A 72,089-nucleotide genomic window follows, 5' to 3' on the forward strand; every position below is an offset into this window, starting at 1 on the left:
AAACAAACCCCCCTAAAAGAGGTAAGAGGGAGGTTGTTTGGTGGCAGGGCCGGACGGAGACTAGTACATTTGGGCCTAAATTCTAATGGCTAATTGTCAGAATTGCGATGACACCACGTCGGACTTCTGACCAACTTTACCATCTAAAACTCATTGTCGGCCTTCCCAACGATGCCATTTGTGTCGGTCGTCCGACAACATTATGAAATCCTCTGACGATGGCTATATTTGCTCCTCTGACCACAAATTTTGGCAGATTACCGTCGGAATTCTGATGGATGCTATGTTTGCTCCTCGACGACTATCCAACATGGAAGCGACATTGGATATACAGCATCCTTGTCGGATGTTTCTTTAGTTGTCGTCGAAATTTTGATGGTGAGAGATGATGTGGGTCAAACGGCTTTGCCATCGGTGCATGAAAGCATTGAATGAGTTCTACTTTTAAAAATTGCATAAAACATTTATTATTTATTTGATTCAGTGTTATTTGCAAAAAGGGATTATCAATGATGTTTCCTTTCTCCAAGAATTGTCTAGGATCTTTCCGTCAAATAATATGTAACATCGAATGACTAAATCTTTTCTTTACAAATGCTTATTTTATTTAATTATTATCCGAGTGTGAATTAAAATTTATATTTGTACGGAAGAAAAACATACAAGCTGAAGAGTCATGTGCAAGTAAAATTTTGTAAAAGAAAGCAAGCAGTCATTATCTCAAATGACATGGAAACAAGCTCATCAGCTGCCTAGAAGAGAGCAATTAGAGAAAAGCAGAGGAAAGTGTTAAAGGGTGATAAATACATAGAGAGTATGCAATACAAACAAACAATGTCTGGAGTGTGTGATGTGACATCTCTAATTTATGTCTAGAGGGACTAACTAGTTTTGGAGTTCCTACGAAACCTATTGGGCCACGCTTGGAGGAAATCGATGTGTTCATGCAAGGAGCACCTTTTTTCTATTATGAGAATGATGCTTTTGCGCCGAAGGATATTTGGAAGACAATATCCAAAAATTTCTATAGTGTGGAACCAGAGTTGGCAGACTCGAAGTACTTTTCAGCTTCCAGAAGACCAAGAGGTTATGTACACAATCTCCCAATAGAAGGGTGATTTCAAGCATTACCTCTCCCCCCCATGACTATTCAGGAAGCACTTCCTTAGACAAAGGACTATTGGCCTCCATGGGATCAAAGAAAAAAATTGAAGCATAGACTCGAGACGATATGGTAGTGTCCTTCATGAAGAACTCTGCACTATAATTGAAAATTCATGAGGGAAACTGTAAGATAGTGAATAGAAATACATTCTTGAAAAGTGGGAAGAATGGATCTTGGTTTGGGTGGGGCCAGGGCCAAGTCAGGTGGCTCCTCTAGAGGTTGACGAGATAGAAATCATATTAGGATTTGGAAAAGATTACACTCATGGAACTTTGTGTGTGACTAATCGATTGCGTTGTTTAGGTAATGCATTCCAAATAGATACAGTTGCATACCATTTATCTGTCTTGATTAAAGCCTTTTATCCTGATGGCATTAAATTAAAGTTCTTTGTCTATTCTCTAGTGATTTCTGGAGTAGAGGTTGCTTTGCATCGACCTGGGATACATTTAACTTGTGTTGTATCTGCGGAAATATGTATCCTAGGTTGATGCAATGCAACCTCTCCTCCACCAATACTAGATAGAAGAGAAAGTACTTTGATTTAATGCCATCAGGATTAAAGGCTTTACTCAAGACAGAGAAATGGTATGCAATTGATCAGTCGCACATGAGGTTCCATGAGTGTGATCTTTTTCAAATCCTAATATTATTTCTATCTTGTCAACCTCTAGAGGATCCACCTAACCTGGCCCCACCCAAACCAAGTTCCATTCTTTGCACTTTTCAAGAATGTATTTATGTTCACTATCTTGCAATTTCCCTCATGAATTTTCAATTATAGTGCAGAGTTCTTCACGAAGGACACCACCACATCGTCTACAGTCTAGCAATTCAATTTTTTTCTTTGATCCCATGGAAGCCAATAGTCCTTTATCTGAGAAAGTGCTTCCTGAATAGTCATGGGGGGGGAGAGGTAATGCTTGAAATCACCCTTCTATTGGGAGATTGTGTACATAACCTCTTGGTCTCCTGGAAGCTGAAAAGTACTTTGAATCCCCCAACTCTGGTTCCACACTATAGAAATTTTTGGATATTGTCTTCCAAATATCCTTCGGTGCAAAAGCATCATTCTCATAATAGAAAAAATGTGGCCCTTGCATGAACACATTGATTTCCTCCAAGTGTGGCCCAATAGGTTTCCTAGGAATTCCAAAACCAGTTAGTCCCTTCGGACATAAATTAGAGATGTCACATCACACACTCCAGACATTGTTTGTTTGTATTGCATAGTCTCTATGTATTTATCACCCTTTAACACTTTCCTCTTCTTTTCTCCAATTGCTCTCTTTTAGGCAGCTGATAAGCTTGTTTCCATGTCATTCAAGATAATGCCTGCTTGCTTTCTTTTACAAAATTTACTTGCACATGACTCTTCAGCTTGTATGTTTCGTTTCTGCACAGATATAAATTTTAATTCATGCTTAGATGATAATTAAATAAAATAAGCATTTGTAAAGATAATATTTAGTCGTTGGATGTTACATATTATCTGATGGAAAGATCCTAGATCCAATTCTTGGAGAAATGAAACATCATTGATAAACTTTTTTTCAAATAACATTGAATCAAATAAATTAAAAATGTTTCATGTAATTTTTAAAAGTAGAACTCATGCAATGCTTTCATGCACCAACAGCAAAGTTGTTGGACCCACACCATTATCCATAATAGAACAAATCACTATAATAGGCTATTATAAAGAATCTATACAAAAATATGAATGAACATTAAGTTACCATTACAAACCCATAAACCATTAAATAGTGAAAATAGATATAAATTTGTAAATGTCTCCCTACAAACACCACAACCATAACCAAAACAAAAAAATTCTTACCCGCAAAAACTAAGTAGCTGGTGAGTTGCAAGTCTACAACATCTCTTAGATGATCGAACCATTTCTTAATTTTGTTCTTCTGATTAGTCAATGGATTTAGTTGCATGTACAAGTTTTCTATTTGAAACCTTTCGTTTCCTTCTACATCATTCTTCATGTCTATAGTATTGGATAGTTGTACAATTTGTGATGCTATAATATCTATGTGACCAAGCAATCAAGCATTCATCAAGCATTGAAGGAGAGTTCAAGTTAAGAACAACATTCATGATCAACAGTCTGCATGACATCCTAAAACCTTGTGTGAGGATTCAAGAAAGATTCATCAAGGTATCATGTTCAATTTTAAGCATTTTTAGATTAGATCTAAAGGGATCATTTTAAAGAGGGAGGCAAAGATATTTTCTTAAAGATGTCTACCTCCAAAAATAGAGGAGATATTTAATAAAGATATCATCTTTTAAATTAAGAAATGGGCAGGAGATTAAGAATACAAACCTTCCATATTGCACACTTCAAGGTATATTCAAACCTATTTGACCTAGGAAAGCCCCCATCAACAAACCTATTTTCGTCATTTTGTGTGTAGGAAATTGATTCAGGAGTTACGTGTGAAGAATTTGGCAAAGTAAATGATGACAATCAAACTCAAATCTTGATGGCATGAAAAGCAGAAGAGTAGGCCATTTCACACCTCCTAGTCCCAAGAATTTTTGACAACCTTTTGATAGTAGATTTTGTGTACTATCCTAATCCAAAAAGCGTTCATTTTGTCTACAACCGATAGTCATTATTAAAATCAGTTTAAAGTGTATTCATTTAGGGACCTTTCATAAAATATTCTCAACTTACACATTATAAAAGGATCTTAAAATATTCATTGTTTATAATGATAAGAATTTGGTTGTTCCATACACCTTCCTTTACTATTTTAAAAATATCATCGACCAAAGTATTGTGTAGCAGTAGTATGGAGTGCATTTCTTCTATTTTATGCCCAAAGATTTCATCATACCACTTTCTTTTCAAAGGCAACTAATCGATTGTGTTGTTTGGGTAATGCATTCCACATAGATACAATTGCATACCATTTATCTGTCTTGAAAGCCTTTTATCTTGATGCCATTAAATTAAAGTTCTTTCTCTATTTTATGGTGATCTCTAGAGAATAGGTTGCTTTGCATCGACCTAGGATACATTTAACTTGTGTTGTATCTACGGAAATATGTATCCTAGGTCGATGCAATGCAACCTCTGCTCCACCAATACCAGATAGAAGAGAAAGTACTTTAATTTAATGCCATCAGGATAAAATGCTTTCAAGACATCTATTAGGTATAAAAGGAAGCCTACCCTATCATTTGAAGGGGTCTACCTACAATTCAAGTGATCTCTTAATTATAAAATCAATTCAATTCCAAGTGAACAAGCAATCAAGCATTCATCAAGCATTGAAGGAGAATTCAAGTTGGTGTGGGTGCATTTGGAAGACCAAAGGACTCAATGAAGCCACTAAAGACTTTTGAAGGTGTTAGGAGTGAAGAGCCAATCGATTATGATGTCTTAAGGTCCATTATGGCCTTTAATGATGTAAATTGTAATAAGTTTGTAATTTGTCCTAAAGGGCCTGGTAAGGACCTTAGGACCAACAAAAAGATGTAATAGGAATTTATGGCTTAGGGAGTCTACAAGAGTTTAGGCAAGTTCAATAAATCATTTCATGACTTTATCTATCAACAATTAAGAGTTTTTGATCAAATGGTTGATGTAATTCTCTGTACGACAGAGAATGCTGATGTACAGACTAGGACAAGCAATAACAGCAAATTTTTGTTTTCTTGAAATTTTTTGGTTTTTTGGCTTATGGTAACTTTGTCTTGAGTGTGTATTCGAATTCCTAATGCATTGAAGAGATCTTGAACATCTTATTTGTAGGGAAGATGCACTGATAATCCATTTGTCTTGGACTTTAGACTAGTTGCATTGACTATTCTAACAGATTTGTGCAATTTGGCATTTTATTTGGTTGAATTACAATGAGAATGGTTCCATGAATGTAAAAGGCCTAATATTCATAGTTACAGGATATAGTTACAGGACAACATATACTTTCCAAAGCAACCATATACAATCTTCTGGTATGTTGAAGAGAAGACAAATGGGTGTCTGAATATCCAATTTTTTTGTTTAGTTGTTTAGGAAAGTTGAGAGAAAACAATTCATTTTCCTCGCTCGAGGGCTAATTGGGCAACTACGCCTAGAAGGCTTAAAAGAGGGATTTACACTTAAATAAGTTCTTGGAACCACAAAACCAATTAAAACAACTTATTTGGAGGTAGTACAAACATTCCATACCTTTGGAATCATTTGAAAAAGTGTTGGTTTGCATTTGACCTATTTGAGTCATTTGGGTGCTAGTAGGCCTAGGGGTTTGGACCTTGTATTTCCCTTATAAATATTAAAGGTTCATTTATCACACCGTTCCTCTACATCACAAGTTAAAGCACAACATTCATGATCAATAGTCTGCATGACATCCTAAAACCTTGTGTGAGGATTCAAGAAAGATTCATCAAGGTATCATGTTCAATTTTAAGCATTTTTAGATTAGATCTATCCATTCCCTCAAAAGGAAAACATTATTCTTCAAGGTTCATTCACAACCCCAGGTTTGACCTAGGAAATCCCCCATCAACAAACCTATTTTTCATCATTTTGTGTGTAGGAAATTGATTCAGGAGTTACATGTGAAGAATTTGGCAAAGTAAATGATGATAATGAAACTCAGATTTTGATGGCATGAAAAGCACAAGAGTAGGCCATTTCACACCTCCTAGTCCCAAGAATTTTTGACAACCTTTTGATAGTAGATTCTATGTACTATCCTAATCCAAAAAACATTCATTTTCTCTACATCCGATAGTCATTGCTAAAATCAGTTTAAAGTGTATTCATTTAGGGACCTTTCATAAAATATTCTCAACTTACACATTATAAAAGGATCTTAAAATATTCATTGTTTATAATTATAAGAATTTGGTTGTTCCATACACCTTCCTTTACTATTTTAAAAATATCATCGACCAAAATATTGTGCAACAGTAGTATGGAGTGCATTTCATCTATTTTATGCCCAAATATTTCATCGTACCACTTTCTTTTCAAAGGCAACTGATCGATTGTGATGTTTGGGTAATGCATTCCAAATAGATACAGTTGAATACATTTTGAATATTTATCCTTGGTTACATTTAGACCAAATTACAAGTTACATTCAATATAGGACCACAAGTTACATCACGCTATCTATAAGTTACATTCAATATAGGACCACAAGTTACATCACCCAATTAGGGTCAGACCAAATAACAAGTTACATTTATAGGGTCTATCCTATTCGTGCTAGCTACTATTTCAACACATTCTAACACATGTATCTATTTCTATGCAATAATTAATAGTAGCTACATAGACTAACATGGTACATAAGTTCTTTTCTAATAGTGCCCTTCATATGCAATTATTTCAAGATTATTTAGTTGTATCTACCTTCTTAAGTTATGTAAATGGAGATTAGATTAGGTTATGATCTAATTTCTGGCTCTATAATTCTCATTGTGTTTAATAAATTTTTATCCATTTGGTGAAAAAAAGGAGGTTGATGATAAATATCTATGTTGTCTATTAGTTGATTCCCATGACAATAAGTGGTTAATGCTGATACAAAGTAACACTAACAGGAAACTTTGATGACAATCTAATACACATCACTATTGAACTTACCCTTGTCTCATATAACCCTATGTTGGCTAGGCCCCACCATAATTAGAAGATCCTAATTACTACTATCCTAAACCTTGCATTGACCATCACAATTTCACAGTGAGTTGAGTTAGTCCATTAGCGAGATTGGGAAAGAGTTTGATATTGAGTTAGGTGTTGGTGGAAGGTTTAAGGAAGTACACTATCATCATAATTAATGTTAGAGAGTGCTGTGTGAAGAAGAATGGCCATGAAAGGAGTGACTGTCCTAAGTGCTTGAGACTGTCACAAAAAGTGAGTGTTGCAGCAGTGAATCTTCCTTTGACCTTTGGGTGTTTGGGAGGGTAAAGACCCATGGTGGTATATGTTGAGTGGTTGGAAGGGTAAAGACCCACATATCAACTATCTACTTTGACATCCTAGGATGGTGTCCACCTACTCTAAAACCTTGTGGGAACTCTCTATCTGATACTAACATATACATAACATGTGCCTCTCATATAACCCTATGTTGGCTAGGCCCCACCATAATTAGAAGATCCTAACTACTAAAAATACTAGATTCTCCCCTAAAAGGTTGTTGAGTCATAGAAGGCCTAGCTTGATAGCCCTATAGTCTCTCATATATAAAATATCCTTGTGTCGATGATGGTCACATGTGACTACCCTACGGCCCCTACTATGCTCTAGACCTTTGTCCCTAATATTGATACTATTGGGTTTTTCTTTTTAAATCATATAGTAAGTCTAAATTTTCCTTTGAAGGATGGGGAGGCCTATGGAAAGTTTAGTCCCTTCATCAAGGTTACAAACTTATCTCATGCCTCTTGTGTCCTCCCATGTACCTCCTTTTCCATAAGAGACTTTGCCATAGCAACCCTAAAGTCATTTGGATTGGCCATGTGTAGGAAAACTGAAATTTTGGGCTTTCCACCCCTAATGAAATAATTGACAAGTAACTTGTCTTGAATGTAATCTACAAACTACAAGAACTCCAAAAACTAACTCTCATGTTGAGCCACTATGAAACCTTATTATGTAAATATTGAGACTCATCTATGCATCTCTGTCAAAAATATTTTGAAATAGAACACACTTTGAAGCACTCAAAAATGGTATCTGGAGAGGGTTTCCAATGTGAGTTGGTGCATTTTATCCTCCCAGTACCACAAGGTGGAAGCAAGTCCTCTCAAAAATTTCATTGAAAATTATGCCTTTAGGTTGCTCACATATAGATGCAACCCAAAGCATAAGTCCAAGCTAAGTAACCAAGACTTATCCTCAACCCCATTTGTGGATCTTAAAAATGTAGAGGATTAGAAATGAAGCAACTCTCGAATATAATCCTTTGGCTCATGATATGTGCTTGCTATAGTCTATACCTATTGTATTTATGAATGATGAGGCTAGGTAATGTGTATTGATCAATATGAAAACTCAATGATGAATGGATAGTACCAAACCGGTACTGAGAAGGGGGGGAGGTGAATCAGTACAGAAAAAAACACAATCCTAAACCGGTTTGTCAGCAGACACTGTGCTTTGACAGATAAACAATAACACTAGTCTTAAACAAAGTACAACCAACAAAACCCAGAATAACTGAGACAAGCATAAACCGGTTGACACTTATCTTTTCATACAATCTAATACTTCATTTCCATTTCACCCTAGGGCATGAATAGGTAATCTATCATCAAAGATATATAAACAACTAGATTAACATGATTTACCTTCAGACACAAATCACTTAAACCATCACATGAATAACACCACACATGACACACAGATTTTTCATGTGGAAACCCAACTGGGAAAAACCACGGTGGGAATGAATACCCACAATCTGTTTTTGAACTCTTTAGAAGTTTGCTCTGTTAGGAGCCTTGTCCGATTAAAGACTAATACAATAGGTTCTGTTAGGGATCACCCGATTAAGGGATGGCTAGAATACCCGGTTAAGGGTTAAACCCTGTTAAAGGTTACCTTGTTAGAGGATTTCAAGAACTCAATGGTTTTGAGTCACCCTGTTAAAGGATTTACAGTAAGCCGGTTAAAGAAACCCTATTAAGGGATTTCCCAACTGTTGAAGTGGTTAGAGATCAACAGGTATTACAATGATCTAGTAACAACACTCAATGCCAATGTAGATCCGCTTTAGCTCCTCTTCACCTTTTGCACTCACACTCTGCAGGTATCACTTCTCTCTTTTGGTCTAGAAAGAATCACATATCTCTTCACTTGGATACTCACACACAACTTTTTCCAACAACCTCAGAAAGAAACACAACATCGACCTTATAGGAAATAGATAGGTCGGTAGCATAAACCCTAAACCCTAAACCTGTTAGGTTGAGCAATTCAAATGGTTTGATCCTGACCATTGAGCACATAGCATTAAATGCAGCAGTCTTGAACCAATCTCAAGACGTTCTTCATCATTCTTTTTCCACTGATTTCATGGCGGCTGATAACCCATCACGTGTTATCACCGTTTACAGACTCGCACATTCTCGAGGTGAATAGGGACAATCTCCTTCATGCAAGATCCTTCACGCGCACAAGGTTATCGTGGCAACACGACCTGTTCCTCGTTACAATGCTAACTCATCACACAAAGTCACCAATTGAGTCACACAAGCTTGAAGCTTATCAACCGGAAACCCTAAGACTACCAATTGGTAGTCATACATAGCTTTCATGTACCTGTTCCCATATCAACATGCCAGTTCACCTTGAACAAACACACCGCTTCACTTTGGCACATATACCGGTTCACAATGTTATAACGGTTCTCACATATACCGGTTCTCCCTTCTTCAACATATTGACATCAATGACAACATACAATGGCATCATGTCCTCATACTGGTTCACATAATGCCAACACAATATTCTTTCTCCTCTAAGTGTATTTCCCAAATTCAAGGTGAACTCCTAATAAGCTCCCAAGATGCAAGTATATGCTCCTCTACTACAAGTGGATCCTCATGGCTTGTAAGATTTGAGGTCCATACTCAGGGTACTCATCTTGGTGAAAACTCTCAAAGTGATATGACCCTTCCTTCCATTTCGTACACCCTATTTTCTAACCCACACCTCATAACCTTTACCTCACTTCCTATCATTATTACCTTCCATCTACCTTTCATATCCCCTATCTTAACCTCCTCCACTTTCCTACATCCTATCCTAAACCTTAACCTCATACACACTTACTTTTACTTCACCTACCTAACCCCATTCCATCCTTCACATCCTTTTATCTCCCCCCATTCACTTTCCTACCTTCCAAACCCTTAACATATCCTAACTTACTCTTTCACCATTACATCCTTCATCACTTACCTCCCTATATTATCCTAACCCACACCTCATAACCTTATACCTCTCAACTTCCATTTTATACCACCTTCCTAACGGTACACTTATGCTCCCTTCCAAAACACCAACAAAAAATAGCACTCGATCACTACACACTGCTCTCACGGTTCTACAGCAGGGATTTTCTATCACAACCATATATACCAGCATCCATAATTAGGATATATTTTACATAATGGCACTCGATCATGCAGGTTTAGGTCATCCCTCTCCTTAATTAGGATATATTTTAAATATGGAAAGTAGTGTTAATATGTTTTAGGATTACTATATTGTTCATTATTTAAAATGCAGTGTTTAATTAATACATGATTGTAGGATTGTTCAAGGGTTTAGGTCTTGTAAGAAATTCTTCTTTTAAATAGATCATATCATATTACAGAAACCTCTCACCATCTTTGCTATTGTCAATTAATCTGATAAATCTATAAAAAACTTTGAATCTAAATATTTGAATATGTATAACAATGAATTGGCTAATTATACCCTACCTTTTTTTCTTCAACTGGATCTTGTAATGCCTAATTTAGAGTGAAGCGATGATAATTGAAATGGCCGCCCTGACAAACACATCCCTTGGCTCAAATGCAAAAGGAAAGGAAAGCGACGCTACGATAGCTGACCATTCCTACATCCTGCAGCGATTAAACCCACAGGTTCCCTGCCAGAGGAGACTTATCCAAGCTAGAGCTTTCGTAATGGCAGAGGTCCATGGGACGAAGAGGTGAGATTCTATAATGGCAGAGGTCGATGAGATGAAGAGGCGGGATTTATGAAATGACTTGGTCTTTTCTTTTTTTTTTAAGTAATGCTCGCGGTCATCGGAATTTCGATGAACGCGGGCACTTTTTTCTAAAAAACACAAATGTGATTGCCAAATCCTTCTCCGTAGAAACCAAATGTTGCATTATCATCAGAATTCCAATGAAAGCGGGCATTTTTAAAAAAAAAAATCAAATTTGATCACAATATACCTTCTCCGTCGAAAACCGCCGTCGGAATTTTAGGCCAAATGTATTAGTGGGAGGTGGCTTGTGAGTGGTGTTTTGGTGGCATAGTGGGGCAGCAGTGGCGGGCGGGTGGCACAGTGGTGGTAGGAGGGAAGTCGTCGGTGGCCGGAGGCCAGCGGGGAAGGGTCGGCGGGCGGTGGCCGACAGGGGCCAGAGGTCAGCCGGCGGGGGCTGCTCTGTCAAGGCCGGTAGTCGGATTGTCAGGGCCGGCGAACCTTGGGGAAAACCAAAGTTTTTGATATTTAAAAAAAAAAAACTTTGCCAATGATTTTTTATTTATTTTTTTGATTTTTTTCCAAAAAATCACATTTCGGCCTACATGCCATAAAAAAGCAAAAATTGAATTTTTTTCTCGAACTGCGTGCCAAGGTCGTACGGCCTGGTACAGAACAAAAAAATACCCCCAAAGGCTTAGATATTGAAAGTGGTCAAGTTTTATATGACCATAGGGGTTTTTGGGCCTTCTGAGCATGATGGTGAGGTTCGTTTAGGCCCAAAGTGCTCAGAAAAAAGGCCTATCCCTAGGTGCACAAAAAACTTTTGAAACCCCAGATATACTTCCAATGGAAAAACACTCAAAACAAGAACAGGTAGTTGCAGATCTGAAGCTTTGATACCATGTGAGAGTTGAGAAATACAACACCACAGGAGCCCAAATTATCTCTGCAAGCTGAATAAACCTTTTACAAGGAGAAGCAAGGAAGCAACAGAGAAAATAATAAACACATGAAAATGCTCAATAAGATGAGAGCTCTGTATTCACAAAAAAGTGTAATAGAATAATGATACAAAGAAAAGAATTCAACCTCTAATAGGTCAAGAAACCCTAAAAGGGAAAACCCTAGGCTTGCACATAATAATTAATAAAAGAATTAATTATTATGCACCTAATGTTAGCTTAAGTGTAAAAGAGATAAAGGGGAACTTAATTAATTAAACAAATGCCATTTAATTAATCAAGTAAAGACCCAATTACTCTAATAGATAATAGTAAAGAGGAAAGGATGGTAGGTAGAGAGAGTGAGAGGGAGATAAAGAGAGTGATTGGTAAGATAGATGGATAGAAATAGAGGGAGAGGGGAGATATAATGAAGTAGAGAGAGATGGATAGGTAGAGAGGAGGAGAGGGAAAGACGGAGGGGTGTAGAGGTAGAGATAGAGAGAGGGGGGGACACAAAGTAAAGAGATAATGATGTTTGAGAGAGGTAGACAAATAGGTCTAGATTTTGGGAGAGAGGAGAGAGTGAGATAGAGAGGTAGAGATGGGATAGAGGTAGGTAGAGAGAGTGAGAGGGGAGATAAAAAGTGATCAGGAGATAGATGGATAGAAAGAGAAAGGGGAGATAGAAGTAGAGAGAGATGGATGGGTAGAGAGTTGGAGAGAGGCGAGGAGGGAGGCATGGAGAGGTAGAGATGGAGAGAGAGGGTGAAAGGGAGAAAATGAGAGAGGATGGAAGAGGGATGTATGTAGAGAAAGATAAGTTGGTAGGGTTGAAGATAAAAGTATGTAGAGAGAGATAGAAATGTATATGTAGAGAAATAGAGGTAGGTAGGGAGTGAGGGGAGATATGTAGAGCGTTACGGATGTGAGAGGTAAAAGTAGAGAGAGATATAGATTTTGGGAGAGAGAGGAGAGAGATATAGATAGGATAGAGGGGAGATAAAAGTAGAGAGTTAAGGAAGGAGGGGTGGTATGTGAGAGAGATAAAGAGCATGAGAGGGAGAAATATTTAACTGAGGGTAGAAGAGATATATATGTAGAGAAAGATAAGCTGGTAGGGAAGGAGAGAAAGGTATGTAGAGAGAGAGAGATATGTATATGTAGAGAAATAGAGGTAGGTAGGGTGTGAGGGGAGGTGTGTAGAGAGAAAGGATACATAGAGTAGAGAGTTAAGGAACTGAGGGGGAGAGGTAGAGAGATAGGTCTATATTTTAGGAGAGAGAGGAGAGAGTGAGATAGAGAGGTAGAGAGGGGATAGAGAGGAGATAAAATTAGAGAGGGAAGGAAGGAGGGGTGGTGTGTGTGAGAGAGAGAGAGGGTGAGAGGGGGAAGAGAGACATATTTAGAGAGAGAGAGAGAGAGAGATAGAAGGTATATGTAGAGAGAGATAGAGAGGTATATATAGAGAAATATAGGTAGGTAGGGAGTGAGGGGAGGTGTGTAGAGAGTGAGGAGACAAAGAGTAGAGAGTTAAGGACGTTAGAGAGAGGTAGAGACATAGTTCTATATTATGGAAGAGACGGGACATAGTGAGATAGAAAGGTAGAGAGGGGATAGAAGGGAGATAAAAGTAGAGAGGGAAGGAGACAGAGAGAGAGAGAGAGAGAGAGAGAGAGAGAGAGAGAGAGAGAGAGAGAGAGAGAGAGAGAGAGAGAGAGAGAGAGAGAGAGGTATATGTAGAGAAATAGAGATAGGTAGGGAGTGAGGGGATGTGTGTAGAGAGATAAGAGATAGAGAGTAGAGAGTTAAGGATGTGAGAGAGAGGTAGAGATAGGTATAGATTTTGGGAGAGAAAGGAGATAATGAGATAGAGAGGTAGAGAGGGGATAGAGGGGGGTAAGTGCACCAAGATGGCATATAAAAAGGGGGGTATAAGTGGACACTTTTTTTTTTGAAATCATCTAAACCTGAACTTGGAGGAGAAATTTGAGTCATCCACTCAAAATATGAAGATACTAAAAGAACAAAGATTGTAGTACTCTGAATCTAGTTTCCAGACTACTAATTTTTTTCAAAATTGGATAAGATTAAGGGGGTCAAATCCTTCACGCACAAAAAATAGCCCCTGATTTTTTCTAAAAAACATAACATAGTGTTTGGCATGCGCATCAAAAACATCATGGTTATAGTTGTGTATTTTTTTGTTGAGTATTTTCTTTTAATGATTTTTTGAAATGGGCACATTCTGAAAAATCAAGTACCTGTTCGTGCGTGAAGCATAACTTACACCAAAATAATAAAAAATGCTAATTTTTTTTTATAAGTGTAAAGAATCAAGTGCACTACAATAATATATAATTTCAAAAAAAAATTGGATAAGTAGATCAAAAGTTATTAAAAAAATGGTACATATATGTCTTTGAGAACTATGGAGACACTGGTAAAACAAATTCAAGATTAATATGTTAATGTTGTTCAAATTTTTTAAAAAAATTATATGGTTAGAAAGCTCAAAAGATGGGTGAAAATATGGTGGCAATTTTAGAAATACCTAGTTGATGAGAAGTAAACCTGACGATGACAAAGTTGAGAAACCAATTTGATAAAACAAAACACGTCAAAAAGTAGGGAAATGGAGGGAAATCAAACTTCCAACCCTTAGCCTTGTCATCCAAGCCTAATCAAAAGCCCAAATGTACTAAACGTGTATGGGTTTTATTTTACTAATAGCGCGTACAGGGTTTTTAGAAACAATAGAGTGTATGGGGTTTAGAGAGAACAAAACCTGTACAGGTTATGTCAACATAAAAATATCCTAATATATAGAAATACATATGTATGTATATAATATGTGTATGTATATGTACATACATACATACATATATATATATATAGATACATACATACATACATATATATATATATATATGTATATGTATGTATGTATATATATCTACATACATACATACATATATATATATATTATGTATATATATCTACATACATACATACATATATATATATGTATGTATGTATGTAGATATATATACATACATACATATACATATATATATATATGTATGTATATGTATGTATGTATATATATCTACATATATATACATATACATATGTATGTATATATATATATATATACATATATATACATATACATATGTATGTATATATACATATACATACATACATATATATATATATATATATATGTATGTATGTATGTATATATCTATATATATATATATATATGAATATATATACATACACATTTTATACATACATATGTATTTCTATATATTAGGATATTTTTATCTTGACATAACCCGTACAGGTTTTGTTCTCTCTAAACCCCATATGCTCTATTGTTTCTAAAAACCATGTACACGCTATATATGTATGTATGTGTATGTATATATGTATGTATACGTATGTGTATTTGTATGTATACATATATGTATGTAAAATATATGCATATATAATCTCTCAATATCTTAGTACATTGTATTCCTACCCTCTCTCTCTCTCTCTCTCCCCCTTAGAACCTCACATAATCCCTAATGACATCATATAAGGTCCCTTAGCACACCATATGACCCCTTAAGACCATATGATGTCCAAATGGGTCATATGATGTTCTAACACATGTGCAGCCCCATTAGGACCCCACATGACCCCCAATGACACCATATGACCCCTTAGGACCATGTATGATATCCTGAGGGATCATATGGTGTCATAAGGGGTCATATGGTGTTATAACACATGCGTAGCCCAATTAGGACCCCACGTGACCCCTAACGATCACATGTGACCCCTTAGCACACTACATGACCCCTTAGGAGCATATGATGTCCTAAGGGGTCATATGGTGTCCTAGTGGGTCATATGGTGTTATAACACATGTGTGGAACCATTAGGACTCCACATGACCCCTAACGACACCGTACGACCCCTTAGCACACCACATGACCCCTTAGAACCATTATGATGTCCTAAGGGGTCGTATGGTGTCCTAAGGGGTCATATGTTGTTCTAACATATGTACAGACCCATTAGCACCCCACAAGACCCCTAATGACACCATATGACCCCTTAGCATACCACATGACCCATTAGGACCATATGATGTCCTAAGGGGTCGTATGGTGTCCTAAGGGGTCATATGGTGTTCTAACACATGTGTGACCCCATTAGGACTTCAAAGACCTGTAATGACACCATATGACCCCTTAGCGCACAACATGACCCCTTGGGACCATATGATATCTTAAGGGGTCATATGATGCCCTAAGGGGTCATATGATGTTCTAACACATATGCAGTTGCATTATGACCCCTTAGGACTATGTATGATATCCTAAGGGGTCATATGGTGTCGTAAGGGGTCATATGGTGTTGTAACACATGTGTAGTCCAATTAGGACCCCACATAACCCCTAATGACTTCATGTGACCCCTTAGCACACCACATGACCCCTTAGGAGCATATGATGTCCTAAGGGGTCATATGGTGTCCTAGTGGGTCATATGGCGGTGTAACACATGTGTGGAACCATTAGGATTCCACATGACCCCTAATGACACCATATGACCCCTTAGCACACCTCATGACCCCTTAGGACCATATCATGTCCTAAGGGGTCGTATGGTGTCCTAAGGTGTCATATGCTGTTGTAACATGTGCATACCCATTAGGACCCCATAAGACCCCTAAAGACACCATATGACCCCTTAGCATACTACATGATGCCTCAGAACCATATGAAGTCCTAAGGGGTCGTATGGTGTCATAAGGGGTCATATGGTGTTCTAACACATGTGTGTCCCCATTAGGACCCTGAAGACTCATAACGAGACCATACAACCCCCTAGCACACCACATGACCGCTTAGAACCATATGATATCTTAAGGGGTCGTATGATGTCCTAAGGGGTCATATGGTGTTCTAACACATGTGTAGACCCATTAGGACCCCACAAGACCCCTAACGACACCATATGACCCCTTAGCATACCACACGAGCCCATAGGACCATATGATGTCCTAAGGGGTCATATGGTGTCCTAAGGGGTCATATGGTGTTCTAACACATGTGTGGCCCCGTTAGGACCCCAAACACCTGTAATGACACCATGTGACCCCTTAGCACACGACATGATCCCTTAGGACCATATGATATCTTAAGGGATTGTATGATGCCCTAAGGGGTCATATGATGTCCTAACGCATGTGCGGCCCCATTAGGACCCCGCATGACCCCCAATGACACCATATGACCCCTTAGGACTATGTATGATATCCTAAGGGGTCATATGGTGTTGTAACACATGCGTAACCCAATTAGGACCCCGTGTGACCCCTAACGACATAATGTGACCCCTTAGCACACCACATGACCCCTTAGGAGCAAATGATGTCCTAAGGGGTCATATGGTGTCCTAGTAGGTCATATGGTCTTGTAACACATGTGTGGTACCATTAGGACTCCACATACCCCTAAGAATGCCATATGACCCCTTAGGACCATGCATGATATCCTAAGGGGTCATATGGTGTTGTAACACATGCGTGGCCCAATTAGGATCCCACAAGACCCTTAACGACACCATATGACCCCTTAGGACCATATGATGTCCTAAAGGATCGTATGGTGTCCTAAGGGGTCATATGGTATTCTAACACATGTGGCTCCATTAGGACCTCGAAGACCTGTAACGACCCCATACGACCCCTTAGCACACGACATGACCCCTTAGGACCATATGATATCTTAATGGGTCACATGATTTCCTAATGGGTCAAATGGTTCTCTAACACATGTACAGACCCATTAGGACCCCTTAGGACCATGTATGATATCCCTATCTCTCTCTCACCCTCTCTCTTTTTCTCTCCCTCCCTCTGCACTCTTTCTCTCTCCCTCCCCCCTTCTCTCTCTCTCTCTCTCTCTCTCTCTCTCTCTCTCTCTCTCTCTCTCTCTCTCTCTCTCTCTCTCTCTCTCTCTCTCTCTCTCTCTCTCTCTCTCCCTCTCCCTCTCTCTCTCTCACACACACACACCCCACTCTTTCTCTCTCTCTCCCTCTCCCTCACTCCCCTTACCATCCATAGAAAATAATCAATAGAACACATTAATTATGATATTATTTTGATTATTTTCCTCCTTCAAAATGTTTTTTTCTTGTATGATTATGTTTTATTTATTTTAAATTATTTTAATTATTTATATTTTATTAATTTTAATTAATTTATATTATTTTTATTTTTTTCATTTTAATTTTATATTGTTTTTTAATTTTTATTTAATTTTAATTTTATTTTTTTTTAAAAAGAGAAGGGAAGGGAACTCGCAAACCCGCAAGGCTGAGGCCCCCCCTCCCAAAATCCCTTGCAAGAGTGTGGTAACCACCACACTCTCGCAAGGGATTTGGGGAGGGGGGCCCACAACCCTGCGAGGCTGCAGGGTGCCTGCCACACCCTGCAAGACTGTGGGCCCCCCTCCCCAAATCCCTTGTGGGAGTGTGGTGGTTACCACACTCCCTCAAGGGATTGGGAAGGGGGACCCACAGCCCTGCGGGGCTACGGTTTTTTAACATAAGAAGCGTGTACAGGTTTTTCAACATAAAAAGTGCGTACAGATTATGGGAATTATAAACGTTGCCCTATTGGGGTATTTTTTAGGGACTAAATATGCATATGGGCTAACTAAAAATAACCCATACACACCAGATCAAATCATAGGAATATGTTGATATCAATGACCAACAATCTCCAGCAATCTCCCCCTTTGGCATTGATGGCAACATATGAATGTGAAAAATAGTCAATGCAAAGAAAGAACATATCTCCACCAAACTCCACCAAACTCCCCCTAAGATCAAGACAAATAAAGAATTTCTTGAAATGATCTCTCTCCCCCTTTGACAACAATGCCAAATATCTCAAAACAAATAATCAAACTCACAGAAACATGAATCTTAGGAAACTCTCCCTCTAAAACACAAACTACTCCACCAGAGGAGCAACACCAACTCATCAATCCTCATAAAGAGATAAGACTGTGAAGTCCATCGTATTGATGCAACTCAATGCATCTAGTTCTCATCAGGAGGGGTAGATACCCCTAGCTTGTCTCTAGAAAAATGCATCTATAGGTAAAGGTTTAGTGAAAATATCAATAATTTGTTCCTTTGTAGATACATACTCCAGCTTCACTCTCTCTTCACTGACTTTCTCTCTGAAGTAATGAAATTTGATTGACATATGTTTAGTCTTTGACATGTTGATAACATTGGAGTTATCACAATATATGAGAGTAGGCTCATCGTAGATAACTTTGATAACCTTCAACATTTGCTTCATCCAAACTATCTGAGTTCAATTACTAGCAATAATTGTTGGCAATTTGGAGGAATTGATCATGTGTTGCATTGATGGCAACACTGGTTGTTTTGGTTGTTTACTAGTTTCCAGTTGGTTCCGATAGAGTGGTTGTTTATGTTATTGATCTAGTAGGATCCGATATGCTTTGGTTCATTCAATTGGTTCAGGATTTGATGACTCGGGAGCTATCATTTTTTCTAGTAAGCCTTTTGGTCAATGGTAAGGGTTTTACCGACATAGCTTTGTTTAAGACCTTTTGATGCACGTGATAAGTGGCAATGGTGTAGCTTCTAGATGGCTTTCATAATGCTATTAGTTATCATGTTCGTGTTCTAGTTCATCGGTGGTGTTGGATTTGGTTTATGGTGACCTATTTTGGGTCCAGTGTTATCTAGGTTATGGACTGGTTTCTTTAACGTGTTGGAGGATGTTCTTGATGTGTTATCAACGAGATTTAATGATTGGTTTACATTGTTTTTGGCCTAAGCCAACTTGGTTGATCATTGGATTGTGCGTTTATGTAAACTTATTGTATTATCTTTTTGGTGGCCGACCTAATTGTTTAGGTCTCGGGTTGGTATAAATATGATGTAAGATCTCTATGTATCATATACAGGTCAAGGATATAGGTTTATTTGTGTGCAAATAATGTTGTAATCATATGCAGAAGGTTTGGTTGATCATAAGTGATCAAATTGGGTTTGTAATAGAGGTTTAAGGCCTCCAGTATTGAGATTAACCAGAACTGTACTAGGCATAAGAGATGCTATAATTGCAGTTCACTCTTCTTTTTGGATTGTAGTCTGATGTTTTTGTAATCATTGAGGCTCCTTTTTATGATGAGAAGTGCACTCTAGGATGTTGGCCTTCCTGCATGTGCAGGATCCTCATATTGTAATCACATACTTAGTACAGAAGTATTATCTGACTGTGGGTAGGCTTCCCACCATGGTTTTTCCCTTTACCGAGTTTTCCACATACAAATCTTAGTGTCTTGTGTTTCAGATGGATGGTAACTGTTATGTGATTTATGTCTATATTTAATTGCTAAATTAGTTATTCAATTATTTGGTTTATGCATTCCGGTATTGAGTTTATGTGTTCCGATAATAAGGATTTAAATGCTTAAAGTTCTATAATCTGGTCACAACTGATTCAACCCCCCCTCTTAGTTGTCCTCTAGTTATTTGATCTGTCTAATAATTGGTATCAGAGCTTGGTCCTCTCTGCAAAAGCTTAACCACTTGAGGAAGATCCTATGGCATCTAGCAGCTCAAGTTCATCTAGTTCATTTGCTACTGTTTTCCAAAGAGAAATTCCTAGGCTTGATGGAACAAATTATAGGGTATGGGAGATTCAGATGGAGACTGATCTGAGATGTCTTTTGAAGGAGATTTAGGAGATCAGTGAGAATGGTGTTACATCATTTAATCCGACATCTAGAAATCCTCCTCCAATAGGTCTGTGTGCACTTTCTGATCAACAAATAATGGGACTAACCGACAAATCAATTGCAAAGGCTATATGGGACAAATTGGAGACTCTGAATGAAGGTGACCCTATTTTTAAAATTGCTAAAATTCATGGTTACCGGGTAAGGTATGAGAACCTAAAGATGGAAGAAAATGAAATGAATATTTCTTTTATGGAGAGAGTCACTAAGATTATTTTGGGATTCAATGTTGTGGTGGATCTCTGAGTGAAGATGAAATAGTTTATAAAGTACTGAGAGCTTTTCTATCAGCTTATAAGATGAAGGCTAATACAATTAATGAGTTGATAACTATGGAAAACACCTCTATTAATAGGGATACCTTGGTTAGGAAATTATCTGCTTTTGAGCTTGAGGAATTTGGACCTTCTGGAGCTGTGAAATCCAAACCTGCTTTTCATGCATCTACATAATCTACCAGCAAGAGTGATTGGAAAGCTTTATATGAAAAGGAACTAGAGGATATGAAGAAAGAAGATGAAGAATTTGAGAAACTTGAATCCTTATTTACTAGAAGAGTACCTAAAGGACCAGCAGGAAGTAAGTATGAAGGAAAATCACCTTTTAAATGCTTTGCATGTAATAAAATAGGTCATTTTGCATCTAGATGTCCTGAAAGGAATTCAAATTTTGAACAAAGAGCTAGAAGATATTTTAGGCCTAACCATGATTATCAGAACAAGCATAAGTAAAGGAGAAACAAAGACAAATCATGCTACTATGCGGATGAGAAAGGTGTGACTGATTCTGATGATGAACCGACACAAGATTCAGCTAGTGGATCTAACAATGGAAAGGAATGGGTATTTTTGGCTATCAAGGAAGATGATCTGGTACCTGAAGAGAAGGCCCTTGCTGCTAAAATTCAAGACAAGGATGAATGGGTAATTGACAGTGGATGTTTACATCATATGACTGGAGATAAAAGGAAGTTCTTATCTATGCAAGAATTTGATGGTGGTCTGGTTAGATTTGGAGATGACAAAGCATGTATGATCAAGGGAAAAGGAATAATATCATTGGATGGTAAGAATAACACTGATAATGTTTAATATTTTAAAGGTTTAAGTCACAATCTTTTGAGTGTAGGACAATTGATGAATAAGGGATTTCAATTACAGTTCAAGGATGAAAAATGCATGATTATCAATAAATTTGGATCGGAAATTGCAACTGGTACACAGACTAAAGGTAATATCTTTCATTTCAACTTTGGTGAGAAGACATGTTTGACTGCACAAATTGATGAGAGTTGGATATGGCACAAGAGGTTGTGTCATGTGAGTTTTAATTGCATTGTGAACATCAGTTCTACTAAAGCAGTTAGAGATATACCTAATATTGTAAAACCGTATAATCCAGTATGCAAGGAATGACAAATGGGAAAGCAATTCAGAATTTATTTTAAGAGTATACAAGACAAATCTAATGGTGTTCTTGATCTTATTCATATTGATTTGTGTGGTCCTGCTAGAATCAAAAGTTTTTAGGGTGATAGATATTTCATGCTAATCATTGATGATTATTATAGAATGATGTGGGTTACTTTTCTAAGGGAGAAGTCTGAAGCATTTGCAAAGTTTAAAATATTTAAAGCTAAAGTTGAGACTGAGGGAGGTTTTAAGATTAAATGTTTAAGGTCAGATTAGGGTGGAGAATTCACATCCGGTGAATTTAAAAGCTATTGTGAGAAGAATGGGATAAGGAGATAGTTGCTTGCACCTCGGACACCTCAGCAGAATGGAGTTGTGGAGAGGAAGAGCAGAACTATCTTGGATGTAGCTAGAACCACGATGATGGCAGCTAATCTGCCTCATATCTACTGGAGAGAAGTTGTAAGCATGACGGTATACACATTCAACAGAGTTCATATCAAAGGAGATATTGGTAAGACACCTTATGAGTTATGGTTTGGTCATACACCGACAATTAAGTATTTCAAAATCTTGGGTAGTAAATGCTATATCAAAAGAGATGATTCCATTGGAAAGTTTGATCCTAGATGTGATGAAGGAATATTTCTTGGTTATTCTAATGAAAGAAAAGCATATAGATGCTATAACAAAAGATTGCAGAGAATTGTGGAGAGCACAAATGTCATAGTAAATGAGCAGAACATAAGTCAAATCATAACTTATGAGAGAGAACCAGTAGTGGAAATGATCATAAATGAATTGATAGAACCTATAACAGAACAAAATGTTGAACCAGTTACTCCAGCAGTATCAAAAAATTCAACAGTAACTAAAGATCAGGACAGAGGAACGGAAAATCAGAAGACTCCTAGGTATGTAAGGTTGAATCATTCTGAAGATCAGATAATTGGAGACAAAAGAAAAGGAGTGATGACAAGAAGAAGGTTGGAAGCTAATGAGGTATCTTTTATTTCTCAAGTTAAACAGGCATCAATAATTGAAGCTTGTAAAGATGAATATTGGATGAAAGCTATGGAAGAAGAATTGGATCAGATAGAAAAGAATAACACATGGACTTTAGTTCCCCGGCCTAAAAATAAAAATGTTATTAAAACTAAATGGGTTTGTAGGAATAAATTGAATGAGGATGGACAAGTTGTGAGGAATAAAGCTAGATTGGTTTGTAAAGGATATTTTCCGAAGGAAGGAATTGATTATGGTGAAACCTTTGCACTGGTAGCTAGGATTGAAGTTGTGAGATTATTTCTTGCTTATGTTGCTCATAAGAATTACAAGGTTTATCATATGGATGTTAATTGTGCATTTCTAAATGAAGATCTTGAAGAGGAAGTTTATATTGAGCAACCTGATTAATTTTCACTTTCCGATGACAAAAACATGGTTTGTAGGCTAAAGAAAGCTTTATATGGATTGAAACAAGCCCCTAAAGCTTGGTATGCAAGACTGGATAAATATCTTTTGAAGCTTGATTTCATTAAAGGTAATGCTGACAATAATTTATATTAAAAGATCTATGATGATGACATATTAATTATTGAGGTCTTTGTTGATGATATCATTTTTGGAGGTGAAGATAAGTTGTGTATGGAATTCTTTAACAATATGAAGAATGAATTTGAGATGTCTATGATCGGGAAGATGAAATTTTTCTTAGGTTTGCAAATTACTCAAACTGACAAAGGTATTTTCATCTGTCAAACTAAGTATGCTAGAGAGTTGTTGAAGAAATTTGGTATAGAAAATTGTAAATCGGTTAGTACCCCTATGGTTACAAGTGAGAAATTGACAAAGAATGATGCATATACATCGGTAAATCCTACTAGGTACAAGTCTATGATTGGTGGTTTGTTATATCTGGCTCAGACTAGACTAGATATAATGAATGCAAATTGTATTATATCAAGATATCAGAGTGATCCTAGAGAAAATCATGAGAGTGCGGTGAAAAGTAATTTTTCAGGTATTTGCAGGGAACAACTAAGTATAGTTTATGGTATCCTAAAATTGATGACTTTACATTATGTGCATATACTAATGCAGATTGGGCTAGAGATGTTTATGACCAGAAGAGCACATCCAGTGGAGCTTTCTTTCTTGTAAATAAACTTGTTTCCTGGATCAGCAAGAAGCAGTCATGCACTTCTTTATCTACTGCTAAAGTTGAGTATATTGTTGCTGCTACTAACTATACACAAGTTCTATGGATGAAGCAAATGTTGAAGGATATAAAGGTGGATTGTAATGAACCAGTAGTTATTCACTATGATAACTCTGCTACTATTGATATATCAAAGAATCTGGTATTTCATTCTAAGACAAAGCACATATCTATCAAGTATAACTTTCTGAAGGAGAAGGTGGAAGCAAATGAAGTCAGACTGGTTTATGTGAACACTGAAGAGAGGATTGCAGACATTTTCACTAAACCTTTACCTAAAGAATCATTTCAGTACTTCAAAGACAAATTGGGGGTTTATGCCCCTCTGGTAGAGACCTGAGTAATGTTGATTGGCATCAGTCTGGTATGCATTATCAGAGTTACTACTCATTCTGGATTGATGTGGTGGTGCTACTACTCATGGGGAGTAGTCAATTGTAAGATTTAGAGGATTTATGATTTTTCTATGATGATTATGTTAGATTTTTGGCATTGATGTCAAAGCAGGAGAGATATATGTGAAAAATAGAGCTTAATAAAATATCGGGCAAAAGAGAGTTTGGTTCAGAACTTCATTGCTATATCATTGTGTGGGAGATTATTGGTTGTCTTCCATTGGGGGAGACTTGTTTGGCATTTCTTGGCACTTGGATTTTTTTCACATCTCGTGTTTCCATCAATGCCAAAGGGGGAGATTGTTGGCAATTTGGAGGAATTGATTATGTGTTGCATTGATGTTTTGTCATTGATGGCAACACCGGTTGTTTTAGTTGTTTATCGGTTCTCATTTGGTTCTAGTAAAGTGGTTGTTTATGTTATTGATCTGGTAGGATCCGGTATGCTTTGGTTCATGGAATTGGTTTGGATTTGTCATTCATGCTTTTCAGATGTGTATCACAATCAAGTGGTTTGAGCTTTGATGACTCAGGAGCTATCATTTGTTCTAGTAAGCCTTTTGGTCACCAATAAGGGTTTTATCGACAGAGCTTTGTTGAAGATCTTTTGATGCACATGATAAGTAGTGTTGGTGCAACTTCTAGATGGCTTTCAAGATGCTATTGGTTATCATGTTCATGTTCCAGTTCATTGGTGGTGTTGGATTTAGTTTATGGCGACCTATTTTGGGTCTGGTGTTATCTAGGTTATGGGTCGGTTTCTGTAGCGTGTTGGAGGATGTTCCTAATGTGCTATCGATGGGATTTAATGATTGGTTTACATTGTTTTTGACCTAAGACAATGTGGTTGATCATTTGATTGTGGATTTATGTTGTGAACTTATTGTATTATCTTTTTGGTGGTTGACCTAATTGTTTAGGTCCCGGGTTGGTATAAATATGATGTAGGATCTCTATTTATCATATATAGGTCAAGGATATAGGTTTATATGTGTGAGAATAATGTTGTAATCATATGTAGAAGGTTTGGTCGATCATAGGTGATCGAATTGAGTTTGTAAGAGAGGTTTAAGGCCTCTGGTATTGAGCTTAACTATAACTGTACTCAGGCAGAGGAGATGTTATACTTGAAGTTCACTCTTCTTTCTGGATTGTAGTTTGATGTTTTTGTAGTTAGTGAGGCTCCTTTTTGTGATGAGAAGTGTGTTCTAGGCTATTGGCCTTCATTCATGTGCAATCCCCTCATATTGTAATCACATACTTACTACAAAAGTATTATCTGACTGTGGGTAGGCTTCCCACCGTGGTTTTTCCCTTTACCGGGTTTTCCACGTACAAATCTTGGTGTCATGTGTTTTTGATGGATGGTAACTATTCTATCATTTATGTCTATGTTTAATTACTATATCATTTATTCTGGTATTTTGTTTATGCATTTCGGTATTGAGTTTATGTGTTCTGATAATAAGGATTTAAATACTTAAAGTTTTGTAATCCTGTGACAACTGATTCACCCCCCCTCTTAGTTTTCCTATGGTTATTTGAGTTGTCTAATAAGAAAAATGTACTCAACTTCAATAATAGATAAGGACACTGAATCTTGTTTCTTACTAGCCCATGAAACTAATTTCTTGCCCAAAAAGAATGTTCCACCAGTAGTTCTCTTCCAACCATCAACATCACCAGCCAAATCAGCATCAGTGTAAGCACATAACATGAAATCATCATTCCTCGGATACCATAAACCATAATCCACAATACCCTTCAAGTATCTGAATATCCTCTTAACATCAGTGACATGACTCTATTTCGGATCAGCTTGATATCTAGCAGCCATTCACACAACATGCATAATGTCCGACCTAGGCTGAGTAAGGTATAGCAGTCCACCAACCATAGATCTATACAGACTGATTAGATTTCAGAGATTCATCATTCTTAGACAATTTACAACCAGTCACCATAGGAGTTCCAACTGGTTTGGAGTCATCCAATCCAAACTTCTTCAACAATTCTTTCACATATTTAGTTTGAGATATAAAAATACCTTTTCCAGCCTATGAAATCTGCAATCCTACGAAAAATTTCATCTCACCAATCATAGACATCTCAAATTATTTCTGCATATCACTCACAAACTTCATGCTCAAGTCATCGTCTCCTCCAAATATAATATCATCAACAAAGACCTCGACAATCAAGATGTTATCATTCTCAATCTTAAAGTACATATTACTATCAACAAGATCTTTATTAAATCCCAATTTTAAATTATATTTATCCAATCTAGCATACCAGACTCTAGGGGCTTGTTTCAATCCATAAAGAGCTTTATTTAGCTTACATACCATGTCTCCATCATCTAATAATGAAAATCCGCCAGGTTTCTCAATGTAGACTTCTTCCTCAAGATCAGCATTCAAAAAGGCAGATTTGACATCCATCTGATATACCTTGAAATCTTTATAGGTAGCATAAGCAAGAAACAATCTAATAGCTTCAAGTCTGGCCACTGAAGAAAAAGTCTCCTCATAATCAATTTCTTCTTTCTATAAATATCCTTTGCAAACCAATCTAGCTTTATTTCTGACAACTTCACCAACTTCATTCAATTTGTTTCTAAATACCCATTTAGTACCAATAATATTCATATATTTAGGTCTAGGCACAAGCTCCCATGTGTTATTCTTTTCAATCTGATTTAATTCTTCTTTCATATCTCTCATCCAATTATCATCTTTACAAGCTTCAACAACATCTTTAGGTTCAATTTTAGAAATCAAACATACTTCTTCAGTAGCTAACCTTCTTCTAGTCATCACACCTTTATTTTTATCTCCAATAGTCTGATTTTATGAGTTATTCAATCTTACATGCCTCAGAGGCTTCTGATTGTTCTAATTTTCAGGTTCCTACACTTCTTCATCGACAACAACATCAGGATTAACCATCTCTACTAGATCATTGCTTTGGCTCTTTGGACTGAATAGGGACTAGAACAATATATTGACCATCATCATATCCACATGCTCTGAACTCTTTTCCAAGGTTCTCATCCACCTTCACATTTGCACTTTCTACTATCTTCCTCAGTCTCTTATTATAGTACCAGTAGGATTTTCTCTTTGTTGAATATCCCAAGAAAATTCCTTCATCACTTATAGCATCAAACTTTCCTATATCCTCATCTCTCTTTATATAACATTTTCTACCAAATACTCTAAAGTATCTCACAATAGGAACATGACCAAACCATAGCTCATAAGGAGTCTTATCGGTATCACCTTTGATGTGAACTCTTTTAAATGTGTAAACAATAGTGCTAATAGCTTCTCTCAAGTAGATATTCAGAACATTCCCTTCAATTAACATAGTCCTTATCATGCTTCTCATATCTATCATTTCTATCATGCTTATCAAACTTATCATGCTTGTCATATTTGGCCATTCTCTTCGGGCATCTCGAATCAAAATGTCCTATCTTATTACAAGAGAAATATTTCAAAGGCAGTTTTCCATCATACTTACCAGCTCCTTTAGGCAATCTTCAAGCAATCAATGCTTCAAGCTCATCCAACTCTCTCTCTTTCTCTTCCATCTCTCTTCTCTCTCTTTCATATCTGGATATTTTGCACTCATCAAGATCATACTTTTTCTTACCAGATATAGATGTTGATGCTCTAAATGTCATCTCGGACTTTCCATGTGATTCTCCTAATTTGCTTAGCTCAAATGCACCAATCTTTCCAACTAGCACATCTCTTGTCACTTTAGTCACACTATGGATCTCATCAATAGCGGCAACCTTATGTTTATAAGAAGGAGGAAAAGATCTCAGCACCTTAGCAACAATTTCATCTTCCTTAGTGGTTCCATTAGCACATCTGATACCTAGGACAAGGTCATTCACTTTAGCCATGAAAGAGTGTATGTTCTCATCTTCTCCCATCTTCATTATCTCATACTTTCCTTTCAAACTCTACAACTCATCAACTTTCACTTGTTTGTCTCCTTCATACAAGATTTCAAGCTTCTCCCAGATCTCATGTGTGGTCTCAAGTCCCATTACATTTGTCATCTCTGAATCAAGTAGGGCACTAAGCAATGCTTCCTTCTCTCTAATATTATGTTTAGCTTCCTTGATCTCACCTGCAGTAACCAGTCCATTCTGAGGAGAAGAATAGGCATTCTTTGTAATCTCCTAGTAATCTTCTCCAAGATGTTTCAAGTGCACTTCCATCCGGTTCTTCCATATAGCATAATTACTTCCATCAAATCTTGGTATGTTCTTCCTAAAGATAACACTTACAATTCCAGTTGCCATCCCGGATCTCCTTAAATGATTAAGCTTCTTCCAGAGGATCTAGCTCTGATACCAATTGTTGGCAACAACAATGAAGGAAGACTGAGAGGGGGGGAGTGAATCAATCTTCACCATATATACAAAATTAATAAAAAATATAGATCTGATATACTGCAACAATAACAAAGATAAGAAAATTGAAAGCACAACACCAATATTTTTGACGTGCAAAAGTCAGTCAAGGGAAAAACCATGGTGGGAACCTAACCATAGTAAGATGATACTCTGTAGTAATATGTGTAAATATTACAATAAGGAATGCACATGAATTCAGGAACACCTCCTAGAGCTCACTGCTCAAAAGATAATGACTTGGAAGGCTCCAACCCTCAAGGAAGTCTCACTAACTTACAACAAGATCCAGACTACAATCTGGAAGGAATGAATTGCAATAATAGCACCTCCAAATGCCTGATGACAGTTCCGGTTAAGCACAAATGTCTACCCTGCAACACTAATCTTTGTTCAAACACAATATGAAAGGATGAATCCTTGTTCTCACATACACCACTCTCTGACAATGTAGACACAACCTCTCTTAACAAATTACATGACAATATCACCCATTTATACAATTCATCAACCTTGACAACAAGGTTGGCTAGACTCTCAACTCACAATTACAAAATTACATCACATGATGCAATGATCAACCATCGAACCAATATAATGATTTACATGACATAACATGGACCTAAATCAAATTCCCAAACACTCAACTCCATCGGAAATCACACCAAGATCAATCACAACACACTACACCACCAAAAATACCGCATAACATGAAGAATATCACTGGTTCATAAAAACCACCAAAAAATTGCACAACGATCAATGCGAATTGACAAAACAAATAGGACATGATTACGAAACACCAACAAGCATGTTAGAATCATCAAAAATAGCTGCACCAATAACACTTATCATATCTTCATATGTCAACGTTTGAAACTCAAGAACACAACCAATCAACAACTATCATGAAGAAAGCTAGCTTGTGGAGCACCAAATCACGAACCATCTGAAATGAAGATACACAAGACCATCCCAAACAATATCTCAAAAACTAATCTCAAGATCTGATCACACCATAATATAATAGAGGAAATACCGAACTCTGCAAAGCACCAATATAGCAGAACAAAACTACAAATCGAATCATAAGATCTTCCCAATTAGCAAACACTGGATCAAATCATAGGAATATGTTGAAATCAATGACAACAATGTATCCTAGCAGCAACAATGACCAACAATCTCCAACAAGGACAACATATGGTGTCGTTAGAAAAACATGGTGTCTTTAGGAGTCATATGGTGTCCTAAGGGGTCATATGGTGTCCTATGACCCCTTAGGATACCATATGAACCCTTTTAACATCCTAGTACATGACATGACCCCTTAGGACACCATATGGTGTCGTTAGGGGTCATTTGGTGTTGTTAAGGGTCATATGGTGTCATAACACCATATGACCCCTTTTAACATCCTAGTACATGACATTTAGGACACCATATGGTGTCATTAGGGGTCATATGGTATCCTATGACCCCTTAGGACACCATATGACCCCTTTTAACATCCTAGTACATGACATGACCCCTTGTGACACCATATGACCCCTTAGGACAATATGATATCCTAATGACCCCTTAGTATACCATATGACTCCTTTTAACATCCTAGTACATGACATGACCACTTATGACACCATATGACCCCTTAGGAAAATATGATGTTCTAATGGGTCATATGGTGTCTGGAGGGGTCATATGGTGTTCTAACACATGTGTGGGCCTTTAGGACCCCATATGATCACTAACGACACCGTATGACCCCTTAGGACATCATATGAGCCCTTTTAACATCCTAGTACACGACATGACAACTTTTGACACCATATGAGTCATATGGTGTCCTAAGGGATCATATGGTGTCCTAAGGGGTCATATGGTATCATTAGGGGTCATATGGGTCCTAAGGGGAGGGAGAGAGAAGAAGAGAGAGGGAAGAATATGTTGGCATTTGGCATTATAACAGACAATAAGAGATTGTTGGCATTTCAATAAGGATATTGAGAAGGTTGTTGATGATTATGGATATAACTGATCAAGAATGTTTACTGTCTTAATATTATTATTATGTCATTCATTTCAAGAAATTGATTTTCTAATTCAGTATGATGTTGCCATATCTTGAGAAGTATGATTTGATAAGTATAAAGATGTCGGTAAAAGACACAGAAAGAATATGATGAATAAGGGGAGAAATAAGTTATTCAATGGGCAACTATTACCGAGTTAGACAATGATGAGATCATGATGTTTAGATTGTTTTGATATCATACATATGTTATCGATTGAAAGGTTAATACTATACTATGTTACCGAGCAAAGAATCTAGTCGGTAAACCCTAAGGTTATCGCTATCGGTTAATGAAGGAAGAATGTCTACCAAGTGAAGTTTAGTATTTACCGAGTTGCAACCGAGTAATAACAAAATGCATTAAATGATTACATGCATTATTTAATGAAGGAAGTTGATGAGCTGGCTATGATTAAATGATTGGTATGCCGTGAATGAAGTTTGTTAAAGAATCTATGGCAAAGGAAAATCAACAGGAAGATCTAAGGATACATTGAACCTAGTCTAAGTTTGAAGATCTGATGGCTATGATTGATCATGGGAAATGTGATCAAGGATATTAAGCAGTTGGCGAATTGTTCATAAATAGGGAACTATTGATAAACAATGTATGCAGGCAAGTGTATGCACAAGGATGCTACATAGTGATTACTGAGCATAGAAGCTTGAAGACCTATTTTGAATAACAGAGTATAGAGCCCAGCAGATGGACAAGATTAGTTCTATGTGTAAATTGTATTGAGCAAATAAGAAGCTGCTTTAGCATTTTAGATGTGAAATTGCAGATAGATTTTTATTACTGTTATTTTGTGAAGTAACAGAAAATCTCTTAACTGAGTGGACTTAACAGTCTTATTTGTAAAACCCTCTAGCAAGGTGACATTCTGATTGAGTGTTTGAAATCCTTTAACAAGGTCACTTCTAACAAGGTGAAGATCCTAACAGATCTGAGGGAAATCCCTTAACCGGGTCACATCTAGCAATGTGTTTGTAATCTTTAACAGGATTTGCTTTTAACCGAGCATACTCTAGAAGAGTATATTTCTTAGTGGGTCCAAAATCCCACAGTGGTTTCCACATTAAATCTGGTGTTATGATTATTATGATGTTTATATGCTTTTGAGTTTGCATGTTTAGCAGTTTTGGTTATATTACTGAAATATATGTTACCGAGGTTGAATCTGATGTTTTTATGGAAGATTAAGTTTGTATGATTCACCACCCCCCCCCCCCCCCCCCCAACTCATCTTATTAGCTTGGAATCTGTACTTATCTTTAAGTATCAGAACTATCAAAATAAAGAGAAAGAGAGAGCTAAGAAGAGAGGGAGAGGTGGGCAGGGAGTGATTGAGATGGAGAGAGGGAAGAGGTAGATAGGTGAGGAAGAGAGAGAAGAAAATATGATAGATTAGTTCACAAAGAGAGAAAGATGGGTAAGGAGGTTGAGAGGAGAGAGAGATATAGAGGTGAATGATCTAGAGCCTAGGTAGAGAGAGGGAGAGAGAGGTGGGTAATGAGATAAAGAGGGAGTGCTAGAAAGTAAAAGATGAAGGGAAGGAGAAAAATATATATGGAGAGAGGTTGGGAGGGGTAGGTAGTGATCAAGAGAACAAAGAGAGAGTGGACAGAAACAATAGAAGGATAAGAGAGATGGAGGGAGTGAAGGATAGATATGGAGAGAGAGAGAGTAATAGGTCTAGAGTTTGTGGGAGATAAAGAGGTGACAAGAGAGATAAGAGAAGGAGAGAGTTCATAAAGGGATATGGGTACGATGTGATGCAAAGAGAGAGAGAGAGAGGTTGAGACTAAGGGAGAGAACTAGAGACGAGATAGATAGAGATGAGAAATCTAGAGGGTGTGAGAGAGGTTAAATACCTAGATGGTAGAGAGAGGGGAGAGATAGATAGAGGGCATAGAGATAGTTACCTAATGAGACATGGATAGAGAGGCATAGAGGTAGAGAGGAAATGAGGGAGAAACCTAGAAATTTGAGTGAGGGAGGGAGAGAAAGAAGGAGGGAGAGGTGATGACCTAGACAATGGAGAGAGGGAATAGATAAAAGAGCAAAGAGATGAGTAAGAGGGGATGGAGGGAGTCACAGGCCTAGGGAATGAGGAGATAGATAGGTTTGGAGAGAGAGAGAAAAGAGGGAGTGAGTTCAAAAATGGATAGGGGTAAGGGGGAAGGGAGAGAACTAGAGGGTGGACAATTAGATAGATGAGAAACCTAGAGGAGGAGAGAGAGATGCGTAATAATATAGGGATGGAGAGGTATTGAGTTGAATAGGGAGGGAGGGAGAGACTTATATATGGGGAGAGAGAGGATAGAAGGGATAGGTAGTAACCAAGAGAATGGAAAGGGAGGGGAAATAAATAATAAGAGAATGACAAAGAATAAGAGAAAGGGAAGGAGTCAAGGATAGAAATGGGGTTAAGAAAGGAATGGAAGGTAGAGAGGGTGGGATATACCTAGAGAGGGGAGAGATAATTGAGAGAGATAAGAGAGGGAGAGAGATATGTCTAGAGTTTGAGAAAGATAAAGAGAGTGAGATATAGAGATAAAGGATGATAATAGAAGCATGTTGATTACTGAAATTTGACCATCTAAAATTTTATATGATCCTCTAAAAACTAGAATCTACATTATAACTCCTATAGAGCTGAAGCCACTCTCAAACATCCTAACAATATATACATAAAATATAACTTAAAGTATGCAATGCATTTAGCATTCCCTTGGTTTTTTCAATAGGCTATATACATAAAATATAACATTTAAGTATAAGTACAAAGAGAAAATATAACTTATACTTAAATGTTATATTTTATATATATAGCCCGCTAAAAAAACTAAGCGAATGCTAAACGCATTGCATACAAGTCCATTTTACTAGTCTAATTTTATGTAACCAAAACACGTACGTGTTTTTCTTACTAAACATAACGCGTACGTATTTTTTATTATCAAAAACTCATACGAGATTTTTTTTTTAAACACAAACACATTTTTGTTTTGAAAAACCCATACGCATTTTTAATTTAAAAAACCCGATGTGTTTTTCCTTGGATTGGGCCTTGGTGACTGAGCCTTAACGTGAATGGGTTATTTAAATTTAAAAATAACCACTTCGTGTTAGTAGTTTTTCAATGTTTTTTCAGAGGGTGTCCACTTTTTTGCACACCATATTGGTGCACTTACCCAGGGGAGATAAAAGTAGAGAGGGAAGGAGGGAGGGGTGGAGAGAGATGTATGTAGAGAAAGATAAGTTGGTAGGGATGGTGATAAAGATACATATAGGAGAGAGGTATATGTAGAGAAATAGAGGTAGGTAGGGAGTGAGGGGATGTGTTTAGAGAGATAAGAGACAAAGAGTAGAGAGTTAAAGATGTGAGGGACATATAGAGAAATAGGTATATATTTTGGGAGAGAAAGGAGAGAGTGAGATAGAGAGGAAAAGAGGGGATAAAGGGGAGACAAAATTAGAGAGGGAAGGAGGGAGGGGTGGAGAGGTAGAGATGGAGAGAGAGATCGCGATTGGAAGAGAGATGTATGTAGAGAGAGATAAGTTGGTAAGGAGGGTGAGAAAGATATGAAGAGAAAGAGAGGTAGTTAGGGATTGAGGGGAGGTGTGTAGAGAGAGAGGATATAGAGAATAGTGAGTTAAGGATGTGTGAGAGAGATAGAGAGATTGGTCTAGATTTGGGGGGAGAGAAAATAGAGTGAGATAGATAGGTAGAGAGGGAATAGAGGAGGAGTGATGCAAAGAGAGATGAGTTTAGATCTCATGAAAGATAAAGAGAGCTAGAAAATGCTGATAAGAGTCTATTGATTACTGAAATTTGACTGTCCAAAAATTTATATGATCTTCTAAAATCTAGAATTTGTATTAGAACTCCTAGAGATCTGAAACCACTCTCAAACATCCTGCCAATATATACGTGAAATATAACTTAAAGGAAAATGTGACTTATACTAAATTTTATATTTCATATATATAAATGCTATTTTTAATATTAAAAAATAAAAAATTTAAATTAAAAATAAAATATTAAGAGAAACGGGATCCTGTTACGTAGATTTAGGATCAGGACCCCATTGCAAAATGGGATCTTGTTTGAAATTTTGGCTTGGAACCCGAAAGAATAATAGGACCCTAATTCATTTCCCATGTGATCCATGTGATTTGTCATTTTTTTTTAAGTGTAAAACTTCCACACTAAGTGGACTTAACTTCTTGCACTTACCCTATTATGGGTTTATTGGTGTTATGTGATTACTTGATGATACTTTGATGATGTTATGTTAGATGAGATGTAATGTTATTGACCATGTTTCTATATGACCTTGATTAGGGAATGACTAATGATATTATAGTTATATTATATTATATGTATATGTATGCACAAGTGTTTTTATGTTTTGGTTGATGCAAGTACATGACATCAAATCCACCTAGCTTCATAGGTCTAAGCATGCCCGTATTTGTCGATGTTGGTTACAAGAGATAGCATAAGGTCAAACATGTTTTCTAGCCTAAGACATTGTTCCCAATTAGGATGATTCATACCCTAACTCATGTGATTACACCTTTGGGTTGCCATTGAGGTATTGACCATTACTCTACTGCATATTGTGAGAAGCAGTAAAGATTGTATGTGCATTAGTTGTCAGTTACAAGTTGTCATCACCTAAATATTCATACTAATGATATTTAACATTTTAGTTGCAATATAGTATTATAATGTGTATTATATCATGTATGCATTTGAATTAATTTTATTTGTGTGACTTTAATTGGGGATTTTGGGAGTTTAGTGGTTTGAGAGTTTAATTTGGTTTTTTAAATTGTTTTGTTATCCCTTTCTCCTAAAAGAGAGCTTATAATTTGTAATTGAGCTTATTTTTAACACACTTAGTGTATTTTATTTCTCGTCTCTCATAAAAGCCACTTCATTGCCACATGGTGATTGTTGAGCTTGGATAATTTTAGAGTAGAGATTTTGTGGGTGTGGAGTTGTTTGAATTGGATTGTGAAAGTCTTGATGTTGTTCGAATCTTGTGAGCATTGATGGAGTGTGGAATTTCTAGTTTGAGTTTGAGTGATTCATCAATTTTGAGATAGGCTCTCTCTATATTTATCTTTCTCTTAAATTTAAATCTTGTTTCAATGTGTAAGATGATTTAGGAGATGATTTTTGATCATGTCGTGATCATGTTTTGATTCCCTAAGTGTTTGATTATTGAGTTTGTATGTGTGTTGGAGTTTTGATGTAAAATGGGGGTGTTCTTGGGTAAATTCTGCCCAATTCTCTTTGGGATCCTTGTTTGGATATTGTGTTTTTTGTTTTTGGGATGTATTGATGGTTTAATCAAATGGGTTGGTCCCTGATTTAGCCTTCCATGCCTTATAATTGTCAAGTTTGATTCCCTAGTTGACTCCCAAACCAAATTCACGCATTTAAAGCATAATTATGCATTTAAAATTTGGATTGCACAATTGCAATTAGAATTATAAAATTTCTATTTGGATTACACAATTTCTAGTAAAATTATGCAACTGGTCTCAATTTTATGTATTTTGTTTCTAGATTCATGCATTTGGTTGTCCTAAGCTAATTTTTGGGTTTTTTACCTTCTTCATTGATCCATTGAGTCCATTCTATTTTCTTTGTATTTTAAGTCCAATATGATTGAGGTATGATTAATTATATATCAAGGCATGCTTCCATGAGATGGCATAGAGAAATGTCATTTGTCCTTGTGGATTGAGATAAACCTGGGATTTAATTCTTGACTCAAAGACCTCTAGATTGCTCCTTGAGTAATGATCTTGTTATGCATTGTGGACATGACATATTGAGATGATATTTTTATGATTAGTATATGTGTATCTATGCATCAAACTCATTTATGTATAAGCCTACGATTAGGACCTAGAGTGAGTCTAGGGAGTGGCTCCCACTCATGTCCCTGGCCCATAAGTGGTACTCTTGGCAATTTGATATGGGATTTTCTTAACAAGTGATAACATAACTAAAACAATGGGGTAAAAACATAAAAATATAATTGTATTCCTCAAGCATACCATGAGTGTTATCATGAGGCTATGGATGTCTTGGGAATGCATGTTTGCACATGGATTGATTGGGACTTGTTTGGAGAGACATGCCTACACATGTGGCAATATGACTTGCATGATCGACATTCTAGTTCGTATGAGAGAATAATCAGTTATGTATGGTGTGTCCTCATGAGAAAATACAATGACACTCCATCCTCTTCACTCTAGAATCTAATGCCTTGAGTAGAGACCCTTGATGGATTTCTAGTTTGGTATCATCTCCTCGTGATGTTGCATTGCATATGGTTTGATAATGTATGTTGTGTATGCTCCATGTATGATGTGAGTGTAGACCCATTTTGTTTCCTTGCTTGAGTGTCTGGGCCTTGTGAATATGTCCATGAGCACAGTAGGGTGGACTTGCAGGTACCACAAGGTTAGGTAGTGTTGCACACCCCAATCGAGGACCAGTGGACCTAGTTCATGAGAAACTTGGAGAGCTTCTTCACCTTCTCTGTTACTTGATCTTCTTCTTCCTTTTCATTACAAGATAAAAAGCATTTCTAATTTTGATTCAAGCATTGTAATTATTGAGTATTGTATATCATGAACTCTTGAAATAGAAAATGATGTATTGAAACATAATGATATGAGTGGAGTAGATGTTAGTGGATTGGTGTTGGAATCAACCATCTCTCGTGATTATGCATGTGTTTTATTTGATTATACATTATGACTTTATCATAGGAACACTTCAATTGGTGCTTTAAAATGAACTTAGATGAGTAATATAGTGAGTAGAAGATTAATAGAGTTATCTCTTAATTGATTATGAGGTCATGAACCATACTTAGATGTGTTACAAAGGTATCAACATTAGGGAACCCTTAGAGGAGTTTGTTAGAGTTGAATAAATTGAGTCTTTTGCAATGCGTACTTGTAAATGAATAGTTAATCTTTATTGAGGTGTGAGCTTAGTTCATGTGTATGTTATCACTTAATGTTTAAAAAATATATATTTCCATGTCTTTTCTTGTGCTTTTGATCTTATCCTCTAGGGTTCCCTAGCAAGGTGTTACATTTCGTATCAAAGCCCATGTTCAAACACTAGGAACTTTAGTGTATATGTGCTCATTATATTTTGCATGAGTGGCATGTGCTAGTTACATTGTTCTCATTGATTCTTATCACTATATTCTCATATCCTTAGCATGGATTATAGGTATGTTTATGTTTTTATTGATGTATTCCTTATGGTGTTTGAAGGATGCTTCCTAAGGGAAGTGGTTGTAATCAAGGGTGATGGTGAGGTAATCATCTAGGTACTTGATTGAATCCCCATCAAGAGGATCATCAAGAGGAGTATCAAGTTGATCACCAGGAGGAGGATCAAGTTAGCTATCAGGATGAGTGGCATGTAGAGAATCATAGTGGTCAGGATGGTGGACTTGGGGGTCCTCGGGTGCTTTATTTACTTTAGGATATCATAGCATGTTTGGAACCTTGACATGAATTATTTAAGAAGGAGAAGTCCGATCCATCACAATAGCATGAGAGATATCATTCTCATAGCCCTAGTCTATCTAGAGTTATTCTTAGGAGAGAACGCACAAAGGCATAGTAGGACAGTATCCTTGTAGGTCACATGAGAGATCTTCTTAGGCATCACTCACCTACCTTTGAGGGATCTGCTAGTGGTATGAAGGTAGAGACTTGGTTGATAGATCTTGATTAGTGCTTTGCTATGCACCCATACAATAATAATACTAGGGCTTATTATGTCATCATACATCCTAGGGGTTTTGCTTCCAAATGGTGGTGAATGGAGGAGCGGAAGCACCATTTAGACATTGCCTCAATATCATGGGAGACAACTATTAGTATGATCATCGATTCTTCAAGATCAAGTAGTATACTAGCATTTCAAATGATGAGCCTATGTTACTACAACACTTTATTAGAGGCCTTAATGCCCAAATCAGTGGTAGTGTTTAAGTGTTTGAGCCCAAGACATTGGATATTTTCATAGAGAAGGCAAGATTGATTGAGAAGAATCTAGCTAGAGGACTTGGAGGTCAAATAGGAGTATAGGTTGGGAGTGCACCTTCACTAGGTTTAGTAATACAAGGAAGCCAGTCTCAACTCATAGGATCATCTAGGGCACATTTTGCACCTCCTAGGTCAGGTCATGGAGTCCGTGGAAGGATGGGAGGTTCTTTAACTGGGGTAGATGGAGTGGATGGAAGGATGGGAGGCTCATCGACTGGGGTAGACAAAGTGGATGAAAGGATGGAAGGTTAATTATATTGAGTTTGAATGATCATGGTAGGAGTAGGAGATGGGGATTGTAGTTGCATAGTGTCAATAGACATGATGGTTTCGATGGCATTAGGAGGTGGAAGAGGAATGATAGATGTGGAAGGTGGAAGGGAAGTTGTAGAAATATAGGAGGGAATGGAGGGTGATGGGTTGAGATAAGATGGAGTGTATGACGATGGATTAAGGTAGGATGAAGTGCATGGTGGGTTGATATAGGACAAAGTGGATGGTGGGTGGAGATAGGATGAATTGGATGGTGGTGGATTGAGGTAGGATGAAGTTGATGGTGGGTGGAGATAAGATGGAGTGGATGATGGTACCATGGAGTGGATGGTGGATTGAGAAAGGACAAAGTGGATGGTGGGTGGAGATAGGATGAAGTGGATGGTGGTGGATGGTGGTGGATTGAGGTAGGATGAGGGATTAGGATTGGATATAGGATTGAGGTAGGATGGGGGATTAGAAGTGGGTAGAAGATTGAAGTAGGATGGGGGATTAGGATTAGATGGAGGAGTGAGGTAGACGAGGGGATCAGGATTATGGATTGTGTTTAATAGATTTGGAGATAATGAGATGGTGGATTTGGATTATGGATGTAAGTGGTAGTGTTGTTATGAAAATATGGAGGCATGGATGTTACATATGAGTGATACATGGATGTGATATATGAGGGAGATGTGGTGGAAGACATAATGGATTTCTCTTGTCAAAGGTGTGATAAATATTATGAGTGGATGCACATGGAGGAATGGTAGGGTAGTGTTGGGTGAAAATTTTGCAAATGGATGAAGGATCACAAAATGTGTGTTTCACGACAGCACATCAGATGATATCTCTCAGAAGGAAAGATATAATACCTCCTAATTATAAGGGATGGCTCCCCCTTTTTACTGCAATTACTTTCTATTTTATCTACTTGAACTTTACACTAACCCTTCAAAACTAGTTACATCTAATTCTCTTTTAAGAACATATTTTTCCTTAACTTAAACAACTTGAAATCTTGCAGTAATATTAAACTAATCTACCTGGGAAGTAAAGTGACCATGAAAGAACAAATTCTTTTGTTACTTCCCCTTTTATGAAAATGACCTAGGGAGAAGAATTACATACACCCAAGAACTCAAAGATTATTTTGTCCACTAAAACTCCTATCAACCACTGTAACCGAAATATATTGTTAGCTCAAAGACTCACACATGTATTAAAAGATATTCTACTCTAACGAGATAAACTATAAAAAACAAAGACTCTTATTTTTATCTTTCAAATAAAAACTCTAGAGATAACTTGTAAAAGCTCAAAGGCTTAAAGAAACTTTCTCTCAACTAATTTCCAATTCCTAGATTTTCAAAGTATCTCAAAGATTACTTGTAAAGACTCAAAAACTCTTTAATATTCAACACTAATAACTATATCCAACTTTAATAATTCAAGAACATATGATAACAATGACATAAGAAAGTTTGTAAAGGGTTTCGGGGCCCCTTCAAAACCTGTTTTTACCTTAATCAAAAACAATGACATAAGAAATACCACATAAAAGACTATACTCAAAACAAAGTTTGAATGTCAAGCTTCTCTCTTTCTTGATTAAATTGCAAATTTACAAAATGAACACCAAGTCTCAATTTCCTCTTCACTTTGGCAGAGTTTTGTTGCATAAACAAAGATGGAAAAAATATGCTATAATAACCCTTATATATATAGAGGAGAGGTGTAGCATGAAACTAGGAAAGTTACAACTAATTTGTGACCAAGTCAAACGTAGAGTCCTATTTGACTTAGGAAACATGCAGTCCTACATGTGTATTAGTGCATACATAGAGTGACACTTGAGATGTCAAATTGATATTAGAAAATGACACTTGAAGTGTTGATTGAAATTATAAAATGCCATTGCACTATAGATGCATAAAAAAATGACTAAGTGTCCAGAGACACATCTCTATTATGATCATCCTTCTTAAAAAAAAATCCTCATATTGCTGCTAAGTAGCTTCTATTTCATATTCATGTGGTGTTTGTAATGTTTGATGCCACTGAGGATGAGGGGAAGAGAAGATAGGAGTCTTGCTTCTTGAACTTCATTGTCTTTTCTTTGGAGATGGTTCTGACATTTGTACAAGAATGATACTGTAGCATTGGGAAAATATCATCATTTGCGAAGAACAATCACCAACCATCTTGACCATTTGAACTAAAAAAGATCATGTATGTGTTGAATTTGGAGGCATCAGGGTTTCCAAAACCCCCATTGTATTATGGTAGAACAAGTGTAAATCGAGCCTATGTACCCTATTTATGTGTGTGTTGTTAGAGTAATTGGGTCTTTACTTGATTAATTAAACATTATTTGTTTAATTCTTTAAGTTTCCAATTATCTTTTTACACTTAAGCTAACATTAGGTGCATATAATTAATTATTTTAATTAATTATTATGTGCAAACCTAGGGTTTTCCCTTTTTAGGGTTTCTTGACCTATTAGAGGTTACTTTTTCTTTTCATTGTATTATCTTTTCAATATACATTTTTCTGGTGAATTGGAGCTCTCTTTTTTGGAGAATATTTTTCCTGTGTTTTTCTTGTTCTTCAGATTTTGCTTCATTGCTTCTCCTTGTAACAGGTTATTCGGCTTGCAAAAGATCTTCAGGCTACTGTGGGGTTGTATTTCTCAACTCCTATATGGTATCAGAGCTTAGATCTGCAGCTACCTGTTCCTATTTTTTGAGAATTTTGCATTTGAAGCAGATCTGGGGTTTCAGGCATTTTTTGTGTGCTTAGGGTTAAGGTTTTTTTCCTAAGCACTTTGGGCCTAAATGGACCTCACCATCATGCTCAGAAGACCCAAAAACCCCTATAGTCATATAAAATTTGTCCATTTTTGACCCCTGAGCATCTGGGTGATTTTTTTTCTCTCTCCAAGCCAGGTCGTAAGGCCCTGGCACGCACACCAAGAAAAAAAATTGCCTTTTTACGGCATGCAGGCCAAATTGTTTTGATTTTAAAAAAAAAAATTCAAAAAAAAATCAAACAAATAAAAAAGGCATTCAAAAAAAAAAAGTATTTTAACAAAGCAATTTAGGGTACCGGACCTGACAGTCCAATGCCATACGGACCTGTCAGGCTGGCCCCACCCAGCGCCGCAGGCCTCCAGCTCTGGCTATAGCTCCCATCGGTGAACAAGCTCCGTCTCCCACCGGCGAGTCTCCCGCCACCCGCGAACTCCACGCCGTCGGCCACGCTCCGTTCCCCATCGGCAAGTTTCCCGCCGCTCCGACCGCCGCTCCCGCCCCGCCGGCGCGCCACCACCGCCGGGCTGAGCTTTGCTCCACTCAGCTCCACCCCAGCACCTCCTGCACTCGGCCCGAGCACCACCTCCGCCTGGCCCGAGCGCCACCTCTACCCCGAGCACCACCAACCCCTCCTCTCTAGTCTTTTTGAGAGGGGGTTGGTTTTTTGGGCCTAGATCGTGCATCCGGAGTCGGATTTTGGCAACTGAATAGGCGTTGGAAAGGTGATTTCAAGACAAACCTTGTGGTAGTGGATTTTTTTTTTGGATCTTCTATTTAACTATGCTTTTTACCAGTCAAATTCGGGCTTCTTTTTTGCACTTCCGGGGCCATAGAATGGGCAAACGGACTCCGTTTTTCAAAAACGAATAGGCGTTGGAAAGCTCTCAGCATGCTCTATTCAGATTTGTGATTTTTTTTTCTCAAAATTTTCACCAGGTATATGAGATATCAGTTTGAATTTTTTTTGCTTATGCACTACTTCCTTCTCCGTACTATGTACTAGGGTTTGGGTTTCTCCATTGTGGGGGGGTGTTTTTTTTCTCACTTTCTATCATTTATATCAGAAATCAGGAACACCTAAACTCTCAAAACAAACAAACCCTTTTGCATCTTCTGTTTATTCTGAAAGATCACATAATAAAAACAACCAACAAGTAGGTGTAGGTGCAGAGTTTTTTCTTTGTTCTCATGGCAGATCCTTCAGTTGAGTTGTTGACTTCACACAACTATCACACCTGGAAGCCCCACATCACGAGGCTTCTTAGGTCATAAGGGTTGTGGGCTACTTTGGATGAGGTTCAACCAAACCTACATCGTCCTTATGAGGTTCTTATGTACTGGAACAAGCTGGATGAGGCCATGGGTTTGATCGCTTTGCATGTCTCCGACAATCTTCTGTTTCACCTTGATGAGTTGCTTACTCCTCGGGATATGTGGTTGAAGTTTGATTCTCTCTTCGGGAGGGTCAATGAGATTCAGGCATTACAGATTGAGGCAGAGTTGACTTCATTGTTACCTGATACCTTTCCCACTATTGAGGATTTTTTGAACAAATTCAAGACTACCAGATCTGTTCTTTAGGGATGTGGAAAGAACAAGACTGATACAGAGTGCATTCATTTGATTCTTTCGAAGCTTTGGGGTCCCTTTCAATTTTTTACCTCTGCTTTCTACTCCACCATGGATGGTTTGGGTACTAATTTCACCATGCCAAGCTTTGATGTCTTTTGTGAGTGCTTGTCTCATGAGCAGTCTCATCTTTCTCAGTTGGATACGCTCGCAGGCTCCAAGAACAAAGCATTGGTTGCTCAGTCCTCTAAGGAGAAGGACAAACAGAAGCAGAAACCGAAGCAGAAAAAGCCTTCTGCAGGTAGTGAGAATTCCTCCAAGCCTGCTCCTAAGTTTGATTCAAAACCAGTTCCTCCCAAACAAGGGAAATCTTCACAGTCCGGTGAGTCTTCCTCCAAGACTAAGAAGAAATTATCAAACACTTGCAATTTTTGTGGAAAGGACGGACATCCAGTTTCTAGGTGTTGGAAATGATTAGAGGCTTTAGAGGAAGCCATGCAGCAGCATCACATTTCCTCACCTCAGGTGTCTTCTCCTTCCACAGGGAAAGGTCATGCTCTCACTGCTAGAGCTTCGACCTCTGGGTCCACTTGGATTCTAGATTCTAGTGCTTCTCACCATATGACACACACTCAGCAGTTGGTTACTTCTCTTGCCTCTTGTGGTATTTCACAGATTACAGTGGGTGACTCAGTTCAGCTTTCCGTCTTGGGTTCAGGTTCTGTCTCTTTGGATGGGGGTACTCTACAGGATGTTCTGGTTGTCCCTAACATCTCAATGAACCTCCTGTCCATTTATCAGATTTGCCACTCTGGCTTTGGTAAGACAGTTGAGTTCTCACCACATGATGTGGTTATTCAGGACCTCCATGACCCTAATTTGGTTGTGGCTTCTGGTAGTGTGGATTCTGCATCTCGTCTCTACAGATTTGATGAATTTGAGCCCTCTTCGGGTATAGGTTCATCTCTCATAGCACATGCAGATTCAGTGAGTAAGCTTTGGCATGAGCGATTGGGCCATGTCAATTATAGATATCTTCAGCAGATGAGTACACAGGCACTTGTTCTTGGGCTCCCATAGATTTTCTGCACTGATGGTGTTTGTCATGGTTGTGTTCTTGGCAAGCATCACAGAGATCCCTTTCCGAAAGGGAGAGCCTCTCGTGCTTTGGCACCCTTGGAGTTGATTCATAGTGATCTCATGTCATTTCCCACTCCTTCTTTTTCAGGGGCCAAGTATGTACTCATGTTTATTGATGACTTCTCCAGACGCACATGGGTTTATTTTCTTAAGTACAAGTCTGATGTCTTTGATTCATTTCGAATCTTCAAGACATTTGTCGAGAAGCAGTCTAGCTGTTCTATTCAGCAGATATGTACAGATAATGGGGGGGAGTATGTGAATCAGACTTTCAGAGATTTTTGCATTGAGCATGGTTTGCAGCATCAGTTTACTGTTCCCTACACCCCTCAGCAGAATGGTCTCACAGAACGCAAGAACAGAACTTTACGGGAGATGGCGAATTGTATGATTTAGTCCAGGTCCATGGATTCGTCTTTTTGGGCTGAGGCAATCAATTGTGCCAACTATATTCAGAAACGGATGTCTCACAAGGCTATTCGACATATGACTCCTGAGGAGGCTTGGTCTCATGACAAGCCTGATGTTTCCTTTTTTCGGGTATTTGGTAGTGAGGCATGTGCCTTTATTCCTGATGCTCAGAGGAAAGCCATGGAGTGGAAGAGCTGACCACTCATTTTTGTTGGCTACTGTGAGGATGTTAAGGCATACAGGTTGTTTGATCCTGATTCCAGAGAGGTCTTGTTTCGATGGGATGTTCAGTTTGATGAGCGTCTTCCCACAGTGGATACTCCGACTCTAGTGTCTACTCCTCTACCTACTCCGGCCACTGCACCACTTCAGGATCTTTTTGAGGATGATTCTGATGATGGTGTTGATGATCCACCATCCCCACCTCCACCTGCTCCACCTCAGATGCCCAAGTGGGCTCGCCTTACTGTTGCAGCAGCAGGTCCTCTGGCTGGTGACCCTTCACATACTCGTCACACTTGTTCTCACACAGTGGGTTCTATTCTTTTGAGACATGCTATTTCAGATGATCCTTAGAAGTTTTCAGAGGCGACAGGTCACCCTGAGTGGGATTGTGCTATGGAGGAGGAGTATTCTTCTTTGATGAGGAATCATACATGGGATCTCTGTCCTCTTCCTAAGGGCAGAAAGATGGTTAGGTGTCGCTAGTTGTATCGCACTAAATATGCTGCTGATGGTTCCATTGATAAGTACAAGTCACATCTTGTTGTGAAGGGTTTTTCACAGGTTGAGGGTATTGATTACTCCGAGACATTTGCCCCTGTAGCCAAGATGAATTCCATTCACTTTGTACTCTCTCTTGCAACTTCTCGGCATTGGCCTATTTTTCAGATGGATGTGAAGAGTGCCTTCTTGCATGGGGATCTATAGGAGGAAATCTACATGGAACAACCTCAGGGATTTGTGCAGGATAGTTCTTTGGTTTGCAGACTTCGGCGTTCATTGTATGGTCTCAAACAGGCCCCTCGGGCTTGGTATGAGAAGATGGACTCTTTCTTGCTCTCCATTGGGTTCTCCCGCAGTCATTCTGATCACACTGTCTACATTCAGCTTCTTGAGGGTGACATTTTGGTTCTTGTGCTATATGTTGATGATCTTCTCATCACGGGTAGCTCATCCTCTATGATTCAGCATATTCAGCGTGCCTTGATGGATCAGTTTGAGATGACAGATCTCGGTCTCTTGCACTATTTCCTTGGTCTTCAGGTGATTCAGTCTTCTGATGGGATCTCTCTCTACCAGTAGAAGTATGCTCTTGACATGCTTCAGCACTTTGGCATGCTTGATTGCAAGCCTGCTCCCACACCATTTCAGTCAGGGGTTGTTTTGACCACAGCTTGTCCCACTCCTTCAGTCGATTCTACACTTTACAGGTAGTTGGTTGGTAGTTTGTTGTACCTGACTCACACCCGTCCTGATATTTCCTTTGCGGTTGGTCTTGTCTCTTTCTTCTCCCATGATCCTCATGAGAGTCATTGGCAAGCTACCAAACATATTTTGAGGTACATTCAGGGCACTAGTTCTCATGGCATTCATTATACATCAGGGGAACCACACATTGTTGGCTACACTGACTCAGATTGGGCTGGTGATGTCACTGATCGGAAGTCTACTTCCGGCTTTGTTTTCTATCTTAGCTCTAGTCCTATCACATGGTCTTGCAAGAAGTAGACTGCTCATGCTTTATCATCTACAGAGGCTGAGTACCGCTCTACTGTGCTCGCTAGTCAGGAGATCTTATGGCTTCGACAGTTGATGACTGAGTTTGGTTTTCCTCCTGATAGTCCCACTGTTCTTTGGTGTGACAATCAAAGTGCTATTCATATATCCCGCAACCCGGTAGAGCATCAGCGGATGAAGCACATTGAGTTTCACATGCATTTCATCTGTCAGTTGATTCAGGATGGTGTTCTCATTCTGGAGTACATTCCCACTTCTGAGCAGGTTGCAGACATCTTCACGAAACCTTTTGCATCACCGCGCTATCTTCAGTTGCGCTCTATGCTTGGGGTGAAGGAAGTTGTCCTTGGGGGGTCTTTATGAGGCCTTCCTTCCTTCTTCTTCTTTCAACATGTTCTTTTATCTCTTTTTGGAGAGGATTTTTTTCCCACTGGGTTTTCTCCTTTGTCTCCGTTTCATAGAGATTTCATTGTATTTGGGTACCTGATCAGGCCTTGTTGTCGGGACCCATCTTTCATGCTTTCAGTAGTTGTTCTAGGTTTTAGCTTCTCCCTAAGTCTAGCTTAAGGGGGGGTGTTAGAGTAATTGGGTCTTTACTTGATTAATTAAACATTATTTGTTTAATTCTTTAAGTTTCCAATTATCTTTTTACACTTAAGCTAACATTAGGTGCATATAATTAATTATTTTAATTAATTATTATGTGCAAACCTAGGGTTTTCCCTTTTTAGGGTTTCTTGACCTATTAGAGGTTACTTTTTCTTTTCATTGTATTATCTTTTCAATATACAATTTTCTGGTGAATTGGAGCTCTCTTTTTTGGAGAATATTTTTCCTGTGTTTTTCTTGTTCTTCAGATTTTGCTTCATTGCTTCTCCTTATAACAGGTTATTCGGCTTGCAGAAGATCTTCAGGGTACTGTGGGTTTGTATTTCTCAACTCCTATATGTGCATTTGGTGTAATTCGATCTCATAGGCCCAATTTACACTTAAGACAAAGTGTGGCTAAAAGGTGCAATTCAAGTTCGTAGACTTGAACTACACTTGGGAAAAATGGCTAGGTGTAGTTCGGACTTATAGACCCGAACTGCACCTTGGGTAAAAACATGTGATCGATGTAAATCGGACCTATAGATCTAAACTAAATCTAATTGAGTTCATATCAAAACTAGGTGTAAGTCGGACCTACAAATCCGATCTACACCTAAGTGGAAGGATCAAAGTGTATGGTGGTTTTATAAACCTGTCATGCACTTGAAAAGGGAAGAACTAAAATCACAATGTAAGGTGGGCTTGTAAACCCGCCATACACAATGGAAACAAAACATGGTGTAAGGTGGGTTCAAAAACCCGCCATACACTTAGGACATGGCACACAAGTTTGGTGAGGTGTAGGGCAGGGTCGTAGACCTGCCATGCACCAATTAAGGTTTTCAATGTATGGCAGGCCTACGGCCCCGCCACACATCGTCCACACAAGGTTGGAAAGAGAGATATGGTGTTGTCTGGGTTCGTAGGCCTGAAAAACACCAATAACATGGTGTAGTTTAGGTCTACCAACCCAAACAACACCAAAAGGTGTTGAGCAAATGCAAGGAGGTGCAATCCGAGTTTGCAAACCCGATTTGCACTAGGAATACTAAATGGTGTAATGCGGGTTTGTAAACCCAAATTGCACCCAAACACTTAGAATTTACAAGACACACAAAAGACCAAGAATATTCAAATGAAGGTTCTAAGGCAGAAAATCACGCATGGGAAATGACACAAATTACGTCGAAAATCATGCATAGAGCATATAAGCAACAAATGGGTTAAAAATTTATGGGATTACCCTATTTTTCCAAATTAAGGATATCAAGTAGCTAGGATGATCAATTGGATTTTGGTATCTGACACTTGGTGCAAGATTGTTAAGGATGAAGGCATCAAGGTTTCCAATTTCATATTCGTCTTGATCAACAAGACTCTCATCATCATTAGTATGGGATGAAGTGGAAGAAAATGAAGGACGACCAAACTCGTCATAACAAAATTGTGACATGATGATTAGTTGATGACTTGGAGAGATGAAAGATGAAAATTGATGATAGACTATATCTTAGAATATGATGATGACAAGCTTAGACTAGGATATGCTAAATCTTAGAATATGATGATGACAAGCTTAGACTAGGATGGGGATTGACTTTGAGGAAGCTGGAAAGAGGATGAAGTTTGATGTTCAATTTTGGATTTTTGATGTTTGAATTTATTAATGTTTGATGTTTGGATTGATGGCTTAGGAAAAAGGTAATGATGATGTGACTATGGTGGTAATGAGTATGGATGAAAATGATGATTATAATGGTGCTAATTTGGACGATAATGACTATTATGCTAGGACTAGGATAATGATCATGAAGATGCAGGTTTGGGACTTTGATGGATAATACGTTTGGACTTCAAACGACTGATTTTTGACTTGTTCTTTGGAAAAAGATAGTAAAGTGACACAAACACTGAGAAGCATAAAAACAAAGTGTCTAACTCAACTAAGATGATGAGGGCCTAAGTTAGCTCAAGTGATAACGATTACTAGTTGAAACGTGAAGACAATTTAGACAAAACAATCTTAGGCTTGGAATATGGATACTACTTGTTGAGTCCCCACTTGGATTCCTCCATATACTTAAACAAAGTGAACAGAAAAATATTTTTGAGGCACTAGATCCCCCTTACACGACACATATTTTTCAAGCACACCAAAATATCACACCTCGAAGATCCGAAGACCTTATGAACTAAGGGACATCTGTCTTAACAATGAATAGTCCAAATTGGGGTGGCTTTGGAGGTCCGACCTCTTGTACCAACAAGTATCAAAGGTTTTGGGATACTAAAAAGCATTGGTTCATAGTGAGGGAACTTTCAGGGTAAATCTAGGGGCTATACATGCAGTGAGTAGCTCATTTAAGAGATATCCCAGCCTATAGAACATAGGTTTTTACGCATCTGCCACACAAGCACTAGGGGATATTGACTTTCATCAAGACTATGAAGGTATTTTCATGTAGACACTGAGGGAAACCGTCGATATAAGACAACTGCACCAGTTGATTATGGATTTCGCCAAAATCATGAATATTTATGTAGCAGACCGAAAGAAAGTATCGCTTGGGTCGTTCCCTCTCATCTGCCTATTGCATCGGGAGGTGAGCCCTTTTTCTAATAAAGGTAGTACACTTTATCTTACACCCAAGGTCATGCGAACATGCGAGGGGTGAGGATACTTGTATACTATCTTTAGGAAATTAATATAAATAAAAGCAAAAAATTGCACTATTTTTTATCACCCAAGGTGTTTTTAGGGTCTTCTACTATCGAATCTACACAAACGTTAGCAAAAAATAAGAAAAAAACAACATATTAGTAGGTTAGTCCAATTTGAACCAAGAAAACATTCAAGAAAAAAGTACAAAAAACAAAAACAAAGCATTCCCATTGTTCATCATACCATTCTCGTGGTTTCTAAAAAAAAAAATCCTTTTTTTTTCAGTGCAAACCCACTATTTCTACCTGCATACTAGCTATTTCTACATGCAAACCTGTCGTTTCTACCTACAAACCCACTGTTTTAGTTACATAATGAAAATTTTTAAGCAAACAATGCAAAATGACCCAAACTGAATGCAAATCCATTAGTTTAACATGAAAACCCATCGTTTCTACTTGCAAACCCACTACTTTAGTTACATAATACAAAATTTTAAGCAAATAGTGTCGAATAACCTAAACAAAATGCAAAACCGTTGATTTAACATGCAAACCCATCATTTCTACCCACAAACCTACTACTTTACTAGTATAATTTATTTATTTTTTAAATAGAAAACTCAAAACATTCAATTATCTTTCATTTCTATTTCATGGTTAATTCCAAAACTACGGTTTGACTTAGGCAAACCCCTATTTCCCCTTCTTTTTGTTTGTAGAAAATAGGTATAGAGTTGTGATCTTAAGAATAAGAACTGTTTACAGTGACGAATCAATTCCCCATCGAAGTGTGAGAATTTCCAGGACTAGGGCATGGGTGAAATGGCCCCGGTATTTTAGGAGCTCCTTCTAGGAACAGGTCCAAATTTGCTTACATTGCTCAAATCTAGGTTCATGGCTCAAACCAATGATTTTATCTTACTATTTATGTGTTTTTACCTTCATTTTTTAGCACTTTTATCCTAATTTTAGTAATTCAACTTACAAAAGAGGTTTATCCATCAAAAAACCCCAATCCAATTAGAATTCTTAGTCCTAATCCTTGCTGATTTGTGACTAGATTTGTTGGATTGGAACCCTCTTTTGAGTGTAATGGTTCCCAAGTAATAAATTAGAGGTTTTCATCCTTCTTATGGAGGAAGCCCTAAATTTGTTCACCATTACACCTGGAACACTGGATAAACCAAATAAACATGTCCTTTAAACCATAGCACTTGAATCCAGGTATCTGAAAGCCACCAAGCATTCTTTGGACTAATTCTGACAAACAAACTCAGTATTAGAAACATCAACAACTAAATTTACCATCTAAGCAAAAAAGGACCTACAAACCTAATAGTGCAATATACATTGAACATGAACATTATATCCAGAGACACAACACATAATTTTCACATACCAGAGGAATGCGAATCATTCTTCCACTGGGACATTAAAAACTCTTTCCTGGATTGATATTGTTTCCTACATATTGAAACTTCCACTACACTAATCTTTTGAAAACACCTCAACACCTTCACCGGAGCACACAAAAATATGAGAGCACTCATATCTAGACCACATGCAACACATAGTGACATCAATGACAATACAAGATAGGTTGACATCAATGACAACACAACACAACAACTCAAGTTTCCTTACAATGCTACACAAGGGATTGGTAAAGATTTGCAAGTTTGGGTTAGGAGGTGCCACAAATTTATTTCCTTTATCATTCACACCATCCACTATTAGAGTATTAAAATCAATAAGATCTTGAATTCCATGCTTCAATCTATAGCATTTCTCAGTATTATGGCTAGCTTGATGATCATATTGGAAATAGGCTATGGGTTCAAAGAAAGGTGGCAAAGGATTTGAGGTATCTATGGGATGAACATGATGAAGCTTCATCACATTAGAATTAATCAATTTAATCACAATTCTATGTAATGATTCAAAAAGAGGAGTGAATTTGTGATCTATAAACTTTGATGAGAAGGAAGCTACAATAGGTGTCATGGTTACCACTTGAGAACCAATATAATTGGAAGAATTATTATGGACGTTGATGAATTTCTTACTTTATTTTTGAATTTTTTGAAAAGTTAGATGAGCATCTTAATTCTTATCAATTGGGGTCAATGACGAAGAGGATTCAAATTGATTCTCTTGAAGTTGATAATTATGAAGCATTATGTATAATGGTGTGAAAGATGCATAATAAAAAATAAAAAGCTTATCTCTAATATCTTTTTGCAAATTATTTATGAAAATTCTTTGAACATCACTAGTAGGCACAAGATAAGCAATTTGTGAAAGCAAATGTTTATATCTTTTAATAAATTCAATAATTTTTTCCTTAAGTCCTTGTTTACAATGCATCAAATTAGTCAATGTAGTTTGTGGACCAATATTGTTTTGAAAATGTTGGACAAACGTATCAAATAATTTTCGAAAAGAATCAATTGAATGAGGCAAGGAGAAAAACTATTGAAAATATTTTCCCCTTAATGCATGGATAAATAGTTTTTCCATTAGTTTGTGGTCATATGATAAGTCACTACACAAAATTTAAAATGTTTTCACATGAGTTTGGGGTTCACCTTATCCATTATATTTATCCAAATGAGGAACTACAATGTATTGTGGGAGAGGAGTATGAAGCATTTCGTGGGAAAGCGGGATAGCAGAATCACACGTGGAAGAGTGAATTTGGATTGGGTTATGAAACCCAATTGTTGTTGTAAAAATGATTTTTTTTGGATTAAATGGTTTATAGTGGTTTTGGTGAGTGTATTGGAGTGAAAAATGTTGGATTAAGATGGAGGATTAGAAGGTGTAGCATTATGGTAGGCATGTGGAACATTATGATAGGTGGGTAAAGGAGATGGTTGGGAAACAAATGGAAGACTAGTTGAAATATGTATGTAGGAGTATTGATTGATAGGATTCCCCTAATTACTAACATGTGTAGCATTACCATTTTGTGTATAGGTAGGCATGATGGAAGATGTAATGTAGGCACATTAAGAAAAGTGTGGGAATGGAAGCATCAACATGATTTGTAGGATTTGAATAACCAAACACTTTGGCACTATTGGCTTGATGATGATTGTAATGAATTCATCATATGTTGTCATTGATGAAACACATACACACACACACACACATATATTCATATTGTCTACCGGTGTAACTTGAAAGTTGTTTATACTACAACCGGTATACTAGAGGTTTATTTCTAACGAGTACTTGGTGACAACCGATATATGCATAGGAGACAACCATTGGATCAACATAACTCGGCAACAACATGAAGATCCAGCAAAGATTATCACAAGAGCATCAAGGATAATGGTTTATATGTTTAACTCCAATCGGTATTGATTGTTCCAACCGGTATTCACTGATTATGTGATGAGTTATCACTAGTCATGATGAGTTATCCTTACCAACAAGATTTGGCGGTATTTTTGTGATGAGTTATGATCACTTGACCAAATACACTACGCCTAGGTAATTGTGTTATGATTTCTAGAGGCCGACATGAAATCTAAAATGTCTATATATGACATCACAATGAATTATTTATGTATGAGCGAAAGGGATATGCTATGTGAAAAGGCAGAAGGGTTAAGTCATAGAGTATATTGGTAAAGAGGAGACAAGTGTGCAGAAGAGGATCTATACAAGAAATTTGTGCTATCACTAGATCACATCACCTGTTGTTTTCTAATCACTGCAACAGTCAAATCCCCTAACTGGGTAAGCTCTAACAAGCTTCATTATTCAAATCCTCTAACTAGGTGATCCATTAGTTTGGATTTAGAAATCCTCCATCGAGGTTACTCCTTACAGGGTACTACCTTTTATGAGGTATAGCTTTTAACTAAGCTTTGGGACCTTTAACAGGATTCGCTCTTGGCAGAGAATTTGTAGACCCTAACCGGTCAGTTATCTATTACTATAGATAATTAACTTGTGAGTCCCATCTCACCATGGTTTTTACCTATTTAGGTTATCCACATATAAACACTTGTGTTATGGTGGATGTTTTACTTATTGTGGATGTTGTTATATCATTTTTTATTGCATGCATATTGTTTAATAAACTTGTTAAGTTTATCTACCAGTCAGTATTTAAAGTAGTACTATTTTTGGTGTCACTGATTCACCCCCCCTCTCAGTGCTTTACAAGTCCATCAATTGGTATCAAAGCCTAACTTCCTTAAAGCCTAATCACTTGGAAGAAAACCCTAAAGCTATCATGGGGGATATGAGCTACTTTGAGATGGCTAGAGAGCTTGAGGCTAGTAGGAATGAGCTTCAAACCCTAAGGGTCAAACTGAAAGCTTCTCAAGTCAAAAGAAGAGAGCTAACTGAAGAACTATTAGAAATATTTGATAATAGTTCTTCAAATGAGGCCAATATTGATGTTTTAACTAAGGAAGTTGAAAAACTAAACAGTGGAAAGCTAAATCTAAGGAGAGAGCTAGAAGGTCTTACTATCCTCATGAGTCAAGAACCAAAAGCCAGGAGAACTGTTGAAGATCTCACCAAAGGAAGAGATCATGAGATTTCCAAGATCAAGCGAGAGAATGCTACCTTGCATGAGCATTTGAATGCAGAAAGAGAAGAAAAAGAGAACCTACAGCTAGATCTTGAATTAACATCATCTCTGAGAGAGAACCTATCAAAACATAATGAAGATCTCACCAAACAGCTCACTGAAGCTAATGGGAAATTGGAGAAGTTCAACAAAATTTCTATCTTGCTGGAAGAACAAATTCAATCACAAAGGATGAATGGTGATACCTCTGGACTTTGTTTTCACACATCTGAAAAAGGTGAATCCTCTCGTACCAAGAGCAACACTCTTAAGAATAAATATGCTCCTAAGGTGAAAAAGCCTACCGGTAAGAAGGTCTTTAAACCTGTTTGTTTTTTTGCCATAAACCTGGTCACACTGCAAATGTTTGTAGAGACAAACCTAATAGAAATGCAAGCTACAATACTAATGCTAGGTGTGTGTCCGAGAAATTTGAAGGTCATTGCTTCACATGTAGAATGTATGGACATAGATCAGTTGAATGCAGATATGGAGCGAATAATAATGTACCACATATGCATTCAAGACTAAATGGCAATTGGATGAGACATTTTGACAACTGGGACAACATGAACTGGCAAAGACCCTATAGCAACTGGTTTAGTCCATTTGAGATGGAAAAGGTAACAAATGTCATTTGCACCATCTGTAACAACTTTGGTCATGTGGCTATGAATTGCAGAAGAAGAACCGGGAGAGGTAATGTAGGACCTTGGAAATCATCTGGTATGGCCTGCTATCACTGTCACAAACTAGGACACTTGGCAAAATTCTGTAGATCTAGAAAGAGAAAACCGGTCAACCCTTCTAAAGATCAAAAAGGAAAGCAGAAAGTTAATATTGAAGAAACCAAAGAAGAAATGAATTGAATATGGAAGAATAAGAGCGATGACTCACCTGGAGAAGAAACTATTCCTTCACCAAATATGGAGAATCTTGCACCGGTGAATTAAGCCTTTTCAATATGGCTAAGGGGAACTTAACGGTAAAACCACCTCCGGACCCCTTGAAATGAATAAGCGGTAAGAGAATTTATATGCATGAAATTTTGATAACTTTTTGTGAATTGGTTATCAACCGGTTTTACATCTATGTATTATTTAGCTATGTAATTAGGGTTTGTAACCCTAACAGATGAGCATTTAATGAAGTAGGTAAAAAGGATAAAAGCGAGTTTTCACTTTGTTATTTTTACCCTAACGCATTCTAGAAAGAATTTTTGAGCACTTGTAGAGCTGAGAAAGGATTGTTGGCTAATATTTGTCGAAACTGCAATGTGATTTGAGTAATCAAGTAGATTTGAAGGTTGGAGAAGACTAAACTAGTGTGCACTTGAGCATGAAATAAGGTATTTCTTTAAAAAATCCTTCTTCGAATCTAGTTTACTTGGAATGGCATCGTCTTCTAAACCAGTAGATAGATTAATGATTACATCTGAACCTATGGAAGTTGTTGAAGTGGAACAAATTGTGTCTTATAATTCTTTATCACAAGTTCCTAGTGGTGTTGTAGTGAAAGGAGATTTGTCCAGCTACATTGAGTGCAAGATTGAGGATTTAGGATCATTGTCGATATATTCTCAGTTAAAATCCCTTTGCGATGAGAATGGGAAGATTCAAACAAAATATAAAAGGGTTTATGAAAAAGGTTTTCATAACGCAACTTACTTTCTTGAATATTTTGAAGAAAAGCATATCTGAATTATTTTGAGTCGAGTTTGTGGAGAAAACATGTATTTAGAAAAGACTCATACTATAACCAAGGAAACTATTCAAGCTGTAACTGGTTTTTACTCAACCGGTGAAGTACCTGTGCTAAGGCGTATTTCAAAAAAGACAGTATACACCCTAGTCGGATCAACATCTGATAAGCATTCTTTTTATGTCAATAACATCAAGGATCCAGCGGTAAAGTTGGCAGCTATGGTTATAGGCTACCAGCTATTCTACTCTAGCAGATTAAATAGTGTTCCATCAACAGCGGTGCATACTGCTTACAAGATGATAATTGAAAATGCTAACTATGACCTATGTGAGGCCATAAGGAGCCAATTAATGTTAAATCTTCAGTCTATCAAGAAGGACAACAGTCTAAAGTTTAAATTTGGACAATTATTGATTGGTCTATTCTTTTATTTCTAGAATTTCCTACCGAGAATAGGTGATCTTGAATGGTCTAAGGATCTATCGATATCTGCCCAGATTAAGAACAATATCAAGGCTGTGAAGAACACCTTTTTTGCTGCAATGAACAAATACTTCAATGAGTTTCAGAAGAAAATGAGCATGAGATTAATATTGCCTGAGGATGTGGTAAAACATTTTGCTAAGGACATTGTTTTCACAGTTACCACTGATTTCTGTTTAATGGAGGCAATTGAGCCTAGAGAAGAAGAAATGAAAGATATGAGTTATGAGGTCAACTACTTACTGATTGGTTATGCTAATAACCTGTTGGCATCTCCAAAGGATTAAAAAAAGACAAAATTGAATGTTGTTGAAGATCAGACTGCACAAGCCGGAACCAGTATTGTTCCTACCACGAGTGGTAAAGATAAGAAAAAGAAGGCTATGCAAGCACCTTCGGTGATGAAAAATACAAGAGTGGCACGAAGTTTCCAAACCAAAAAGGAACCGACACCTAAAGTTTATGCAAAGAAGGAGAATGCATCTAAGAAAAGAGGTCAGAAACTAATTCTCCAAGCAGAAACTGAAGGCACTGACACTGAGGAAGAACCCAAGCTAATGAAAGCTACCAGTAGAGTAGCAAAGCAAATGAAGGAAGTGTCAAAGGCAACTATTCCTTTTGATATTTCAACTTACAAGCCTGAGACTACCTTTGAGAGGACAGTGAAAACATTAGGGAGAAACAGATTTGACAATGTCAAAGAACATTTTGATTCTTTCATTGAAGATGAAAAGGAGCAAATCATTCAATAGATAATCAATCATTTATTTCATTACAATAGATTACCACATGATCTTGAAAAGGATATCTCTATTTCCTTGTATAATATTCTTTTGAATAAATGGGAGGAAGCAATAAAGAAAGAAAAAGGAATCATAGATGATGTATTTGTACAATATTTTCCTAAATTGTCAAAGGATAAGTTGAATGAGTTGGTTGATACTTGTATAAAGTTCATTTTGCTTACAAATCAAGAAGATTGAAGCTGATCAATGGAAAAGTGCAAACTATTGAGACTGAGACTCATCAGATTTCTCGTAGTATCAAACAGTCGGAAGATCTTATACATTGTTCTAAGGATGAACAAGATACTATTGATCGACCTAAAATGGATGAAGAAGAAATTGTGCAAGCTGATGTGGTCTACCCTATGAAGAAGAATGATGACACTATCATCCAAGTTGTTGATGATATTCAAGATACAATTGATCTATCTGGAGACATCATTGTACTAGATATGCAGCCACCTAAAATCATTGTTTTACAAGTTACTTCAGTTGAGAAACTGACAAATCAACCAAGAGTGGATGTTCCACCTGCAAAGGAACAACCCGAGAAACCCCAATCCCCATCGGTTTCACAAAACATTCAGAAGGAATCTAATGAAAATGTTGACACACAAATTTCTAAACAAGAAATGGAGAAAGGACAAGAGAATGAAATTGTTAAGGTAACATCTTCTGAACCAGCAAAAGCATTAGTCATTTAGTAGACTGATGAAGATAATGATGACTCATTAGGCATATCAGGGCCTATAATTGTTGATAATATGAGTGCATCTAAAATAATGAAGATTGCAACTGTCATGCAATCTAGAGCTCACAAGAAGAGACTCAAAGAGAAAAGAATGGAAGCCGAAACAATTCATAATGCAGTAGATATTTTATCAAGTCTACTACCAGAAACTTCTATAGGACGTCTGACAACCCCTATTAGCAAAATTGGTCAATTGGTTGCTGATGCATCTGACCAAATTAAGTCACTTGAAGAAGCAACACAAACTTATGCTGAGAAGAGTTACAGGAAGAGGCATGAAGAGTAACTTATGAAAGCAATTGATACAGGGAAACTTTCTCTATCTTTGAATAAAGACTTGTTAAGTAAAGCTATTGAAATAGGAGGCAAATATCTTTCTTCTACTTCTAATGTTTCATTCTTTTATTCTGATATCAATAAAAGGCAAACTAAAATAGAGCAAGATCTAGAAAAGATATGCAATGCATATGTACCACTTCAAGACTCTATTTTTGCTTTTAGAAAATCTGTGGATGATTTGCACAACAGGTTGGATACCTATGATCTTGAGAAAGAAAAAAGACTCTGGTCACTGAAGGAATTGAAGAGTCTACTCACATCCCAAGTGGACATACTGCAAAGAGCCTACAAGAATGCAAAAACTATTTTAGCTACTCCAGAAACCTGTACACTTGATTCCATGGAAGAGTTCCATGCACAAATTATGTCTACACTTGAGTACACTGAGAACGTGCTGGAAACATGGAAACACGCCTTATCACAGTTGAAGAGAAACTTTAATGTTATTTTCATGAGATTTGCGAATGCATGAATCTTGATTCAGTTTTTCAAAGTTTTTGTATATGTAAAACATTTTGATACAAACTTTTCTATATATATATTGCTTTTCAATTTGGCATTGTTGTCAAAGGGGGAGTAGAAATATGTATGTGTGTTTTTGAAAATTTTGTATGATGTATGTAGTAAGGGGGAGTATGTGTATTTTTTTTTTTGTAAGCACACTTAGCAGTATTACTGTAAAAATTTCCAAGTGTTGCCATCAATGCCAAAGGGGGAGATTGTTGGCTTGATGATGATTGTAATGAATTCATCATATGTTGTCATTGATGAAACACATACACACACACACATATATTCATATTCTCTACCAGTGTAACTTCAAAGTTGTTTATACCTCAACCGGTATACTAGAGGTTTATTTCTAACCAGTACTTGGTGACAACCGATATATGCATAGGGGACAATCGGTGGATCAACATAACTCGGCAGCAACATGAAGATCCAATGGATATTATCAAAGGAGCATCAAGGATAATGGTTTATATGTTTAACTCCAACCAGTATTGATTGTTCCAACCAGTATTCACTGGTTATGTGATGAGTTATCACTAGTCGTGATAAGTTATCCTTACCGACAAGATTTGGCGGTATTTTTGTGATGAGTTATGATCACTTGACCAGATACACTACACCTAGGTAATTGTGTTATGATTTATAGAGGCCGACATGAAATCTAAAATGTCTATATATTGACATCACAATGAATTATTTATGTATGAGCAAAAGTGATATGCTATGTAAAAAGGCAAAAGTGTTAAGTCGCATAGTATGTTGGTAAAGAGGAGTTAAGTGCGTAGAAGAGGATCTATACAAGCAATTTGTGCTATCACTAGATCACATCACCTGTTGTTTTCTAATCACTACAACAGTCAAATCCCCTAACCGGGTAAGCTCTAACAAGCTTCATTGTTCAAATCCTCTAACTAGGTGATCCATTAGTTTGGATTTAGAAATCCTCCACCGAGGTTACTCCTTACAGGGTACTACCTTTACAAGGTATAGCTTTTAACTAATCTTTGGGATCTTTAACAAGATTCGCTCCTAGCAGAGCATTTGTAGACCCTAACCAGTCAGTTATCTATTACTGCAGATAGTTAACTTGCAAGTCCCATCTCACCATGGTTTTTACCTATTTGGGTTTCCACGTATAAATACTTATGTTATGGTGGATGTTTTACTTATTGTGGATGTTGTTATATCATTTTTGATTGCATGCATATTGTTTAATAAACTTGTTAAGTTTATCTACCGGCCAGTATTTAAAGTATTACTATTTTTGGTGTCACTGATTCACCCGCCCATCTCAGTGCTTTACAAGTCCATCAGGCACAACTTTTCATCTCATAACACTATCATCCATAATATGAGAAATACTAGGAAACACATTTAAACCTTGTTTATCACTTTGAATCAATATACCTAAACCATCAATCAAGGAGATTGCCTCTCTACCAAAGTGTTCTTGACCCATACATTGTTGAGAACTTTTAAAACTCTTGTCAATCTTCCCCAATTGTTCAATAGTCACTTGAGTTAAAGAGTCATCCTCATCATGAGAAGAATGAAGGGAATGATTCTCCACATTGTTAGGCATGTCTTGTGTAGGTAAAGAGGATTCACCCAATCTCCTAGAGAATGAGTTAGTCAACTGAAGCTCAATACCTTTAGCATTTAAACTTTGTGAAGCCATAAATCTATAACTTCCCATTGGGATATTGAATTCAAGACAAAGGGTAATGAAACTCATTCACAAAGAGGGACAAGTTAATGAAATAAATTTGTACTCATAATGCCTCTAGTACAATTGATAAAGCAAACAATTATAGAAAAAGAAGTGGTTAAACAATTCAATTTCCCAATAGAATGATCAATTAACCACTTAATTAAGCAAAATGCACTATGGAAAATGATAGATTTGAACAATTAATACCTCTAAATATGAAAATGATATGCAATAAAAATGAAATCGAAGCATACAAATTAGAAATTATGTAATGAACAAGTTGAATTCACCAAAAATGTAATGGTGAGGAAATGGGATTCACTAGTTTAAATATGCAAACTAGGAATCAAACCAATCAATAACAACATCACATTAAGGAGATGACCAATAGGCCCATATTCAGACCTATTGAAAGAGTTGGGCACAAAATTTATCACTTCCTTTTTGTTGAATTATTACAATTGGATAAGATATAAATATTAAATGCAAGAACTAGTGCTAAAGATGTAAAATTAAGAGTAATCATCATGAATAGAGAGTTTCATATCAAATATGCAAACTCTAATTACATATCTAAAAATGAGAGTAAGAAAGGACCTTGTGTTTAAAATTTGAGCTTGAAAGTGTTGGACCATGTACCTAGGAAACCTATTCCTTGAGTTGCCAGATGCTAATATCGAAAACAGATTCAAGATTAGGATGTCGCTTGGAATATCCTCTTGAACTTTTGTTTAAAAAGTGTTGGACACTGGGTGTACCCAACGTCCAAAACTTTTCACTTCTCCAAATTTTGGTTCTCTTTATCTTAGTCTATACTTCCAAATCTATATTCATTCTCTTTTGAACTTATCACCTACACACACAAGATAGGAAAAATGGTGTTGGGTTGATAGGGGTTTTCCTAGGTCAAACCTTGGGTTTGGAATTAATGCTATGATGAATGAAATAGAAAAGAGAGCTCACCCTTGTAGGATAGAGACTAGATTTAGAAATAAATACCGAAATGAGATGTTATACCTTCCTTTATCAATATCCCTTCCCTTGTATTGTTTATAAAAAGGTTGATGTAGCTATGTAAAACTCATGTGTGTCTTAACATAAATTTGATAATGGATGTCATCTTGAATGCTTGAAATTTGAATACTTGACCTCTCCTTCATTACTCTAATGATGCTTGATTTCTTGCTCACTTGAATTTGAATTGTTCTTGAGGAATTGTAATTGAGAGATGTTTCAAATGAGGGGAAAATACTTTCTTTTATACCTATCCTCCTGAAACATGTTAAAAATAATGAAGCTAGATATTAGAAATCATTTATCACTCAACATTTTCTGACTATTAGAGGATTCGAATTTGGACCCTTTTGTCCTATACTATAGTGCCTAATTCCATATAAGTCTAGTCCATATGGGCTGAGACAAGGTCAAGAAGTCAAAGAAGAGAGTGGAGATCATAGATTTATCACTAGTATGAGAAAAAATAGGTATAATCAAGGCATAGAAGGTGGGAACACTAAAGTGAGTATGAAATTGTATTGAGGATACAATTTTTGCACTACACAGCCTCAAAAGGAACTAATGAAGATGTGATGACAAGAATTTTGAATTTATCATCAAAGAGGAAGTGAAGATCCTCAAATATGTCCCCAACATTTTCAATGTGTGACTCAAAAAATAACCTTGCAATATTTGGCAAGAAGTTGTCCCACAAAGCTGAAACTGGAAGGGAACTATTAATCTACTGAATTGAATCAATGGAGGCCATGCATGAGCCAATTTAAAGGTCATAAAAAACAACAAAAAATTTAGATTGGGATGGATATGGTGTCTCAATGTGAGGATTGGTAACACGAAGACAAGTCTTTGATCCATCAGTACATGCAAGACTTGTGATATACTTAAGCTCCTCTAAAGTATCATCATAAAAGGGTGTACAATCTACATGTGCAAGGGGAAGAAGAAAATCCACTGCAAGTAGAGAGATATGAGGGTCTCCATGCATCTCCCAAAGTTTTGTCTAAAGTGTATGGGGACAGTCAAGGTCTAATACAACACATGGTGTCAAGATCAAGACTAGAACAAATCATTCCTGCAACATGGTCTATGATATTACCCCAAGCTAATCTACGTTGAACACTAGTGGAAGCTAAGAGAGGGGGAGGGTGAATCAACATTCACAAAATATTACTAAATTAAAGTGTTTTTATCTTCATTATTCATCCATATTAATGAGCTAAAAGTAAATATTTAAGTAACACCAAAAACATCCACACAATAACACCAAATTTTTACGTGGAAAACCTAAACTGCAAAAAACCACAGTGAGAATTAAACTCACAATATATAGTAATAGTTTTACAATAGACAAGGCTTCCTGCCAAAAAGAGCTTACTACTTTGGACTTGCAAATTGAGATGCACAACCTTAGGCAATATACAAAAGAGAGACTTGCTCAACTGAAGATCACTTCTGCAGGGCAAGATACAAAATTGATCTCATAAAGCAATATGAATAATAGATTGAACTGTAAACAAAAGGCATATGTTAGAATGCAAATAGTAGTTCTCTGAATATACCCATTTGTCTACTTTGTACATCTTTGAACCATTGCTCTTACTCACTTTGCATCTACCAGTCATTTATTTCACTCTATCTATCCAACTCACACTCATATGACTTCTCCTTGTTTTTTCATATCATCCATGTCTATCATACCCAATATATATCAATCATAGCCAAAAATAACCACCACTAGGTCAACTAAAGGAGTATGTAACGTGTACATAGCATCAACCCAAAAATATATTATTCAGAAGGTGAAAAGGATATGTACCAAGTAGATACTCCTTCCAATCAACATCAAAAATATTTTACACCCAATCACTTGAACCAAAAAGCATAAACTGGTACAAAAACTTGTTATGCACGACACACTGTTTATTCCAGATCAAAAATAAATAAGGCAGATCATCCAAGAGAACCATGACATCTATCTCATCAAAGTAGCAACTTATAATCTCTTGAGACATATATGGTGCAAATACTTATTCTCGTCCATGATAAGTTTCTCCAGAGAAATCAACATAAGTACTTTTGGACAAGGTGAAGAACACCAATCCTTCATAAACATTTTGAAACATCATTTCATATCTTCTCATTAGCACAATGTGAACTTGTAGATAATTCCACATCATAATGTCAAGATCACAAATAATAGTCGAGGCAATATGAGATTGACAAAGGTTTGACATCAATGACAACAATGACATCATTATGTGTAACAATCTACCTCATGGAGTGATTCGTTCAAGTATGAGTTTTTACAAATAAGATAAAATATATAGCCACCTAAGATGTGTCAAAATACCATGTCGTGAAGACTCATAATTACCCTTTTCCAAGATAACAACTAAAGGATGAATATAAAAACCCATGATACCTCCTCAAATGAAATGATCAAAACGCCAAAACCTCAGTAATATAAAGAAGATCAAATAAAGCCCACTCCCCAAAATATATCCATTCTAGGTGACAAAACATCCAAATAATTGACCAGATAGTGAAAACATTTAAAATATGAATATAATATACCTGGGTCAAAATATAGAAAATATTCATGTATAGATTTGAAGAGCTCTGAATCACCATTCTGGTGCCACAAGAATCATGGAAATCAGAGATACTGGTGAAAAGTTATAGACTTGAAACTGAAGATCTAACTTTGATAGAGTGTAACAAAACTTTGGAGCTAAATCTTATTATAACGCTACCACCACTAGAAATTTCTCAAAACTAGCTTTCCAACAATATCTTGTTTGCTTAATTTTGATATTGTATGCAAAAAAATATAATCAATTTACCAAAATAAGTCAAAAAAAAAACCAAAGAAGGGGCCACTTGATATCTGTTGATGTCATCACAAATAATATTCCTAGAATATTATAGATGCAAAAAAAATTGTAGAAAAAAAAACTACTGGAATATGCTCTAGGTCTGATGCAATATTTGTCATGTTGGATTATTCTATTTCTTAGAAGATGGTGAGAATATTGTGATGGGAAGGGAAAATTCCCTTAGAAAAAGTTGGCACCCAAAGCACATTCAGAAAGGTACACATGCAAGGGTTGCATGTAATTATGTATGGTTGTTGGGCATGTATTAAAGGAGGCAACACCTCATGCCTAGTTTTTAAGCTTTAAAAAAAAGTGTCCCTACTATTTTTTAGATTTTTTTTTTAATGATTTCAATAAACCCAAAAAACTTGCACCCCCAATTTATTTTTAATTTTATTTTTTCTTTTTGAATATTTCTAGTTGCACACGAGGCCTTTTTTTGAATTTTTTATTTTTATTTTTTGAAAAAAAATAATAAAAAACAAAGAGATTTTTGTTTTTTTTAAAACTTGAATGGGCTTATTTTTTAGGCAAAAATACATAATTTTTTGAACTTTAGGAAAAATTTGAAAATGCAGCAACAAAAAATTATTATACTTGCATGTAGATCAAGAAAATTTATCGAAATGGCATGAATCCCAATGCAAGAATCCTGCTACCCAAATTTTTTTATTTTTCTCAACTTCTCAGATTTTGGCAAATAGACAGTTGATCTTTATGTTTTTGGTTATTTTGAACACAATGGTGAGGCTAGATTGAACCCAAAGTGGACCAAAAATTCTCTTAAAGGATGGATCCCTTTGAAAATGGACAAGAACTTAACAGATCTAGAGCTTTGATACCATGTTGGAGTTATGTGTTCAACCCCACAAGCCCATGAATCACATGCAAGCAAAACACCTATCACATCTATAGATAAAAATCCACGATTAATGCTATGCAACTTAGATAGAAAATTGATCCAAATAGGAATTTGATATGTATATTAACTTGTATTTGAATTAGATAGTTTACAATGAATATAATTAATGCTTATAAAAGCATAATGATAAAACCCTAGGTGTAACCCTAAAGGAAGATTAAATTAGCTAGTGCCAACTATCACAATCATAATGAATGAGACAAGTTGAGCTATTATTCGTGTAGTGTCCCTCCTCAACTTGTCTTTTGTTTCATGCATGATAGACTTCTCTAGACTCATTTATGATGTTTTCGATTAGGACTATGACTTTATTTTACATTTCAGATGTTTATGATGATGCTAGACACTATGTGGACATATGCTACTTGATGACCCATGTGGTTGATGATATTTGCTATTTATGATCATGCTATATGATAGGCATATGTCAATGGATCCTATATGCTTTTCTATGTGGAATGGATTATATTGATTATGGATTTGATGGCACATTGGTTATACTTGTTGGTGTAAATAATTATTCATCTTGGATATTATTACACCTTACTTAAGTTTACTTAGGAAATGCATTTTCATAGTAGTTTGGGTATGAGACACTTGGGTGTTTGTGCCACATTGGGATAATGTGTGTAGGAGAATTTCCACCTTTTATGGTGTGATCTTGTTGTTACACTCCACATTCAGTGGGTGATCCACCTCATGTGGACTATTATATTGTTTCTCCTACCTACCCACACCTATTTCCTACACACCCTTGTTTCTTATTAAGCCACATGTCATGTTTGTGTGCTCACATATCCATATAGCCTTGCCTATATAAGCAGGCTCATATTCATTGTATGTAATGATTGATGATCCAGTTGATCAGTATTTTCATCTTGATAGAATACAGTTTATTCCTATCAATATTTTGTCTCTCTATTGTATTTTTCATTGAGCCCTAGATGGCAAAATATCACATGGTATCAGAGCCTATAGGGCTTCATTGATTAGTCTTTTGGAGACATTTTGGAGGCTTCAATTTTCAAATTTGGGGATCTTCATTTTTTGGGGGCGTCATACAGCGATTTGGACATCACGATTGAATCCGGGAGGCTGTTTCCATGAATTTTGGCTATAAAGTTAGCCTATTTTGGTGAGAAATTTTTTTTGCCCATTTTGGCTATTATTGTACGAATTTCAAAAAAAAATTGTAAAATTATTTTTCGGAAAAAAAAATCGGAAAAATAAAAAATATATATAGTTTCTGGGGGGTCTACAGACCCCCCAGTGCTCTCCGTACCCTGCGTTGTTGCACATTCTATAGGTTTTTGTTCGCTGCTGACCCCGTACTCTAGCCGCCACTTGGGCCTCTGCTGTCCGGCGACCACCTCCCCGATGACTCCCCAACTCCTTGGCTCCCGACGACTTCCTGGCCCACCGTCCGGGCTCCCTGAGCTCCCTCCGTTGGTGTACCCTCCTCTCACCACCACCATGCACCCTACTCGCGGCCCACCGTCCACCGTCCGGACTCCCTACGACTGCCACCGCTGCTACTACAGGCCCTGCCACCTCCGGGCTCCGGGCCCCGACCCCACTGCCGCACGTCGGCCCGGCCGACCACTCCTGTCGGCATCGTCCACTCCGGAAAACAGCCTCCAATGACCGCCCACCTTCCTCCTCCTCTCCAGTAGTCTTTAAATTGGCGGACCCACGTCTGCCATGTGCTAGGCGGCCACTGGCCCGCAGTCGACATCTGTACGCCAATCACACAGTGCCACATCATCCAGTCCGTACTGTACGGACGCCAAATGGGCAAGGGGGTGACATTTTTTTGATGGGCAGAAGGGCATCAATTTTAAGCCTATCATTTTCTGACGTCAACGCCACATTAGCAGTACTTTGAAAAATTTTGCAGGCCCCTCTCATTGAGCTTTTTAGTTTTGCAGTTCAACTTTGGAAGGCCATATCTTGCTCATTTTTGCTTCTTTTTTGGTGCAATTTTTTTTGAAATGGGCTATAATTTCGTGCTCTTCGTAGTGGTGGAAGAATTTTCTGATTTTGAAGGATGTAATTTTCAAAAATCACATATCTTCATGACTGTACCTATCTAATCCCCAATTTTGCAACTTCAGAGGCTTCGTTTGGGGTCATACGACCTCCTTTTCAGGTGTCATTTTTTTTGAAAGTGCATATTTTTTCATCTACTTTCATAATCTACCATTTGTTTGTAGTGATTTTAAGTAGAAATTGTACTTTCAAGGATTTGGCCATTTTTGGCATATTTGGTACTCTCATTTTGTTTGGATCTCATTTTAGATCACTAGCAGTATTTGTTGAAGTCTCTTCAATCTCTTTTTGAGAAGTTGTAAATTGAAATCAGAAGTCCACTTTGCCTTGTTTTGCAAGTGGCCCATTGTATATGCACTAAGTATAAAGTGCCAAAATCACCATTTTTTTATTTTTTTTTTGGGGGGGGGAGGAGGGGGGGGTTTCTTGATTGAGTATTTTGGGGGGGTGTCTTGTGTGATTGTGCCTCTCTCTATCTTGTGTTTTTTCATTTTGGTGCTATGGGTTCTCCTAAATTTCCACTTTTAACTCCTCGTAATTATGCATCATGGAAGATTAAGGCATGGAGTAAACTAATGGAAAAAGGACTCATTCATTATGTAAATGAAACTATTACAACACCACCTGATCCTAAGGTTGATCCTAATGCTCAAATTGAATGGCTTACTAAGAATGCTATGGCACTTGGAACTCTTAGGAAGTATGTATCAGATGACCTCATTTTTCACATTGATAAGTGTACAACAATTAAAGAGGCTTGGGATATTTTTAAGAAATTGTATGGTCAAGTTGATGAGATTAAGGGCTACAAGCTTGATAGTGAACTCACAACTTTGGATCCTAAGGATTTTGATACTATCCAAGATTATGTCACAAAAGCAACTGAGCTAAGAGCAAAGCTAAAGGATTGTGGAATTGACAAAAAGGATGCTCAATTGGTTTATAACTTGTTGGACAAGCTTCCTTCAGAGTATGTAGCCTTTGTATCTAGCTTTCACACCCATAGGTTAGCTCAAGGTTCCTCATACACTTCTCCCTCATTTGATTCATTCATAGAGATGTTGATACTTGAGCAATCTAAGTTGACCACGTTGGGGATTCTCAAATCTTCAAAGTCACAAGCTTTGGTGGCTAACAAAGGGAATTAAAGTAATCAAGGAAAAGGCAAGAATCAAAAGCAACCTAAGTCAAAACCACAACAAGATGGAGCACAATCTTCCTCTCCACAACAAGGTGATACACCATTCTCACCTAAGAGGAAATTATATAAGGACAATCTTTTTTGTGGATATTGCAAGAAGTCGGGACATGATGAACATCATTGTTATAAGAAGGATATTGATGAGTTGAAGAATATTCTTGAGAAGAATAGAATCAACCTACCTTCTAGAATGTCTACATCATCTTCTTCTTCCAAGGATAAAGGAAAGGATCACTCTTTTGGGACAGATAAAGGAAAGAGACAAGCTCTTTGTGCTACTAGAAGCTATCTCATTGGGGGGCTTCTCATCATATGGCATCTTCGTAGTGTATGTTTTCTACATTTGAGCCTTGCCACATGCTGCAGATTTTGATGGGAAATCATACATACATGGATGTGATTGGGAAAGGATCTATTGCCATTAGGGATAACTCCTTCAATGATGTGTTGTGTGTACCCCACTTGACAAACAATCTTCTTTCCATCTATCAAATCACACATGGGGCAACTAGGAAAACTGTGGAGTTTACACTTGATTCAGTTATAATTAGAGACTTGGAGAGTGGAGCTATCATTGCGATTGGGGTGGTTGATCATTCATCTCGGTTGTACTCTTTTTTAGATTTTGGTCCTATTGATGAGGTTGATTCTTCCTATGTTGATGATTCAGAATTTGAGTAGAACTTTGGGCATTTGAACTTGGGGATTCTCACTTGTGATCCCGTTCTTGAGCCTTTCATTTCATCTCCTCCTATTGATATCACACCACCTATTGCACCTAGTGATGTAGCTAGTGCGACAGTTTTTCCTTATTATGATTCAGTGCAACAGGATATTTCATGTCTTCCAACTTCAGTTGATTGGGATGCCTACTTGACAGACATTGCAGGTTTGTTTGTGGAGTCCTACATTATAGATTTGGGAAACATCATTGATGGCATTCATCTTCTCTTTAATGAAGATTATCCTTCTTTGATTGTTGCAAGGGATCACTCTGACCCTCTTGTGCATTCTCTACATGATCAATCTTTATAGGTTGACATGATTGTGGATACTTTTGTACAACACTTGGAGGAGGTCTCTTTATCTTTTGAGGAGACATATGAGTCTTTGGACATTGTTCTACATTCATCTCCACTAGATCTTGGAGTGATTTTTTCAGCAATGTGGTGCATATTACCACCTTTGGAGGGGGTTACTTTTAGTAGTGACATGGGGACACTTGAGCAGTTTTTAGAGATTCCTTTCATCATGAATATTTTTGCTTCATCTTCCCTTCATGGTTGGGGAAACTTCATGAATACACCTTTGGTTTTGTTTCTTCCTAAGGGGAGGAACGTGGTTCGACGTTCGTGGAGCAGTTTCTTCATTCATCATCAAGCTTCTATCATTGGGGCAGATTCCACATTGAGGGGGGGCTTCCTAGTATCTCTTCTTCTTCTCTCATATGGGGAAGACTTTTTCCTCACATGGGGTTTTGTCCTTCACATAATTCTATGAGAGTTCTTTGTATCTAGTTTTCATCTCTCTCTTGGGGGAGGGTTTTTTCCCATTGGGTTTTTCTCTCTTTCCCCACTTTGTGAGAGATTTCATTGCATTGGTTTGCATGCATTTGCATTTGTACATGGGTACCTAACATGGCCTTGTAGTCGGGACCCATCTTGCATTGCTTAGTTACATTGTAGACTTAAATGCATTCCCCTAAGTTGCACTTAAGGGGGGGGTTAGTGTAAATAATTATTCATCTTGGATATTATTACACCTTACTTAAGTTTACTTAGGAAATGCATTTTCATAGTAGTTTAGGTATGAGACACTTGGGTGTTTGTGCCACATTGGGATAGTGTGTAGAGGATAATTTCCACCTTTTATGGTGTGATCTTGTTGTTACACTCCACATTCAGTGGGTGATCCACCTCATGTGGACTATTATATTGTTTCTCCTACCTACCAACACCTATTTCCTACTTACTCTTGTTTCTTATTGAGCCACATGTCATGTTTGTGTGCTCACATGTCCATATAGCCTTGCCTATATAAGCAGGCTCATATTCATTGTATGTAACGATTGATGATCCAGTTGATCAATATTTTCATCTTGATAGAATACAGTTTATTCCCATCAATATTTTGTCTCTCTATTGCATTTTTCATTGAGCCCTAGATCTTGGCAAAATCTCACAATACTAACCCTATTTCATGATGATGATGATGATTATTATTATTATTAGTATTATTAGTATTATTATTATTATTAGTATTAGTATTATTATTATCATTATATTTTTATTTTATATTCATTTGTATCCTTATCCTTGAGAAAAAAAGTTGATTTTATATACAACCACTTATAATCCTCATGCTGCCACGGTAATATGTCTTTCAGTATAATGAATGGAGACAAAACTCCCAAAGATGAGTTAAAGGACAAAGTAGCACACCTTATAAAGTATATTGAACACATGGTTGGCCTTGCTAGTTTTTCTTCTTCTAAAGTGGTTCTACAACATTTTTTTCAGCACTAAAAATAAATACTTGCTACTATAGAGTTGGGCAATGTAATCATTCTTAATTGGAATTATGAGTTGGTAACTTTGGGTCACAAAATGATACGTGATGTGGTTGATATTTTTGTGACCTTATCT

The sequence above is a fragment of the Cryptomeria japonica genome, chromosome 3 (assembly GCF_030272615.1).
Source record: "Cryptomeria japonica chromosome 3, Sugi_1.0, whole genome shotgun sequence".
NCBI lineage: Eukaryota > Viridiplantae > Streptophyta > Pinopsida > Cupressales > Cupressaceae > Cryptomeria > Cryptomeria japonica.